Raw genomic sequence first — 70,979 nt, 5'->3', positions numbered from 1 at the left:
TCACTGGGTAAAGCAGTATGGGACCATTGTTGCTATCTTTCAGGATCTTGCCAAAGACTTCCTTAGCAAATCTGTGGATTGAGCTCCTTGGGATTAGAAGATTCAACCAAGGGTGTGGAACTTCCCAGAGGCCTTGTGCCCTCAGCTTCACCTCAGAGGTGTGCACCCTGTCCAAGAACTCCAGGTACGTGACATCGGTGTGGAATAGAGTAGACCGGATGTATCGAAGTTTAGATAGTAGTGCAGTAACTTCCTGAAACATATATATTACAGTTATTATCAATGAAGTCACATGTCAACATCTCTGGTGCAAATGGAAATAATGAACTCACCTGTTCCATGGTACCAGCATCGTTACTGTTGAAGTTCTTAGTTAGCTCAAGGCAGTATAGAACCCTTCCATCCGACTGAAAACGGCTTGCTTGGACTGGGTCCTGTGGCTTGAAGGACGTCCTCCAGTTGTTGAGGATGCCTGTCCTGTTTATGATGACAAAACCTTCAATGTAGTCAAAGGTGTTCTTTGCCATGATCAGCATCTCCTGGTCCTCGGTGAAGCTTGCAAAATCCGAGTAAAGAACTCTGATCCACCTCACCTGCCATTTTATACATCCATTTAAATAACTGCATGTTCTATTGAAACGAATCGAATGTTCGTTTAACTGAATTGCTTGTTGACTTACCATCTTGGGAGCAGGCTCAAGAGCAATCCTTGCTCTGGTGATGATCCCGAACTGACCGAGACCGCCAAGAGCAGCGTAGAAGAGATCAGAGTTCTCCTCGGGCGAGCAGGTAACAACATCTCCTCTTCCTGCATTTGGTAGCCACGGCAAGGAAATCAGCTACTGTTTTATCTTTCGTATAGTTGGATGCTTTGCGGGTTCGTTTGAGACCTGTCACAATCTCCAGTTGATTGACATTGCTGACCTGCGGTCCGTGGCGGAACGCCTGCCCGCTGACCCCCGCGTTAGACAACGTGCCACCGACCGTGAGATGGAGATAGTCGGTCCAAGACTTGGGCGCCAGGCCGTACTTGAGGGTCTCGTGAAGCACGTTGATCCAGAGCTCTCCTCCTGGGGCATCGACAAAGGGTGACATGCTGCCGTCGTGGACCTGGAGCCTGTCACCCCGGAGCGACTCCATCCTGACCACGATCCCCCCGGCAGCCTGGGACTGGCCCATGAGCGAGTGCCCGTGCCCGCGCGCCGCGATGGTCAGGGGCGAGCGCTCGCCCAGGGAGAAGACGTGCCTCACGGTCGCGGCGATATCGGACACCGAGCCGGGGTGGAGCACGGTGGCCGGCAGCAGGCTGCACCGGTTGCCAAAGTCCCGCGCCATGGCGGTGGCGTCGTGGAAGCTGAAATGGCCGTAGAGGCGCAGCGCCCCGAGGGAGGAGAGGACATCGGCGTCGGGCACGTGCATGGTCACCCCGCCGAGCGCCAGCAGGAGCAGCAGCTTGAAGCAGTGCTCCAGTGATGGCTTCATGGTGGTCGGCCGGCCGGCTGGCTCTTGTTCAATTTATAATTCAACAACCCAACCCAACCAACCGAAAGGATGGAGTTTGGCAGGTTGGTGGTGGGCAGTTAGGAAGCTTGGAACTGGAAGAGGGGAGAGAAGGAAGGGCTTGTGGTAGAGTGCGAGTTCTTTCTTGAGGTGCAACAAGAGCAGGAGACAGGAGGGAGGGAGGTTGAAGGCGGCGGTGTCTGTCCATGCAGGGGAGGGGAGGGGGTCTCTCTATATAGGACGCCAGATAGGAGCAGCGCGCAAGGCGTGTGAGTGGTGCGGTCAACTAAGGCAGTCCTGGGCGCTAGCTGTTTGGTAAAAACCGTATGACGACTGTCTGCCTGCCGGCTTGCTTGCGAATTCGGACACAGACATGTCCTAGTGGTGCATTGCGAAAGTTTCTTTTTTTAGAGCAACGGTGTTGTTGCGTTGTAGCTCCTATCTTAAGCAAGGGGGGAACATGTGTTGGCTACTTAACAAGCTATATCGTAATGGAGACGACAGAGGCGAGAAGGTGATCTCACCATCTTCTTTCTCATAGTCATAGGAAAGAAAAAGAAAAGGAGGGGGTCGGATCCTCTGTTCCAGCATCAGTGGACTCAGGCCATCCTATCATCGGCTCCCCCTCGGACAGTCACATGGCTTGCATGCGTCTGTCCCTGCCTAAACCCACACGACATCCGTATGTTTTGGTCGCTGGTCATATGCTGTTGGATTGGAGCTCGGCTGGCCTCTGCTTCTGTGAAGGAGCCTTCCTTACCTCACTGCCTCCCCCTGATAAAGCATCACACGAATAAACAAAGCAAAGCTGGGTTGATCTTTCGGTTAGCTCAATCGTATGGACATGGATTACTTGGGATATTTCTCTCTTTTTTCTCTCGGTAGTAATTGATAATTCTAGAGGACCAGGAGCTTTCAGATGATAAATGTTTGGCGTCACTTGCTCCACTTGACCACAATCCCCATTTCACTCATCCCGTGTTCCAGCCTTCCTTTCCCATCCCATTTATATCGTTGTTGAGCTGAGAAAAAAAGCTTGTTCGTCTGGGAATTGATGAGTAGGAAGGGGAGAGCAGTAGGGGGGGTCCTCACAAGTTAGTTTCCCGAATCCAATAGCATCTGGGTGATGGCAACATGGCCACACATGCGCAACCACCTTTGTGGCACGACTTGGACCGTCGCATTTGTATCGTATGTGTGTGTGTGGAAGCCCAGCCCGGCTACGTACACGATGCGTACGCGGCACAGCAAGCCCGACTCGATTCTGTCTGTGTGGACGCCCCGGAGTCCAGATCGACCACCCCAGCCGAGCCGAGAGCCAGACACTACAGAGATCAAATCAGGCAACAGCAAGCTGATCAGCCAGGACGCTTGTGACTCGATCTCGCTGTTGGTGTCAGGAATTTAAAGTGCAGAGGTGAGACCGACACGATGGACACCGGCGGACGGTAACGCATCGGGATGCGACCAAGTGGTGTGGTGTGGTCCGGTCCGGCCGAGCACTTGCGGAGCACCCGGCAAAGGGTGCCCATGCGTCCTCGTCGGGGTTAGAGAGCCGAGGCCACTTTGACCGTCACCTGCACGTCCATCCTGTCCGGCCGCATGCCTGGTAGGCAGACCACCACACCGCAAGATTCTTCTCCCCTCTCACGTGGCGAATTAACAACTACGGACCGCTGATTAAAAATCTAGAACGCCCGTATTCAAACCCAAAAAGATCTAGAAACATGTACCCTGAAACCGCGTCTCTGCGTGTGAAACGAAACCACTTGAACTGCTTTTGTAATGTAACCTTTGGGTTTACAAACATGCGGCGCACCAGTGTAAGTGATTAAAGTTTGCTTGTGACAAGTCCAAGAAACAACATAACGAAGGGCTTGGCATCAAGGACCTCGCCACTCGCAGCAAAGTGCTTGGGCTGAAGAACGAGTGAAATACATGGGTGGTCCTTAAACATGAACCGTCAAAGTACAAATCCAGGTGCTTAAACTTACCAAATGCGTTATCTAGATCCGAAGTTCCTAAAATACACCTAAATTTGATGGTTTGTCAAAGATAATATTTTTCTTTTGGGTGGCCCGTACACCACGATGCCAAATGATCGGCCCTCTTCTGGCTTCAGTTCGTGCCTCTCGCTCTCCAGTGTAACTCAGCGCCCTCCTCACAAAGTGCATGCTTTCTTCTTCAACGAATTGGTTCAGGTGAGCGCCTCACTCCCTGTTGTTTTGTCAAATAAAAAAGGGAGTCCAAGAAACAAAAGTTCACTCATAAAAGAGAAAATACACACATGTTTAGTGCTCACCACAGCCAGCCTTCGAGAACACGGCCACCGTGGGGGCTGGCCTTCGAAATTGGGGCCAACGAACCACTAACCAGGATTGGTGGACCGCGGACGGATGGCACCACCATTGATTCATCGTGTTGGCAAATGAAACTTTTAAGCATTTGACCTTGACGGCGCCCGTCCGTTGCAATGCACCGTTTGTGTCAATGTCGTCCACACAATTCGTCGACAACAGTCACATGAATATATGCAGAGCTGGAAAGGTAAAATACACACTGTGTTTTGAGCCTACGTGGCTAGACATACATATGGATTTAGTTAGTGCTGCTTTTTTCCTTGTGCTTTACTTTTTGATGTTTATCTGGTCAAACGGAATGCTACTTCCTCTTTTACAAATTTTTATCTTCCATTCACTTTAGTTTTGTCCTAAGCCGAACTTATTTAATTCTGACCAAGTTTATTATAGAAAAAACATCAAAATCTACAACATCAAATTAGTGTTGTTGAATCAAACTTAAAATATGTATTACGGATGTTATTATATTTTTTTCCTATAAACTTGGTTAAAGTTCGATAAATTTAGCTCAGGACAAAGCCAAAGCTAAGTATAATTTGAAATTGAGATAGTATAGTTTAAATTACTTTGAACGTGCACATATCTTTGTTTGGTGCAGATGTTGGAAATTACCCCTATTATCTGAACAAATTATGGTCCCGTTTGGTTCTTTAGGAGCTCCTAAAATTCCTATCACATCGAATGTTTAGATACTAATTAGGAGTATTAAATATAGACTAATTACAAAATCAATTGCACGATGGAGGCTAATTTGCGAGACAAATCTATTAAGCCTAATTAGTTCATGATTTGACAATGTGGTGCTACAGTAAACATGTGCTAATGATGAATTAATTAGACTTAATAGATTCGTCTTGGGAATTAGCCTTCATCTGTGTAATTAGTTTTATAATTAGCTCATGTTTAGTCCTCCTAATTAGTCTCCAAATATTCGATGTGACATGAATTTTAGTTCGGACTAAAGATCCAAACACCCGTATAGTTTCTTTGTTGATCGAATTTGCCATCGGTGATTTTCTGCTTGATCAAATAAATTGGAAAAATATAACAAGATACTCCCTCCGTTCTACATTATAGGTCGTTTTAGTTTTTTTTACTTTATAGATATTATTATGCATTTAGATATAATGTATGTATAGGTGTATAATAATATCTATAAATTTAGAAAAGTCAATTTACAACGGAGGGAGTAAAGTACTCTTCGGTACGAGTAGTACGAGGAACTTCTGTTTTGTTCGTACAGTAACGTGCCGAGCAGTGGAAGAGTCGACAGACCGGTTTGGTATCAATGATAGACGCCATCTCGCACAGGTGTTCTTGTTCTGTTCCTGCGCGTGCCAAGCTGATGTGTGAGCAAGACGCAGAGCGAGATGCTCACGCATGTGCATGGCAAGGGAGACCGGATTTTGGCCAGAGGGAGGCGCGACCGTAGAAGCCATCGCCGGTGCGGCCCGGCCTTGAGATCGCGCGGAAGTGGACTTTGGGGACCCACCCCACGTGGCCTTCTTGACGTTTTCCCTGGTGGCCGGCTTTCGGCCCGCGGGACCCAGCGCGCGACGTGTCAGATCACAGCCTGTGGGGGCATGGCCCCACTATGCTGTTTCGTTCTGAGATCTTGTGCTTTCCTGATTTCTCAGCATGAGGATGGGGGCTGGTAGACATACTCATGAGTTGCTACAGTGGTACGTACATTTGTACTACCACTCTTGTCCTTAAAAATGCAACTATTCGAGTCTTAAGTTTAGAATGCAACTAGGTCTTTAGAAATTCTTGAACTAGGTTCGAATTTCATGCGCTATTTTTTCTAGGATTTGTTAAACCATGTTTAAAAATTACCGTCAAATACTAAGAAATAGTGTTAAGAGGGCAAAAGGTTATCGGATAGAAGTTTGATATGATCCTTTGCAAAAAAAAAAAAGAACCTTGATGACCCAATAGTGGCGGTTGTGTAGTGACGGGGCTTCACTAGGTTGAGCTTTATTAGAAAATTAACTACGATTGTGGGCCTAGCTTGCGTAGATATTTCATAGATATGCATAACTTCATTGTCATTTTTAACGAGCTGAGTTGAATGTTTCTTATGGTCGAATCTGCACACCCGAATTCAAATCCTTAATTCAAGATGGTGCTTACATTTTTATGGGCAGGTATAGCTGTATAGTCCGTACTGCATTTAAAAAAAAATCACTTTTTAAGTAGTAACTAAACAGGGAACATAATTGTGCATCAGACGATGTGGTCCAAGCAAAGCACCACGCATTCGTGCTTTCTTTCTTTATCACCTCGCTCATTGGGTGCAAACGTGAACCTATATACATCAGCCGCCGTGTCGAGCTGCCCATGGGTGGCAACCTCCTTATTTTCCAACCCCTTTTGACTAGTTTTCATCGGATCAATAGTGCCAAAGCCATCGATGCATGCGTAAGAGATGGAGCGTGATGGCAGAGAGCGACTGAATTGAACACTCACTAAATTGAAGTATGAAGATAACCACTCGATCTAGTGCGTTGGTCTAGATGACCAAACTATGAAAACAGTGACAAGTATGAAAACTATATTGTCTTGTGTGTGGATGCATTCCCATGTTGATGTAGCCTGTATGCATCCTCAAATATAATAGGAGTAATAAACTGTATAATATCTTAATTAAGGGGATGTTTGGTTCCTTGAGCTAAAGTTTAGTCTGTGTCACATCGAATCTTCGAAGGCTAATCAGGAGGACTAAATATGAGTTAATTATAAAACTAATTGCACAGATGGAGGCTAAACGGCGAGACGAATCTATTAAGCCTAATTAATCCATCATTAGCAAATGGTTACTGTAGCAGCACATTGTCAAATCATAGACTAATGAGGCTTAATAGATTCATCTCGCCGTTTAGCCTCCATCTGTGTAATGGATTTTGTAAACAGTCTATGTTTAATACTTCTAATTAGTATCTAAACATTCGATGTGACATGTGCTAAAGTTTAGGGGTGGGAACCAAACACGCCCTAAGGAGGCTTGGGGATTAATTCCCATGATCCAATATGCATGTATATGCTGCCAATATTATAACACTAGCTTGTTGTGTGCAGTTCAGTGCAAGCAGTAGTCAAAAGCTAGATGCCATCAGAACCAACCCTAAAAGGTGGTCTAACATCTAAGACAGCAACTAGCGATGCACTTGACATGATTTTACTACTTTAGCCAGCAGCCAAACCACCTGATAATTGTCCAGTGTTTAGGTAGACAGCAGTTAAGTCTCGCTGTTGTTCTGTCATCATATTGCCGGCATCTTTGAACATTGTGTGCTGCTACTTTTTACGTCAACTACAAAGTAAACCACTGAGATAAAAGAGAAGAGGCCAAATAAAATATCAAATCAACTCAAAATCTTGCCATTTTCCGTAAGACATATTTACTACGATGTAATATAACCAGACTGATAATTAAGAATATACTAGCTAGAATATTGAATGAAAATGCCTACCAAGCAAGTGACATTTAAATCTGCCTGATTTTTTATTTCGGGCTAATCAAAAGGCAAATATGCACAAGCCTACTTGCACAAGAAAGCGTGTCAAATAACATGCAACTAGCGTCCTATGGTATGTCAAGAAATAAAAAAAAATGAGAGAGGGGACCGGCAAGCTGTGATCTCCATTTGGCATGAGCTAATAATTAATCTAGCACTGCCTAAACTATATGTACTCCATTATTCCAGTGGAACAGCTCTCCTCTAATAATTTGCACATGCTTTTTTGACTCGTTGTTTTTTCCTTTAGTAAAAATGAGTAGCATTATAAGAACTTCACTATGGTCAATGGCCCGCTTGAAATGTGCGCTTTATTTGGAATATGGAAATTTCATGTAAATTTTGTGAGAGAATCCGCTGTTCCCAACAAAATTGCTATGTGTAATTTCTAAAAAGAAGGCTACAATTGAATTTCATGTAAATTTTCTAAGAAATGTAACTCCTATTAGGGTTACTTTTTGAGATATATGTATTACTACAGAAACACACATCTCTGCTGGTAAATTTGAAACTGACAGATAAAGCATCGCTACTAGATCATAACATGAGCCGGCAATGATAATAAACCCCCTAACTAGTGTTATCAACCTGCACGAATACTTAATTTGATGACTATATTAGTCCCACCTTGTGTTAGTACCAATCAGCATGGATACCTATCCGTGTCGGTTCATAATACCAATTGACAAGATACCACCATGATTTTTTTTCATACGAAACTAGATAGAGATAAACCTAATAGGAAAATGTGGTTTTGACGGGACCTACAACTTTCTAGTTGATTTTTTTTATTTGAAGTCTTTTATATGTCTAAATCATTCATCAAAGTTTTAGACAATAAAAGGTTAAACATTAGCACTGTAATTTGAGATACCTTAATTAAAGTCAAACTATGCACAATTTGGAAGTATCGCTAGTAGCATAGCAATGTAGCTTGATTGGTTGGTTTCCTTGTGATGGGACCTGCTTATCTAGGTTCAAGTCTCCAGCAAAACATGGTGCTATATTTTCGGCTAATTATTAGACAACACGCTCGTGGACAGTGAGGCATCAATGATGATGATTTCATCCATCTTAAGATCTACCGGTCCAGTTTCTTGGAGGTATCCATAAGAGCATGGTATGTGTTCTTACGTTTCCAAGGTGGAGAATGCGTGAGTGTATGTGAGCAACTATGTTTGTATCGTGCTTCAGAAAAAAATCGTCCTAGCTAGCTTTTTATTAAGTTTTGTTCTACTAAAATTTTTTGAGCACGTGACTCAAATCTTTTGGGGCCCTAACGATCTACACGGGTCCTACTTACAAATAGTTTCTAAATTTCTCCCTGATTTAGTACCCTAAAAGGACATCCATGCGTGCCCTACGTTGTTGGCAAGAGGCTAGCTAGTACTGACTGTTCTCTATTCACTCCCTGATTATCGCGATGGAAACTGAAGGGCATCAAACTTGTGAGAGGTTGATGCTTATACACTACTGATCGAATCTACCAAAAATGCCTAACTATAGACCTAATAGAGATGATATAGGTGCAAGTGCAACCACTAGTCATAGCTGTTGTGTGCAAGCATAGTGCACATCTACACGGACATACTTGTCAAAGTGTCTAGATATATGTAAGAGCAAGTGATCAGGATCGTATACGCATGCAACAATTGATTTGATTCAGCACGTCACCAAGGTTACTGGATTTACTGATTTAATGTAAGTCTCGATAAAAAAAAAACTTGTGCTGTCTTTGTTAATTTTGGCTTTGTTGCTAATTAAGGCATGCATATGGAAGAAACTTAGGACATCTAGTTGGTCTTTAACTTTTTGACAACGTGTGTTGATTACATTGCTTTTAGAGACGATGTCTTCAAATTGAGCATGGTGGTGAGACAGACCATCAACTAGTCGTCCGTTGAGGGAAAAAAATAAAGGTTTAATTCGTCGAAAAAAAGACCATCAGCTAGCTAAATTTGGTAGCTTGAATTGAATGCAGGAAAGCTATAGTGCACTATTAATTTGTATATTGTTTCTCATTCCACCAATTAGGTATGCAAGGTAACCTGTTCTCTTCCATGAACGCACAAGTTGCAATTATAACATGAGCGGCTAGTTTATTAATTATTTGACATCACACCATCATGCAACTTGGGCATCCATGTGAAGTGGTTGCTTTGTGATCCAACCTTTCCTACGTGACATATGCATTTGTTGCCATACACTTACACTACACATATATTAATCATCGTTACATGCACGCAATCAGGAAATCAACGGCTCAAATCAAGGTCAAGTATTTCCAAAACATAACTTTAACAGTGCCTTTTTAATATAATTATCAAATATAGCAAAAGTTTACATTTTATGAAAACATTTTCACATAATATCCAAACTTGGCACATAAAGATCGAGTTACTTGTAACCAAAGTTTATAATGGTTAAAAAATTAAACATCACTTATTTATGACCGGAGAGAGTGTAGCTAATTACCAAGCTCTTGGACGTATGACCAATCAGCTTGTTAGTCCTGCTGGTAAATTGTAGGACGGTGTTTGCACCGTCCATGCCGCCAACTTTGCGAAAGCTACAAAGAAGAGCCGCCAAACTAACTGTTGCTTTCATGCATGCATAAGCTATGGCCGAATTTCCCACATACTAGTGCATGCTAAACTCCATGCACCCTGCCCAAGTGCCCATCACACAAGCTAACAAGTACCCCAAAGCTCGACTTTTCAAAGCTTCTAGAGACCTTTGGCTTTGACAATTGACATCATCTATATATGTGCCGCCAACAATAACGTAGGAGAATAGTATGTTTCTTACTTTATTGCCATACCTCATTGGATCTCACTGACACTTCTATCTAGATTGATTACTAGATATGCCTAATTTACTATACTAAAGTGGCCTCTTAAACCTAACCATGCAGCTATAAGTTACATAAAGTTGCAAGCCTAACTAGATCACATTACTAGCTAGCTAGCTTTCATGTAATCAATACCAACTTTTGCTGATTGTGCATGGATCAGTGAATCTTTGACAACAAACACCATATCTCAGTTAAGATATAGTATATGCAGCCATGTCCGGATAACTAGCTTCTATTAAGCTAGTTACACCCAACTAGGAACTGATATATCAAAAGCAGTAAATAAATAAAGCATGCAACATACAAAAGACAATAGTGCAACAACATATGAGAGGTCAAGGAAAACAGCAGACATCAATTGCTACTTGCTAGCCAACCATGCATCTGCAAAGCTAGCAACAGCATACACACACAAGATCTACCCTATCATGCATCTATCTGAAGATCTTTTGATGATCAAATAGGCAGCAACCTTTTTCTGCCCATAGTTACAAGTAAACTGCAGGTGGCCGGTTTCCCATTTGCAAAGTCAAATTAATCAGTGCAGAAATGTTGCGCGTTGCGACCTTTTTGCAGGAGATTTGGTTAGTTTGGTGCGTGTTGCTGGTGCCGGATACATTAGAACCGAATTCTGACTGTGTTTTGCCCGGCAGCATGTCGCCTAAAGGCCTAACCGTGAGAGCCCCACCATGGAGTCCTATGTTTTAATTTATTTTGATTTTATTCATGGACAAAAATCCATTGCCTTGCAATGCATGATGGTTTGCTAGCTTCAGTATATTATGCCCTAGCTGGATTGAATACAGATCCTTTGATAATTGATTTTTACTGTTTTTTAGGGACACTCTCCCCTTCCTTCCTCTCGTGGCAAACGTGTCTAGATTTTGGTTGAAATCAACATCAGGACATCATTATTCGTCCAAGCGTCTTCAGTGGATCTTGTCTTTCACGAATATATAGTCCCTTTCATGCATTGATTGCATGTGCTTCCTTATTTTGTAGCTGAATGGAGCCCCACAGATTTCTTATGCGCTAGTAGAATGCATGTGTCGCCATTATATCTTGATCTATTTGGTACCGGTTCTTGATCGTCAGTCGATCGAATAATACATGGTCATATACGTGTCTCATGATCAGTGCCTCGATCACAACAACACATGATCTCCATGGTTGGGGAGCAATTAATGTTGTAAACTTTTGCTGGCCACATTTCACTCAGTGGTAGATCAGACAAATCAGATAAAATTAGGATGACATGTCTTTTGATAAACATGCATGTATGTGATCTCCTGATAAGCAAAATGGAATCATTCTTCTATATATTCTACCTACAGGAAGGTCAACATCGCTTAGATTTTGTATTATCCTTGTTCAGACACATTGGATTATGCTCAATGACGTGTCGATTTTTCATGTGATAATTAGCCCATAAGTAATTCCTCCATTGAGTCGATGAAAGAACATATATATAAAGTGAATGATGTACATCTTTCAGGGTGCACACACCTATCATTTCAGTTCCTGTTGGATGAAACGTGTTCGTTCGTTGTCATTTTCTAATTATTCTATCTGACACTTTTAGTGCAAAAGTTATTCCCTGTGATCATGGTTTCACCCCCTCATGCTGTTAGAAGCAGATCTAGCTAAGGAAAGAACCAGTGGGATAACAAATATGTATGAAAGCAGTGTACAAGCTAAACTAACTGACACAAAAGATAACTTACAATTCAGTTACTTTCATGAAGATGTATAATGCGATCCGATTAGGATTTGTTTGTGGCTCACCTTTAATATTACTTCACACTTTTATTTTTAGTTTTCATATGAAAATTTTCATGGCAATTTACACAATAAACTTGTTGCAGAACTATTTTTGATCTCTAAAAAACAACTTCTGTGCACTTTACATTTCATTTATTTCTAGTTGTATGTGATTAATTGGATGGGTTGGTACCGTGTTCGATCTTGGAGTATGTTTGCCTCATTTGTACGGACATGTATGAAGTTGTGTGCTTTACAAAGACAAGTATTATTCTTTTAGTAAGGGACTAAGGGTTGTTGGTTGTCGTTTTCAACCCTTTGTTCTTTAAATCATTTCCGCTGGTGTATGATGTAAGCGCAATCTAACTAGTATGCTAGAGATATTCCATCTTCATCATCTATATCTTCATGGTCCAATACGACATGGACCTTTTTGTTCAATTATAGCTGAAATGTACAGGAAAAAGGTTGCAAAATCTATGATGACAATGCAAGGATCGAAAAAATATAATCGAATGTAATATGATTTTATTTTTAGTATATACCACATCACAATGATCCTTTTTAGGCTAAAGCATTTATTCTGAATTAATCCACAAAAAGAAGAAAACAAAAGAGAAGAATGCCAACAATATAAAAAGTACCAGCATCACAAGATTTGGCAGCTGTGAGATTACCACTGAATGAAAGTTAGGATGCATATAAAATTTGGGCGTAGACTGTAGGTGTGACAAATTATTCTTTCACCTAGTGATGCATTTAATATTTTTCCCTGTTTATCTTTTACGTTATTTAATTCCCCTAAGCAGTGAAATGAAATTATTCAGCAGGTGGGCCATCCCTATACGCATCAGCTCCAATGGGTGCAAGTAAAGTCCAAGCCCACAGGTTGTGAAAAAAGTAGGGGGCCAGGAGAAAGTTGGATAAAAGGGTGACAGGCCAATTCTGAGGGTGGGAAGGGAGCAATGTTCATATCATTGCTGCAGGAGGGGTGGAAAAGGGGCATGATCTATGAGACAATAATGTACTCCATTTCAGTCGAAATAGGTGTGCTACTGAACACCAAAAGGGGTATGATCTGTACTACCAATGCTAGGGATCCTTTGTGCCATCTTTCATTTGAATCACATAAGTGTGTATATATATATATATATATATATATATATATATATAACCTTATAATATAGTACCATATGTAATATAATATGAAGGAAACCGTAAATTCTTGAAGAATTGTTACCAGAATAATATTGAGCATCTAGTTATTATCAAACATTGCTTACATCTGCCTCAACAATTTCAGGACTTAATAAAAAACAAGCTAACAAATGAAAGTTGATTCCCATATCCATTTTTTCTCTTTTTGCAAAACATAGATATCCGAGTTTGTATCCACACCAACCTACTCCCTCCATCCTAAATTACTATTCATTTTGGTTTTTACATACATAGCAAAAATTATGTAAACCAAAATGGATAGTATTTTGGGACGGTGAGAGTAGTAGACATGTACATTAAGGCATCCATATATATGATCGACGAAGACAATATAATGGATCGCTGAGAATCTAGACCCTAATGAAAAGGTATATTATACCCTGATGAACATGACAGGTCACGAGTTGTTGAGACAAGTAGTGGCCCAGTGCCACATCACCAATCTTATCACCATGAGTTGCCATGAGGCAACGGCATGATGGCAATCGGGACTATGAGCTTCTTCCCTCCCATGATCCTTAGTGGTAAGCTAAGAGCAATAGGTGTGGACAGGTGCGAGCACTAGGTAGGGGCAGATCGCAAACGAAGCGGCAGAGTGGCGGTGGGATGAAAGAGATGCCAATCCGTGGAGCGGAGATCGGTGAGCGAGCAGCTAGGCTAGGGCATAGGGCAGGGCCATGCCTACTCCGGCCATGTCTCTCCATCTCGCTACACTCCAGCTCTAGCCCCTGCCCCCCTGTCTCGCCGCCAGCAGCGCCTGTCACCAACCGTCCATGCCCATCTGTTGCTGCTGATGCTTGGTGCTCCCAGTGCAAAGATCCTTTACATTTTTACACGCACGCAGCAGTGCTTATTCCCTTGGATCATCATCATCATCATCATCATCATCTCCCTTTAATTTTTTGCCGGGTGATGAATTGATGGGTGGTGGATCAGCAACAGTGGGTCTCTCTTTTGAGAATTGATCTGCGCGTCGCGTCATGTCTGGGCGGAGGAGGAGGATAGATAATTGGGAGGCTTGAGCACCAAGAGATTCGCATTCGCGTGACCTAAGAGATTGATCGATCATATCATGCGCGGCAAACCATATGCTGTTCCCGCTTCAGGTAAAGCAAGCACCTGATCTGATGTGATTCGCCGGAGCACATCGCCGTCGACGATCTTCATCTACAGTAGCGTAGTAATGCCTGGAGAATCGACGCAGCGATCGACACCGATCGCGGACGGGATCAGCGAGCGGCGGCGGCAGCCACACACCACACGCCGGCACAAGATGCATGGCACACGCCGGGCACGGAGCAAGCTCGTGTCGTGCCTCCCCGGTCGGTCGCGTCGACGTCTGCGCCAGGCACTTGCACTCGCCACAGGTGCTCGGCCACATCGCCGGCTGGCCGGCGGCCTCTCCTGTGTGTGCTTGACACTGCCTAATTGGGCCGTCGTCCGTGCAAGGACCCGTCGCGTACGGGGTACTATACCCACGGGAACCTCAAGCACGGCGACCTCTAACTAACCGCTCCTGCTGCTGGAAGACAAAACTTCCCATGATGACCAGGTCCCGGTCCTGGGAGGGACCGGCCGGCCGGGGTCCAGGGGCACCACGGCGAGTCCGGCGAGCCGGCCGCCGGTAGCTCGGTCCTGGTCCTCCCGGTGGTTGAACACAATCTGCCGTACCTGGCTCAAGATCCTGCGTGTACCGTATCTGTAATATGTGACGTCCGCGTTAACGTGTGGACCAACAGTCCTAGTGCCAAGGCACCACGCAGTAACTGAACAAACTGAACCTAGTGCCAAGGCACACTGTTTTTTGGTTTAAGGCGCAGATCGCAGAGCACAATATAACCAGAGATAGATCACAGTTTTGCTGGTCACAATCTTTGCTTCAACAGCGAACGGGACCATATCTGAATTTTATAGAACGCATGCAGAAATGTGTCGGTGCGAAGATCATTCATTACCCTAAATATTGTCTCAATTTTGTAATGAGCTACTCCTAGACCTGCCTCCTAGAACCAGTGACCGACGGCGACTCGGTTGGCCTCGCCGCCGTGGTCCAGCGCCTCCAGCTTCGGCCACAATGGCTCACGTAGGCTACAGCGTCCTTGCATCATGTTGCAAGTATGCAGCGGCAACTTGCCACTACATTCAGTAACCGAGCTGGACACACACGAACAACTAGAGACAACAAGAACGGGCTACTTGCCAAAGTGCTATTGCCAAAGGGGGACAACGATGATACAGTCATAGAAACCGGGCTGACCGTGCATGTTTCCTCCCCTGCAGAAGCAAAGAAGAGGCAAGTGCACACATGGGCAATCATTCCTTGCACCAGAAATGGCTGCATCAGGGCCAATAATTGCGCACAACCAAAGACAAGGAAACTACACTCAAATGCACCACCGAGTCGAGATCCCCATTCCTGCTAGAACAGACAGCAAGGACGAGTCTTTCATCTTATTTGCATGTGGGTATATTGTTCACCTCAGGCTAGCACCTAGCAGACAAGCGAACGTCGAGACGACTGTCGGCAGCAGGATATAGTGACACACACTGCTAAGCAGACGCCTCGCAACCACAGCTGCCTCCCCATCTCTCTTGATGGCTTCCTCACATTACAGGAGACTTTGAAGTCAGGCGCTCTTCAGAAACTGAGCATGGTGTGCAATGTGATCATCAACAAATGTAGCGATGAAAAAGTACGAATGGTCATATCCAGGCTGCATGCGCAGGATCAAAGGAACCCCGACAGCCTTGCACGCCTCCTCAAAGTTGCGAGGTAGCAGCTGCTCAGCCAGGAACTTGTCATCCTCCCCCTAAACAAATTGTCAACAAGAATGTAGCAGATAAGCATTCACAGAAATAACCTTTATACTTCTACTCTGTAATAAACAAAAAACTTGATTGTAGCAGCCTCAAGATTCATCAGATATTTAATTCTCCAAACAGCATCACTGTGGGTGATGTACGATAGTTATGAGCCCTAAAATCTATCGGAAATAGTTGATAAGCTTGACCCTACTCTACTCTTTAGGAGCCTAGACTTTCTACCCGGTTCAATCAAGAACAAACATTTTAAGTTAAATCAATCCAATCAGGCAGTAGTTGTCCATGCTACAGTCAAGTCACCCTGATGGACTCTGAATACTGTTCATGTATGGACTCCTACAAATGCTAAGTTAATCAGTAGAGGTCTCATCATTAGATGAGCTAATCGAATCCACAGTGTAGAAGACCATCAAAATGGCTGTGCTCAATCACGTGCAACAGCATAACAAAGAAAATGTGAAAAACCCATTTCAAAATGTTCTAAGGTCCCCATTTGCCATCAACTAGTCACATACCTACTATCCAAGATGGCAACTCTATAATGTCGTCACATACATCTGAGTAAAAGTACTTGAGCCAGACTCAGTGGCACTTTCAAGAAAACATTTTCCATCTATGACAACGCTAAGTAGATCTTCAAATGTATCTCATGCCACGTATCTATACTGGCTGCTCTGATATGAGCTTGGTGGTTAAGTGAGGTTTCACTTTCAAGAATGAGAGATATCAGATGTAAGCACTAAATGACTACTCAACCCATCAAAAAAGACGTGCGGCAACAGGTGGTTTCAGGTTTGGTCACATGGACACATGTCACCACACTCGACTAAAAAGATCTTTCTTCCATTTCTTTTAAACATCGAATACTTCCTTCCATGTTCTGAAAATATAAAAGGAAAACAAACGAGCTGGGATAGCAATAGCGTGATAGCAGCAACAGGCCAACATAGTACCTGGTCAATTAGGATAGGAGCTGAAACTTTGTTCTTCTTTTTAATCAGGCAGGTAGCGTCATATTCCTACAGCAATCAGGTACTTATAAGTATCCAACATATCAGAGATAAATTAATGATTTCTAAAGAGAAGAATACCTCCCAATCTGATTTAGTTGAGCCCAGGTAATTTGAGAATGCTTTCTGACCCCACGGGCAGTTTATCGGATTGACGATTGGAGCAAATGCCGATACTGACTGAAATTTAAGATAAACACAAATTCAGGAAGGGTCAGATTCAATACTAAATGTCATGGATGCCAACTTGAAAGGTCTCTAGGCTTAAAGAAAATAAAATGTGAATAATACCTTGTATTTATCAGTGTTTTTCAAGTAAATTGTCAGTGCACCATGGCCTCCCATTGAGTGCCCAAAAATGGATGCCTGTGTAGTGTTGAGCTGTTCAAAGTGATCGCTCAGAACTTTTGGAAGTTCTTTCACAACATAGTCATACATGCGCCAATTTTTCCACTTTTCATTTGTGGCGTTCAAATAAAACCCAGCACCTAGTCAGAAAATGGGAAAAAGGTGTTAAGGACATCTCAACGAATGTGCAGAAATAAAACTCATTCAATCTGCTAGTATAACCGGTATTCTATTGGAACCTACTTGCTACGATGAAGTGTCAATGTCCTCTCTTCCTCAAAACACATGAAAGAACTCACCATGATATGTATAGTTACTATATCATCATGATCGTACACAGGGCAATACAAAAAAGCAATCCTGCACATTCCTTTCAAATACGCTGAATCCACATAGGTTAACACAGGGTGACCATGCTACAAGACCACAATAATTGGTAAAAGGCACAGATGAATTGTTTAGCTAGAACCATAAGAATATTAGCCACCAGGGTTACAGTCAGTAAGCAGTGTCCTTATCCTGAACTCCAGATACATCAATATAGAATTTGATGCGATTAGTTCTTGCAAGTTGATGTTATTGTCACTTTATCAATAGCTTAACAAGTTCGGTCCACTGTAATTGAACCCACATGTTTTTTTGGCACGATTTCTATTCTCCTTTTGTAATTTAATGAATTTTTATTACAAATTGTTTGACAAAAATGCTGATGTAAATCACTGTAGATAACTAGGCAGAAAAAAGATGTCCTAATACATGACAAGAACATATGTAAGAACTAATAAGAACACCAAACAAGAACAAATGGCTTTAATCTACGTAATTAGCACCCATGCTACTTGGAAGTTATCATGATTCTAGATCATATGATTTATTTAGCATATATTTTAGGTGTATTTGTGTTCATGAGATCTCAATATTACCATTACATAATTCATATCATCATAAGGCACTTGATCGTCCCATGGTTTGCCTTTAACTTTATTAGACATTGGACTAGTGAAAGGTGCTGCTCAATGCAACAGGCTATACATGCTACATGCATGTCACACTAGCTACAACAAATCTCACAGATGCCCTAAACAAGTACCACCATATGGTGAACTAATTCAGACTAGACCTATAAGAGCTTGCTGAATTGATGACACCACAATTAGGAAGATGGATATGACATAGTAAAATTATCACAGGATAACTTGCCAAGTTGAACACTTTAGCCTTGAATGAAACTTGCTAGTCCACAGACCATATATTTGTACAAAATGCAATGCTTTAGCATGGTTATTTTAGTTACAATTCTTTGTTCCTTACCAACACCAAAATCATAGCTGTCTGACTCTCCCTCAATATTCAACCCGCCTGCATGAACCAAAGGAAAAGAGCAATCAGAGAATAGAACTCATTTACAGTAACAAAATAATCATAGAAAGTGTATTCTAAATGACAAAAGGGTGAAAAGTATTAATAGAAGTGAGATCACATTGAGCATACACCAAATAATTTGCAGGAAAAGGAACAGACTCTGCAGTCAGTCATCAACAAGACCATAGTTATATGGTAAACAAGCGATACTAGACTCAACTCTATACCCTAGGGAGGCTAGAGCTTAAGGGAGAAATTCCCGTCACCTCTTTTGCTAATAAAATTGTTTCGATCATATGAAGCCCAGAAAAAAAGGATCAATGATGGTGTAATTACCGATTACACAAGACAGTAAGATCTCAAAAGTTCAAGTAGTAACCCTTGTTCCTTAAGCTCCCAATAACAGCAGCATTTTTATTTATCAAATCATTTTTTAGAAATTCAAGTCCTTACAGGTGATAAAAAAGGATCTACTAAGGGCAAATGATGTCCACAGCATAAAGTCTGCTATTAACATCAATTGACAGGTTCAGCTAGCTTACTTGAATCAATGGCTGAAAACTTGTACCGCATAATTGCCTGTTAGGCCGCGTAAATGGACCATATATGATGCAAATCGCTACTAGGTGGTTGGACGACAAACAAATACGGACAACTTAATGTAACTTTAGAACCTTGCTGTAAATCTAGCAATCTGGCAAACTACGCAGGCAAACATTAGGCGCCACAATGCACACTGAGATTTCTTTGACGAGTGAGATTACGATTCTCAAACAGCGACCCCCAAAATTTCGCACAACAAAAGAAAGGAAATCCTAAATTCGTAATCATCCTGGTTTGTGACCACACCAAACTTACAGCGTACCGAGATGTACAGCACAGGCATAAACCCTAGAAACAGAACGCGGTGAGCGCAGGGGTTTAGTATCGACATACGTGGGGAGGTGTCGGGCGCGACGAGGGCGATTCCGTGGGCGGCGGCGGCGCGCTGAGCGCCGGCCTTAATGATGAAGTTCTCGTCAGTGCAGGTGAGGCCCGAGAGCCAGTACAGCACCTGCAATGAAGAAATCCGACACCGCGTCACATTCCGCAGCTCAGACTGACCCCGAGAGAAGCGGAGTGGAAGGGCGTAGCACTCACGGGAATTTTGGACGCCGGGGACGGGGGCAGGTAGACGGAGAAGGTCATGGGGCAGCCGAGGGTGGCGCTCTGGTGGCGGAACCGGAGGTTGCGACCGCCGAACATCTTGTTGCTGCTGAGCTGCTCCAGCGCCGCCGCGGGAGGAGGAGGTGTCGCCGCCATCGCTCGATCCACGGCGGGCCTTCGCCTTCCGGTACGGTGGGGATGAGGAGAAGGGAGTGGCGACTGGCGTTGGGCGGACAGAGATGATTCTAGAACACGGGCAAGACGGCGAGAGACCGAGAGAGAGGAAATATCCAAGGCTGGACGGGCCTCCCAGGCCTGATTATGGGCCGGATGTCTGCAGCACCAAATATTGGACTGGAACTAGTGTGCATTAATGGGCTGGGCTATTATGCCTCGAGCCTCTACTAATTTCCGGCAATAATTTTTTTTTTATCTGGCTCATTACGTAACATTCATTGATTCGGAGATCTCATGATTTTTTATACAACACACGTGGCAACGTAACAGGCACAAAAAGGTTTAGCAATCCATAGACACTGGATATCACCAATGCACCATCGGACGGAGCAGAGACTAACTGCCCCAGCATGACAATTTCAATCCCATCCAGCCTCATTTTATCTCTGAATGCCTGGAGAATCTCTCTTGCTGGGAGCTCCCTTCAGAATCCGATGTCACAGAGCAGTGTCTTTTTTCTTTGGTGATGCACAGAGCAGTGATTTGAAGCAGTTATGAGAGTGACCAAGGGAAACATGGGTTAAATTTTCAGTTGAACTGCAGTAGGTGTACGTGCCCAGGGAATGTGAAAATGGTCACGGTCAGCATGTACATTCCTTGCGCATGAAGTGTTATCTCATGTTCCCTGGAATTATAAGAAAAGGTGTAAGTGTTGACGTAAAATTTGGACCTCAGGCTTTTGCGTTGAACAACATGGAGGATCTGGAAGATCTGCTTAACTCCAATGCAGACTCCAAATCGGCTCGTGAGTGGTGTAAGGCGTGTCAATTTGATTTGCAATTGATAAGGGAAACGTAAAATTCATGAGTCGATTGTCGGCGAAGCCTTTGAACTCATAGGTAGACGTTCTAGCCATAAAATGGAGCCTTTGTTAACCACGCGCTTATCAGATAAGCTAACAGATCTAGCCAATGTCTTGATAAGTGTATTGAACTTAGACAAGGTAACACGAATGAGAGGGCATTGGTATCAATCTTTTAACTTAAAAGATTAGAACATAGCAACAAGGACCAGCCGATGCTGATTGTACGCAAGCTAGATACATTAACAGGTCTTAATTAATATCTTGATAAGTGTATTGAACTTAGATAAGGCAACACGAATAAGAGGGTATTAACCTCGATCTGTCAATATAAAAGACTAGAACACAATCATCAAGGATCTCTTGTCTACCGCTTGCAAACCTGATTAAGGTAACAAAATCTAATCAATGTCATGACCGTGTAATTGAACTTAAACAAGGTAATATGGTGAGAGGGTATTAACTTTGACCCATTAATCTTAACAGACAGGCTCGCGGCAGCAAGGTCTCGCACGCGCCCCTATCAGTTCAATGATGTCATCACGCTCCTGAGAGAAACGAATAAGACCCGTTCGAAAGATCAGCTCTTAACAGTAGCACGCTGACGTCAAGGACCTGACGGTTAGCAATACGAGGGGTAAGGGTAAGGATCTGTCGAACCTAACATATGTAAATCAATAACTATGAACGTTTAAACAGGACGAGGGAGCTAATAAAGATAATCTAACCAGATTTGAAGCATTGGATAACTTGAGCTATGTCAAAGACAAGCAAAATATTGGACAAAACCTAGAAAATTCTACTTGCAATCTAAGAATACTTGATAACTAGCCGCACAACGATATCAGAATATAAGACTTAACTTAGAAAGTTCTGATAGAGGTCGTAATGATCGGATGATGGTACTCACAAGTTCATCTGAGATCGAAACCGATGCAGCCCTGCGCTAGAAGGAACTCGTCGAAAAAGCTACATTACTCCTACTCTTTTGGCGACGTGGCGCCGAAAGATTGTATTGATTGATCAAGAGATATTTGTTACAATGACTAGGAGTACATATTTATACCCTAGACTAATGACCCCTAGTCAGCTACAATAATGACTTAGTACAAAACTTGCCTAACAATAAATATCTAAACAAAAGGAAATATTAAGATACATGGGCTCTAATTCCCTTTATGTAGAATCCCTCTCGATGAAGCTTCTATCTTGTATCGTCATTAGATTCTTGTTTCCCTTTCCTTTCATACGTGAGCTGTTAACACACAACCTTGCTTCCTCTGTATGAACCTGAACGTGCAGCACTTAGACTCTCTAGGAGTCTCACGTGCTCGATATGTGTGTTTCCTTTCCTTTTAAGAAAAGAATATTCCTTTCCTTATTTCAGGCTTTATGGGATTTTATCGGCCAAAATCCAGTGTCAACAGTAAGCCATATGCAAACGTCAAGGTTGTCAAAAACATCTAGAAAATTTTGATATCATCTGCAAATCTCACCTTCAAGGAAGGGGTAAAAAACAGTTCTATAGAATGCTGGAAGCCGAACGATTGACGATGATGTCCATAGGAACTTAATCAGGAAGGTTTCTCAGATTGTTCTCAGTAATTAGGGTAACAAATGTCATTAGTCAGAATATCTATTAAGAATTCCTCCATTTCAGGCAAACATCATACCATCCAAGCAGAGACATGAAAGATCGGTAGCATGGCAAAAAAAAAAAAGATGCTAATTTGCATCAAGAAAGCTTTTGAAGTATTCATAGAAGAAACAATCAAGTACATTTTCTTATTAAGCAATTTCATCTGGGTGATCACATATCATTTGTTGATTCAGTAATCTCTTGTACAACATGGCAAATTGGCAGAAGCACAAAGAAATTTTAAAACTACTAGCCCTTAATTCAGATATTTATGCAGATATATACCTGCTAAAAAGCTCAAACTTTTGTGTGAGTTATCAAACTTATGGAACCTCTAGGTGTTGCACGCTGATTCAGCTGCATGGCACACTCTATACAGAATCAAATCAATGAAGTCATGGTTTTCTGAGTAGCGATGGACGGTAGTAGTATGCACAGCTTTGTGCCATCTCAATCATTCCTCAAGGACCATTTGTTATATCTTGCCGGGAGCTCCCTGCAAATTTCAAAAAGTGTTTAAGTGGGTGTTTGGATCTTTAGTCTGGACTAAAATTCATGTCACATCGAATATTCGGAGGCTAATTAATAGGACTAAACATGAGTTAATTATAAAACTAATTACACAGATGGAGACTAATTCGCGAGACGGATCTATTAAGTCTAATTAATCCATCATTAGCACATGTTTACTGTAGCATCACATTGTCAAATCATGGACTAATTAGGCTTAATAGATTCGTCTCGCAAATTAGCCTCCATCTGTGCAATTGGTTTTGTAATTAGTCTATATTTAATACTTCTAATTAGTATCTAAACATTCGATGTGATAGAAATTTTAGTAGCTCCTAAAGAACCAAACATCCCCTAAGTATGTTATCAGAGAGTAGTTTGAAGCAGTTACAAAGGCCACAATGAGAAAGGAGGAAATTTTCAGTTGAATAGCAATCCTCATTCCGTACACTGTACATGGACCAATTAAACAGAAAGCAAATGACACAATGGTGAGTGAAAAGAAAACTTTTTGACAGTGCTATATAAAGCCTTTTCAGAATATGGCACAGTTCAGCAGGGGCAATTTGCTTGTATTTCATCTAGACGTTGGACACATATTAAGCTGGATTGACTAAATAGCTCAAGACATGCTCCTGTCGGCAGAGATACCCAGCAAAAAATACAAAAGTGAGACATATAGCACAAAATGGAAAAGGGATAGTTGAAAATGTCAGGATTGTGAAAAATTAATATTGTAAGTTTTGATATCTTTTAGAAGAAGAAGAAGAAGAACCAACGGCAGAGATACCCAGCAAAAAATACAAAAGTGAGACATATAGCACAAAATGGAAAAGGGATAGTTGAAAATGTCAGGATTGTGAAAAATTAATATTGTAAGTTTTGATATCTTCTAGAAATTTCTCCTTCTAACATTCTTCAAAGAGATGCTGAGCATGGAAAGGGAAGAAAATAACTTGGTATGATCTTACCTTAATCATCTCCTTTCCTTTCATACTAACAGCCTTCTCAAGACTGAGTTCTACCTTGGCAAGCATTTCCCGGTACGAAGTTTCTCACCTCTGATTTCCAACGAGCAGAGTATGCAGATTTTGCTCGTCTTACGAAAGCTAACACCATTCGTGCTACAAAACGAGAAAGGGCACGAGAATTGACATGCTGTATACTGTAGCAAACCAATGTAAGCATTTACATAGCAGACCCTTTTTTTATCTCGATTCTGTAAGGCCTCTTCAGGATCGCCACCGCCATGCCCGGCCTCGTGAGCTCAAGCGCGCAGCTGTTGCTCGGTTCGGATGCAGCGACGGCGAATGGAGCGCTTCCGTTACTTGGTGTGGGGGGCTGGTTTGTTCTAGGGCTCGAATGGGATGGACATTTGCTCTATCCTCTGGGACAGACGGCGGGAGGACCGGAGGACAGAGGCGGCGGCGGGCGGCGAGGATGTCGGTGTCGGGGCCGGAGCATGAGCCGATGAGGAGAGGCAACGGCAAACTGGGGGTTTTGTTTGTAAATAATCGGATCGCGTTTATTAATCACGAATTCACGATCCAAATATTTACACATACACCCTTAATTTTGGATCGCGATCAATAATCGCGATTCAAAACAGGGGGTATTTATAAATATTTGGATCGCAACTAATCAGGGTCTATTTGAAAATATTTGGGGGCTTACCTGCAAAAATATTCAGACCGGCGACATGGCAGCCAGCGAGGTCGCGCTGCCGCCGGTGACCTCCGCTATACCCGCCGCCATGGTCCCATGTGAGCCTCCGACGAGTTTCCGCGTGCATCCGCTGGCTCCTGCTCCCCTCTCGCGCCGCCTACGGCCCTCCCTCCAGCGATGCCGCGGTGGCCTGAGATTGCCGGACCTACAGCTCGGTGCTGCAGCACCCGAGCGCGGACGGCGATGGTGGTGACGCTGGCGCGGCCGCGGTGGCGTTTGCTCGTAGCTAGGCTGCTAGCCCTGGCATTGCAGAGTGGGTAGGGCTGGCAGCTTCCAGCTTCCTCTTCTTCACAAGCTACTGAAGGTTGGGGCTGGTGGCGCCGGCTCCGCTCCCCCGTCGCATTCCACTTGCGGCGAGGATGTCGGGACCGTCTACTGATCGGCCGGCGGCCGGTGGTGCTCGCAGCTGCGCACGGACTGCTTTGCCAAGTCCCACAACTGCGTGTGTAGAATGCATCCGCACATACACTCGACCTGACACATTGTAAAATGCTAATTTCCATCAAGAGATTCAAGAGTAGCTTATTCCTCAGGTACTCTGTTCATATGACTGGCGATCATAAAGTTTATTGATTCAGTGATCTTGTACAACATGGCAATGAAGGAGCACAAAAAATTCCACAACTGACGAAGGCCCTATAAGCTCAAACACAGGCCAGCAGCAGTGCAGATACACCTGCTCCAAGTTCGATCAAGAATGATCGGTAGCTTGGCAAATTCGATCTCATCCCACCTTCGTTTATGTTCTTCTAATATACAGAACTAATATGATCATGGTTTCCCGAGGAGAGATGGGCGGTAGAATGCATGGCTTTGTGCCATCTCAATCCTTTCGCGAGGATCATTCATCGTTTCATCCCTCAAGGCTTGGAGAATGTCTCTTGCTGGGAGCTCCCTGCAGATTTGGATAAAGTCAAGTATATATATCAGAAGAGTAATACGAAGCAGGAAAATGCAGGAGTGAGAACTGGTAAAATTTGCACTTAGGCTGTAGTCCTCACTCCTCAAGCCCACTGTAAATTCTCCAGTTATGCAGGGAGCAATGGCGATACAGAGCACAAACCTTTTTATCAATATTCTGTAAAGCCTCTTCAGGATTGGGCATAGTTCAGCTGGAGCAACCTGCTTGTTTTCTTCCGGGTGTTGCACACTTAAACTGGGTTGACTAAGCAGCTCAAAAAATGCACCAACGGCAGAGATACCCTGTCCAATGGAATGATAAAACGATCGTGGTGAAACACACCATGTTAAAAGGAAAAGGGACGGATGCAAAATTCAGGGTTATCAAATATCCAGTAAGCTATGACATCTACTGCAATCTTCGCCTTTCAACATTTGTCAAAGATATTCCCAGAATAAAAATGAACAAAATAAAAAGAACATTGCTATAATATTACCTGAATCATTCCCTTTCCCTTGATACTATCACCCATGTCAGGACTCAACTCTCCCTTGGCAAGCATTTGCCCATACCATGCATTGCGACCTTTTAGGAGAGTTACATAAGTGTCAGCCAGCAGAGGACCAGCAAGTTTCTCAGGTTGTTCTGTTAACAAGTGAGTAATGAATATCATCTCTGACGTGCAATGAGCAAAATATACAGATTTGCTTGTTGCACTCTCATTTGTTAAAGCTGCCACCATTCCTGAAACATAAAGAGAAATATGGTGAAACAGGAACTGAAAAAACGTAGTAAAACAAAGAGATACTATCCTATTTGTCCTCTATATCCCTATTTCAAGATTTTCCAATTCGATTGTTTTTTAATTAAAATTCTTAGGTACCCTTCTGATTTTAGTGTAACCCACCCTGCCAACCATACTCTGTTAAGGCAAGAAGTCATGGTAATGGCCAGATTGGTGACTGTTAAACAGATCAACTAACTTTTTAAGCATAAAAGACTTCCATGTTTGATATGCTTTCTTCAACATCGAGTAGAATCCCAATTACACTAATGTTGTCAGCTAATGAAAATGGAGAGATTAGTTTTACCAGCGCCAATTGCATAGACATTCTTCAGGCCACCCATCACCTCATGAGTGACAAGATCACTGTTGTCCCAGACAATGAAATGTGGCTGCCTCAAAAACTTAGCAAGAGGCTTCCTCCACTTGTTGGATCCACAGATTCGAGCGTTTGCGTATTCTTTGTTATAAATTTCTGAGGCGATGTTTGGTCCTCCAAGATAGAGTATATTCTCAGTTGGAACTCCAGCTGCATTGTTTTTCTAAAAAATATCAGCCTGTACTGTTGAGTTCAAATACGCAGGTCAAGCATTAAGCAGTCACACAAAAACTTATATGTTTCAACCAGGTGCATGTCAAGATCAAGACCATTCTTTCTACTAGTTGCTAAGCACCATGTCATGATCATGATCAAGGGCATTGAAGATAAGCACCTTGTCATGATCATGCCATAAATATACAACCTTGGTGTGTTTGACTTTCTGGTGCACGTAAAACACATCATAATGGTAAATAAAGAAATGGAATAGACAAGTAAACACATCAATGAGAATTCAATCCTGCCATCAAATGGAGCCAAAAGAATTGTTGGTGAGAGCATATCCTCAAACTAACTGTGTTAAGCAGCTAATGGCATAATTGTGGAGGTTATCTGGTTATGGTAACAGACAGGTAATAAATAGGTCTAATGTGCTCCTGTACCTGTAAATGGGTAACTATGGTCTATGGTAGGCAACCTACTAAAGTAATTAGCATGTACTATAGAAATAAGGCGTGTTTGTCAAATATTATGCAGTACACAGATGAGCTTTCCACATGACAGCATTTTGTACACGAATCAAACATTGTGCTATTTAATCATTACACTGGTAAATAGCCAAGTACTACAAACACTTTGATCAAGCAGCTTATGCATGTCACAGTTATAAATCTTTTTTTGGCAACCAAGACCATTCAACTCCTTCAGAAACTAAATGATCGAATCTTTCAGTTTAAAATAGACATGGACAAAAAAAGAGACGAGAGATTCTTACTTGCTGAACTAATCATTTGAGTGGGTGTAATGATATGAGGAATCGGATCCAATGAGGCTTCTATCCCCTTTGCCAGGGAAATTATTACCGGAACACTGATCCTCTCCTTCCAATACTTACTGATCTCCTCAAACACCTCCCTTGTCTCGGTGGATGGCACTCCATTCACCACAATGTCAGCATCCCAGACGGCTTCCTGCAGGTTGGTGACGACCTTCAGAGGGCAGAGCGGTGTTTCGATCATGTTCAGACAGAATCCATCCTTCAATATCTCATCAGCATACAATGTCCGATCCCCGAGCCGTGCCTCGACATACTTCAGGTAGGCACAGCGGCGAATGAGGCGCCTTAGAACGTCCTCCCTCGAGTTGATCACCTCGAAGAGATGCTCTGCAGTGGACCGGTCGACTGTCCTCCCCGGGCGACGCCAAATCCTTATCTGCACCTTCTCCCGGAAGTGGCCATAGGCGTCCTGCAGAAGAGCAGCAAAGACACTGCCCCACGCGCCAGCACCGACGCTGACGATCTTGAGCAAGTCTCCCTCCGACTTGCCGAGCAGCCGGCGCAGCTCGTCCAGCCGCTCCTCAGTGCCATTGGCACCGTGCACCGATCCATTCATATGCACGCTCCCAACCATCTCTCTCGCAATTGATCAGAATTCAAAAACCACTCAAACCAGTATACCTATAGCAGCTGAGCTCGCACGTGTGTGTGCTCTCAGAGGCAATTAATCGAACACCTTGAGCGTGACGCAGTCCTAGCCGCCCAGGATAAAATTCCTGCATCACCCAACGACTCCGCCACGCGCGAAATCGCTTCAAACGCCGCTCACCCACTGCGGACCAACACAACACCCCCCGATCTTCCCCTCAGAAAATTCCGAGAACTGGTCATCCACCACCACCTACAACCACAGAACGCCAAACACAATCAAGCACAGTCAATAAACCGCGGCACCGATGCAGGGATAAGTAAGGGGATCAACGCCAGTAAAGCAAGCAGCCGCCATTACGTCGCCACCCACCTCCAGCTCAAGGATCCCGGGGGCGCAGCTGGCCGGCAGCCGGCACTGGGGCGCGGCGCGGCGGGCAAGGTCGGGGTGGGTGGCGGATGGAAGTATGCAACGGCCCGAGACTGGATTGGAAGCAAGCGCTCGATCGGCTTGGATAAGTAGATGGGGGCGGCCCGGAGGTGGGTGGAGGCATTAATGGAAATGGATGGCGCCAACCATGCGGTGCCCGCCATTAATGAGCACGCGAGCGAGGTGTGGGAGTGGAAGTGGAGTGGGGGAGGAGGGGGACAAGCCTGTGCTTCGCTCGCTGTTTCCCGAGCTGGCCGTGCACTCCTGCTCTGCTCGCTTTGCTTTCGCTTTCGCTTTCCCTTTCAAGGAGACGATGATGGAATGCAAGCTTGATCTCTAGTTTCGTATTCGTTGAACTTAATAAAATTACAACCTTATGGAAATATATTCGACGCAAATATGTACATGATCCAGTCCAGGATGAGCATGACTAGACTACAAGGCTTCTGCCTGGCAGAGGGTGCTGAAGTGGACTGAGATCTGATTTCTGAAACTGCACTGCGACACCGATGCGCCAGCGACGACGATAGAGACAGGATATTGGATATCCCGAAACCAGCAACAGATCGAGAAAGTCGAGCATTCATCTCCGACTCTCCGAGACTCCGACCTAAAAGATAGCATTGGCCTTGGGCGTAGCCTCCTGTAGTCCTCTGTGCTCATCGATTGATCGCTGACACTGACGCAGCGGCATACGTAGGAGATGGGAGCAGCATCGGCGAGTATCGCTGTCGTCTTCCCTGCAGCCGCTTTCTCAACTCGGTGAAGTGAAACATGCCGACGTGCCTCTCAGGCACATTCATGCATGTAGGCGAGCTTCTTTCTTGGTTGTCAGTTGCAACCACCAGCCCACCACTATGCCAGCACAGCTCGGAGATCAATCAGATCGTAGCAGCAGTCGGCTGATGCAGACCTAAGTAGGTTTCATCAAATCCAGTGCAGTTAGTTAATCCCCTCGCGTGCAGAGATTGATGGAGATTGCTGAAGCACACGCGGGGGGAGTTCAGAGCTGCTCACAATCTTTCGGTGAGTGAACAGAGAGTTTCAGAAATGTGAGATTTTTTTTTAAAAGTTAGCCATACTTGGCATGTTGTTTGCCGTTCAAGTGTATTGGGCCTTGGGCCTAGCTAGCCATGTATTTGAGAGACTCGACTAAAAGATAGGCCCATGTTAGGCTCGCTTTCTCAGGCCCACTAGTCCCACAGCCCACGTCGCAATCGAACCTAAAGGGAACCCAAACCTGTGGCGCAACCGACCCGGACCGGACCCGATGTCGCTGGTCGCCTACGACGCCTCTTCCGATGAGGAAGACGCCGGCGAGCCTCCCGCCGCCGCGGCGCCCTCCCCTGCACCCGTAGCCTCCTCCATCGGGCCGCAGCCCAGGCCTCCGTCTCCTTCGACCGCGTTGGGTGCCGCTCCTCAGCCTACCCCGCCGCTGCCGCCGCCTGCACCCAGCCAGTAAGTCCTCTCTGCCTTGTCTCTCTAGGGTTTCGCTCGTGGGAACGGGGATTGCTTGGCAGGTGACCAGCTCGCGGGGCAGGCTGATTGAGTGTGCTGAAATAAACCTGAAGCTACTGGCTATCGACTCACCGTTGTAATCTTGCATCAGTGCTAGTGAAGGTCCGGTTCGAAATGATAATTGGCATGCATGCTTTGCATATTTTGCAATGTGCTCCTTTAATTGCTGGGATTTATTTATGCAACTTCAAAACTATGAAGAGAGTTCTGTATATGAGGGCATCATTCATCAGGATATGCTTCAGAAGTGATATGTAGCACAGCGTCCGCCCTTCTCTTTAGAAATCAGGGCAGACACCTCCACTTTTACTCTCTTTTTTGTATCAAAGTATCAGTATGCAGTTTGCAAAAGCTTAGAGGCACTAAAGGTAAGTTAAACTAAGCAGTGTAACTACAACGATAAAGCTTGTTGAGGGAAATCTCGTAAACCACAACGATGTGTCTATTTTGCAATATTTGGAATGTTTAATGATGGCTTTTAAATTCAACAAACCTTCAATGGGGTGCTTTTTGTTTGTGATGAAAGAACTGTATGTGAACATGTCCACTTCTGAAATAATGTATTTCTTCACTATTGGTGCTAAATTGGATTCTGCAGAGCCCTGCCTCTTAATGCTACCATAATTTGATGATGATTATGTTGCTTTTCTACTTTAGCATTCCAATATAAATCAATCTAGAACTATACTGACATAAGACACAGCCAATTTGTTGGGATGAAGCACTGAGCCACTAGTAGATTATATGCTTGTTATGCTCCCTTTGCACGGCCATTTGGAAAATGGGAAAAAGTGGAATTCCTTGCAGGGCAAGTTGGATTATTAGATGTCCTGTGCGGTACTGTTTTATTGTGCAAAAAGATTGCAAGTGATGTTGGATCTAAAGCAGTCACTACCCTGCTGCATTTCATCTCCTTACCGTATTGCATTTGAATTTACTTCCCTTGTTATACTTCATTGCCCCCTCCTTCATATTGGTGCCTGGTATGTTTGTTTCATCCAGATTTCTTATATCAGTTGTATGCATGCTGAATTGTTGTTACTTGTCTGATTTGCTAAATGCAAGTACATTACTACCAGTCCTCCCTGCCATACTTTCTAGGTTTGATATGGTACTGGCAATTTCTTAACTTCTTGATTTTGTCTTTTTGCTCCAGGAACATAGCACCCATTAGTTCGAGTAATGTCTCCCTGCCCACACCATCATTAGACCTACCAGATGTTGCAGATCTCTTTGCTCCCCCTACAGAGAATGCATCAAGGAAGAGAGAATCAAATGGATCCGCGCTTCATGACTCACGCAGTAAATTTCCAAGGACGCAACCACAACCCCAAGTTGTAAGAAGTGCTGCAGGGAACGCTCTAATTCCTCCGCAGCTTCGTGGAAGGTTAGTCATTTTTCCCCTTTTCCTATCTCTTTGGTGTCATGCGGGACCAATCTTATTCTGTGTTTTTCTCGCCCCTCATGTCCACAATAAAATGCTTTCAGTGAACTAAAGCATATGGGCCCAGTCCCAGAGTGTTTTTTTTTGCCAATTATTCACATTATATATTTTCTATCCCTAAGCAATGCTTATTTTTTGGTTACTGCTTCACAGGAGCAACGTTGTTACTGAAGATATGAGCAAACTGTTTGTGGCTAAACGAAAAGAGTAGCATATTTTAACACTCTGCAAACCTGAACCTCTGTTTGGATTTCATCGGCACATGTACTGGTCCCCATAGCCCCATGGATGCGTGGGCATGATCCAAGGATGTTGCTTAATCCTAGAGAAGAAGTTGCTAATGGTACTGCAACCTAGATTCCCAGACCACAGTGGGTTGTTGTCAGATTCGGACGATCGGTTGGTGCTAGTGCTCACTTGCATCTGCGGCGCAACGATGCTACATGCCTGATGTTGGATGCATGTAACTCTGTTATGACAAACTAGATGCTGTCACCCTGGTAGGAGTTAGGACTAGATGCAACTCTTGGTGAGATTGTGTATTCTGCCCTGTTCCAGTGCCCGGTTAGCCTTGTTTTGAAACATGCGTGCATTATCCACTGTGCTCTAGTTTGGGTTTTGAGATCACTGAGTACTTGAGTTGATAAAGCTTTTATGCGAGGAAGGAATGTTGCAAACTAGTTCTCTTAAGATTATGTTAGCAAACGGTGCTCTACCATCGTTCTCCCGCACCATTCACTCAGACTGGGAATTTAGCAATGTCAGGGAGAGAATTTGTTTCACAACGATCTTGGCCGTATTCGTTAATTTTCATAGATGGAAAGAGTCGTATCCACGAGCAATTTCAACTTTACTAAATTTATTTTCGCCGAGCGCGTGAAATTTGTTTTTCCCACAAAAAAAAGGTATTTTCGCGCTCTCGCCGAAAAAATGGGTCCGAAAATTTCCATCAAATTCATTTCTTCCCTCCAGAAAGACGAGCGGGAGGGAAGAAGAGGCGGCGCGGTTTTGGCTTCCCGAGCACGCTTCTCCCGCGGCGCTTGCTTTGGAACGCGCGCCTCCCTGGCGCAGCGCACTCATCATCTACCCCCCATTCCTCGCATTACCAATCCACCGCATCGAACCCCGAATCGCTCGCTCCCTTGCTCGCTTTATCAATGGCTGATTAGTGCCGAAGCGAAGACGCGACACCATTCAACTCCGGCCTTACTCCGGCCTCCCCTCCAAGGCTCGAACGAAGGTAGAATCCCTTCGTTTCCCCGCAATATTTTTCGCGGATTTTTTGCTAGTATTTTGATCGCGTTCTCCGCCGCCGCCGCCGCCGAATCGTTCGTCCCTTGCCGCGTGCGTGGGGGATTTTGATCGAACCCTCTGATTGTGCCTTCTGGATTGCTCCACCTCCACCCCAACTCCTTTCCCACTCTCCGTGGTCCGTGCACTCCACCCTATCCCCTACTTCCAAGTTCCAGCCCTGAACTCAATCCCCTCCCCCGTTTACACGGAACCGGCCGGCGTTTGATATGATTCCTCTTATCGGCGATTGCTGTGTGATGAGCGCAACGTGCGTGAGATTGTCATGCAGACACTTTTATGAAGCTAGTACTTGTGATTGCTTCAACAAGATCGTAGTCGCTATCACTACTTGTGCTTCAATCTTCAGACATAAGATTACTCTGTGTAGTTGTTATTGATGCTGTTATGAAGTACTGCGTCATTACTGATTTATAGGATGATCAAGGTGTTGCGTTCTTCAATGTCCTTTAGGATTCACCACTAGATGCTGTTTTGTTATCTAAACTCTGTGGTTCTGATGTCTAATATTTTTTTTACCTGGCAACAACTGATTACTGTGTTGCGGTTGCACAGTCAAGTCTTGGCAAAGCTTTTAGCTGTCTGGATTCCATTTTTTCAGAAACAACACAAATATGGATACACGTTGTTTTATTAACACTATCTGCTCTGAATCCCAGCATTTCAACCCCTTCCTACTGCCTACCACATTAAAGTTTGCAGCCACCACTACTTATCTTGAAACTCTGCTTGCAGTTGGCTGTGTTGCCATATTTCTCCATACTCCTGGACAGGACAATATGTGTCATTTATCTTTCTTGTAATCAGAAATTTTCTGTGGGTGTGAATATCTGCAGTTGAATACTTTTGCAGCTTGAAAGTGTTTCTTTCATTCATGCAGTTTTGGTTTATGCATCACTCAACCATTTGAGTTTGATAATATTTTCAGCACTCAGTATCATGTCCAGATTTTGTTAACAATTGGATAGTCAGATCACGATTTGTCTGGTGTTGGTAACTCTATTCACCATTTTGATTTTGTAGGTTCTGCTTGCCTATCTATGTTATCCATTACAGCTTGGGTACAATGAGTAGTGCAAGAGTTCCAGGAAGGTTAGATTACCTTAATTCACAGGAGCCTGGTGATGAATCACAGGCCACTGCTATTGACACTGTGGAAAGACTGCTAGTAGAAGATGATATAGAAACTTCTCAGAAAACAAGCACTGACCCGATTAGTGGGATAAAGCCAGCTTCTATATTAGGCACAAAAGTGGCTCAGTGCCTGGCCCAAAGGGCTGAGTACAATAGCCCTCTCCAAAAGTCAGGTATTTTTGACTGGGCTGATAATCCAAATAATGATGAATGCACAGCCATTATGATTTCCAGGAAAAAACAAAGGATCCATGCTAACACTCAAGTGAAGCATTTGGCCTCCCAGAGATACTGTGGCAATGGATCAAGTACCAGGGCTGGGTTCATATCAGATTGTATTGGTGGTGTCTCAGGCGTGGATTCTTTCAAGAAGCCAGAACCTGTTGGTTCTACAGATGATTTATATGAAGCATATGATATTGGGCCATGTACTCAGATGGCAGCTGAAGCCATGGAAGCATTGTCCAATGCATCAACTGTCAATTATGTTGTCAGGGATGAGGCACATCCTGAAAGTTCTATTCTCGGAACAAATTTGGGAAAAGAAAGCAAAGCTGATAAGATATGTTCAGTTGAATCGCAAATTCAAAAGCGAATCGTTGGAAGTTCAAGCTCTTTGAAAAAGCATCCCAGAAAGTCAAAAAACATGAAGAACCCAAAACAAATGGCAGGGAAAGCAAAAGGAAATGTGGACTGTGGCAGCATTCAAGGAGCCATAAATCATGAGGTGTCAGAAAGAACCAAGGGATCTGGTGCAAGTGATTCAAATATTCTAGGTTCTCATGCTGTAATCCACCCTAGAGGGAAGAGGACCTATATGTTTATCTCAAGAAGCTCGAAAGTTCAATTCAATAAAGTTGGCAGCTCAACTACATTTACATCCAAAAGTACAGAAGTAGCAGACTCATCGACAGCAAAACCAGTTAGCACATGTGGCCTTGATTTCAACAAGCATGCCAGAGTGGAAAAACAATCCACATCTGCACAAGAAGGTCATAACTCTAGCTTGACAAGCAGGGTACCACTGAGAGAGATAAATAGCACAGGCCCCCAGTCTAGGACACAGATGTCAAAGAAACCACCGAAGAGAGGCCTTCTGAAATCACCAAATTCCAGAGAACTTGCCAGTCTGTTCAGAAATGAAGCATCTCCAGTTTTACAATCAAGCAGGCGAAGAAGAAATATGTCCAAAGTCCGTGTTCTGTTCAGCCAAAGCATGGACAAGGAAACCATCAAAATGCAAACGAAGGTAGTTTCTGAACATATTAGTTTTACATATGAAACCAGTATTTAGAGGTGTGTTGATGGTGGTTTGGTTTCCATCTTATAAATTTTTTTGGACGTTGGCAGATACTGATATACTTTGGAGTACCTGCAGCGACAACTATTAGAGAGGCTACACACTTTGTTGCTGAAAAGTTTGCCCGTACAAGGAACATGCTGGAAGCAATAGCTATGGGGATACCTATAGTCACACCATCATGGCTTCAATGCTGTGGAGAAGCAAGGTGCTTCATTGATGAAAAGAAATACATTATGAGGGATATGAAGAAGGAAAAGGAACTAGGCTTTAGCATGCCTGTCTCACTAGGCAGAGCCTGTGAAAAACCATTGCTTGAGGTTTGCCTCTAATTTCTTAGCTGTGAAGAATCCAATTGAAATGGAAAAATGAATGGTGATGGAGGACAATTGTATTTTATTTTATGTCAAGATAGCTTTCAACTTACAGTATATTTTTATGGCATTCCTTTTGAATACTTATACCATCTTAATGTTTCCTGAGCTTTCCAAAATCCATTTTAGGGTAGAAGAGTACTGGTCACACCAAATGCCAAGCCTAGCAAGGAGCTCCTGAAAAGTTTAGTAGTGGCAGCTCGTGGTCAGGTATGGAATTGGGACATCTGATCCTATTGTCCTTGTAGATTGGTAGTCTACCCACCATTGCATTCATTTATCAACTATAGCCATTAGGCAAAGTAGGAAAGATATCATCATATTAGTTTCTGTTTTACATGCCACAATAATTTTGTATGACCTCAATGCATGCTAGAATTCATCTTGGTTACATTATTTTCATTGGCTAATCTGCTTTAATGCTAATTAAATTTCCTCAGCCATCAGAGAGAATCACAGCCTCTACAATGAAGAACAAGAATTTTGAGGGGGCTTTTGTCATCTCTTGTGAACAAGACCACAGTGTCTGTATGCCATTAATTAAGAGTGGTACATGTGATGAATTTTCTCTCCCAAAATATATCTCTGTTGCTTGTTCCATTTCATGCAATCTCAGGGAATAAGTTCTGTGCAATTGTTGCAGGTCTCCAAGTGTTTGACTCGGAGCTTCTGCTGAACGGTATCGTCACTCAGAAGCTAGAGTTTGACAGGTAGTGCTAGCACTTTTAACAGTGTAGGGTAATGTTGTTTCTTGAACATTTTTATTTGCAGCATCAATGGAATCAATCCTGCCTTTTAACGAAATGGTGTCTTTTGTGTGGCAGGTTTCGCCTTTTCCATTAAAAAACAACCATTTGAGCAAGATCTGAATAGTTTTGGTACTGCGCAAGGCAAACAGAGCACCTGTGTACATATGCATCCTTTTCTTTCTCCAGCTAATCTTATATATGATCCCTTGCGCACTCTTTCCTGTGTTTATCGTTGGAGCCTCTGGCCCTTACCATGACCCCGTGCTCTCGATTGGCTCATGGCACACACACCATGTGCGATTTTGGAGTTCTTTTATGGCTCTGCATGTTAGCCTATGGTACTATGTAGTTACGACTGGATACATGATTTATCAGTGTCATTCTGCCCTCGAGTCTATTCAGAATTGTCGTAGAACCAATCAAGTTGGGTGGCATTGTCATGAGAGAGCAGTATGCATGTAAGGATTGGAATTGCAGTCCATGTGATCAGCTCATGGTGTCTCTGATACCGTATTGAACGAGAAATTTGTCAAGCACTAATGAATTTTTCCGTTCACCTACTCTAATCAGTTCCCCTATAAGATATCGTTTGATATTTCTAGGAATGAATACGAACGTCGAGGCGATTTCTGTACTACAGGATACGGTCAAATGTGGGGCGAAGTGTGGCTCTTCTTACTTATACCATCCAGATTCTGAATGTAGTCGGCAGCTTCTTTTCTTCTGAGATGGCCAGTTAGTGTTAGGATAGCTGTGCATCGGGAACAGAAGGCTTCAGGAACCACATATCCTCAGGCGTCCATGGAGAGTGAGAGCAGTGACATCCACAACTTTGATCCTGCGACGATGTAGTAGGTTGGGATTAGGAGGCAACAGGAACTCAAGACCCTAGAGGTCAGCAATTCCTTCGGAACCAACATGTGGGTCTGGTTGTGATACTTGGAGTGTGTCTGGACCGCACCAGCATGTGCCACAGTGTGGACTTCTCCATGGTAGTTAGAACCTGTGCACGGAAGTAATAATAGGACACTGTGCTCCAACGGATTTATATCTAGGAAATAGGAATTGTACAAACTTTTGTATGTTGCATTGTGGGACACCTGATGATTGATTATTGTACTTTTCGTACTGCCGTAGCTTCGACTTTCATCTTGTGATCGATGTGTTAGTACTTGTTGCCTGCAAAGATCTTCAGCTGAAGAACACAAATGTTGTATTCCTGTACTCGCAAGATATGATTATTGCTAATTCATTGTTGAGCTTTTACTAAACCTGATAAGCATATATATTTTTTTCGTTACTATCACCGTGTCCACTGGTATGGTAGGTTTCTATGGCATTTCAAGTTATGAATATTACAATCAAATACTCCCTCCGTTCCAAATTATTGGTCATTTTAGCTTTTCTAGATTCATACATATTATTATGCATCTAGACATATACTATATCTAGATGCATAGCAAAAACTATACACTTAGAAAAGCTAAAACAACCTACAATTTGGAATGGAGGAATAGAAGCTAGGCCTTGTACCGCGAGATACGATCACCAACCGATAAGGTCGATGGAGAGCAAGTGCAATAATGATACGCCCCCCTTTGTTATAAATGAAAGACACATGTCCCTTTACCACATATATCTCACTATATCGCTCAAAGATATATGTTGTGGTACCTTGGAGGGAGGGAGGAAGAGGGAGGGAGCTGTTATGATGGAGTGGGTTGGGAGTAGGAGGCACCGGGAACCACAGCCTCTCTTTAGCCTCAATTTATGTAGAATCAACGTGAAGGTAAATATTATGAACTGGAGCCATATGCGATTGCTCATCAACGTCACCCATCGGGCTCTCACAACTCAGGACTCATGACCGCCTAGACCTGACTAGTGTCTTGGGATCACCTGACCAGCGCGAAGACATGCACGAAGCATCGTGCGACACACCACTGCAATGTGAGGCTGCTTCGTCTCCATGGTGGTTAGAGCTTGTGCACGGGACAGGCAGGAACGTAGGGAATGCAACGCTTGCCCTTGATGGTCGATGCATGGCTGACATATGACACCGGCCTCCAGCGGATATCTCGGAGAGTAATACAACTCTAACCGCTTTGTAACTCTCTAGCATTTACTCATAAATCTTTAATTTTATTTTATTAGTTGAAATAAGTGGACCACGTCTAATTAATCCAACAGTCCCTTACTCCTCTATTTAATGGGTGTCCAGAAGTGACATCGACGAAATGTACCCCTAATAATGTTTCAAGAGATGAACATAACAACCCGAGCCCATGAACTTAGCTGGTATAATATGATAGACTATGAGGTCAGTGGGAAATGGAGAGAAATAGTGGCAATCTTATGCCCGCCAATGGTATAGACGACCACTTTTGGCCCATTGCATGCCTTCATTATGTACAAGCAGTTCTATGGGCCCCTTGGTTTATGTGACTTCTTCTTGTACTACTCCTTAAAGATCCATTTTGTTGTCCTTTTATAATTTCTCCTGTAATATTGGCATTGTTCATCAATGATCGGACTAGAAACATGCCGTTTAATAACTCATATTACTTAGTTTGTGTCATCAATATTAATTTATGGCACTATATATTTTTAAATATACATGTTATAGAAATACACCATGCAAAGTGAAAACTGCATATATAAATGGCCTACACCCGGCGTGCGTGTTCGACCTAGAGCCATGCAAAAAAGAGAGTAGAGACATCGCCTTACTCATTTAGCAACCTCCTCCTGGTTTGAACAGGCTTAGCAGGCTCTATTGAGTTGCTGGGAGCCTGGGAGTGAACACAAACTTACTCATGAAGTCGCGAGAAAGACATAGGAAATAGCATCGAGTAACTCCAAGTTAAAGTTGGGAACCATACAAGATATAATGCAGCTGGTGGGACTAGGAGGCATCAGGAGCCATATTCCCAGTGGAATGCAACGTCTTTTAGAAGACCAATATGAATACGGCCATCTGTGCTTGGCCTATCAAGCGGAGCCCGGATCACATCTGGACGGGACTAGCTTGGGTTTCAGGGATATGAGGCTCAGTACAGTGCTAACTTCCGCCAAATGGCTTGGCGGCGTCGTCTCCTTGTCTATAGCAAACACTTTGGGTCTTTGACCTGGGACATGCCGCAAGCAAAATCTCAGCAAGAAGGATGGGTGGCCGGTGCCAGGAGATGACCAAGTGTTGTCGGTTGTGATCATTAGGATGCGCACGCTGTAAGATGGTAAAGGAGTTGCAGTTTTTTTTTTTCAGTGCAGCGACCCCCGACACGCAGGAGGTAGCCCAGCGCTTAACGCTTAAGCATTCAAACATATATTGTTGGTGCATGATCCATGACTGTCACCGCCAGGAGCTACAGGCCTACAGTTTTCTCTCTCGGAGTACAGCGTCATGCACGGTGTCATGCTCTCGTACATATGTATCTGTATGGAGATACTTTACGGTGTTGGCATACAGCGTCATGGGTTAATAAGAACAGATTTGCTACTCCTCAAATGCTTGATTTTTAATATCTCTCAATCACCCAACATTATACTATAAATTGAATTGGGGATTGCAATTTGAGGTTAGGGTTTGAGGATGGGGGATTTACCTATGGCCTTCGGGTCTAGAGGGAGCTCTGAAGAGGCTTGCCGGCCAGCGGTGGAGGTGGGAGAGACGGCGGTGAAGCGAAGGCGGCGTGGGCGCTGCGGGAGCCACGCAATGGGGGATCCCGGTGGGCAGCGGATGCGGCTGGGGAGTATGGGCCAAACGGATTAGCATTGGGTGGCAGAGGCGGCAGAGGCCGTCGGAGCCGAGCGAGAGGTGGCGGCGGCGAGGGAGTCGCGCGACTCTGCGTGAGGAAGATGAATGGGAGAAATAGAAAGAAGAGAGAAGGAAAGAAAGGGTGGATATAGATCCGGATGTAGATCCAACAATTTTAGGGAGTGATAGAGAGAAAAGCAAATCTCAAACGTTTGGTAAGTAGACAATCCTAATAAAAATTCCATCAAAGTTACCATTTGAGAGGCACTTAAATATTGGTGGAGGTACTTTTTAATATGAAGGGCGGTGAAAAGATAATTTTGTATGATATGGTAATACACGTAAATGGAGGACAAAAATATCTTGATATTATTAACTGCTGCAAAAATCATACAGTAGCAGTGTGGTACCAAAGATCTCATTTGCCTTTTTTTAACCAAGTTTAGTTTTTTATTTATTCCACGCTTTTTTCTTCCTGAAGAACTTGAAATCCTCTCGTGCTGCTAAGATTAAAAAAGAAAGACACGACTAGACATATTCACTATATCTCTCTTCACTGCATCTTCTTCTTCCTCGTGACACCTGCTCGCGTCGGCGACCGCAGCCCCCGCCCCTGCCCGCTGGTTGCGTTCACTGAGCATAGTATCCTAAACCCTGAACCGAAATTTGCTACTTGGATGTCATCTTGCTGCTACGACGATCACGAGTACTGCACACGCAGCATATATATGTCTCATCATTCTTTTCGGGGGCGGAAGGATTACCAGTTTACCACATGATGCGGACTCACATCGAACAGCGAGTTCGGACGTAGCGAGCACAAGTTCAGAAGCGAGGCACTATATTGGGTGTCCCTTGCAGCCTCGTCTACATACCTGCAATTGTTTTTGATGGAACAGGAAGGGGATTACCCCTGCTGGATATTTATTAAAAATAGGAAAGCAAAAGCAAGTCCAGAGTGTTACGTTAGGAAACGAAGAAAGAAAAGAAGAAAATAAAAAGATTACAATATCTGTCCGAGCTATTCAAACATGCTTTGTTTCCAAGCTTCTTTTACTCTGTGCGACTATGCATAACTAGAGTATAAATACTTTTGAACCGAATGATAGCTCCTTGAGTTGTTGGGGCAAGGCCCTTGAATATCCAGTCATTACAAGCCATCCAGATGCACCAACTCATGATAATAATAATTTTCATAAAGAAAGAAGTTACAACTAAGATCTGAAGCTGCTCAAGATGGTGTAAGGATCTTATTGTAAATCCACAAAAAGGCCTAGAAGAATCCAACGTTCCTGTGTGAAGGGGCATTCAAGCAGGAGGTGAAAGAGAGTTTCATCTTGATCATGAGAACATCGAACACAAGCATAAGATGGCAGGAGCATATGCTTTCTACGCAGGACATCCCTTGTGCTAACCTTATTCTTCAAAATCAGTCAGAAAAAGACTCTATGCTTATTTTGACACCTCGATTTCTATAGCCAGTTATAAACTGGATGAATTTGTGTGTGTCCTGTCAGATGTTTATAGGCCTTTGATGAAGAGAAGAAACTGTTTCCCCAGATATAAGTCCAAACATTAGAATGTGCAGAAAATTGTAATCCATCTAGGGGGTGTTTGGGAGGCAGGGGCTAAACTTTAGCCCTGTCACATCGGATATTCGGATGCTAATTAGGAGGACTAAACATGAGCTAATTACAAAACTAATAGCAAAACTCCTAAGTTAAATCGCGAGACGAATCTATTAAGCCTAATTAATCCATCATTAGTGAATGGTTACGGTAGCACCACATTGTCAAATCATGGACTAATTAGGCTTAATAGATTCGTCTCGCAATCTAGCTTAGGGGTTGTGCAATTAGTTTTGTAATTAGACTATATTTAATATTCCTAATTAGTGTCCAAATATCCGATGTGACAGGGGTTAAAGTTTAGCACCTGTCTCCCAAACACCCCTAGATCATTGCTAACTGAAGTAGTTGAGTGAATGGCTGACCGGGTAGGGGCAAATGAATCAGTTGCTGAAGATCTATAACTGAATAAGCCTTTTGAAGCGAGATATCCTGGTCTTGGTGAATGAGTATAGCTGTGGATAAACTTGGGCTGGTATTTGATTACCCCATAAATCATGCCATAGATAACATGTGCTCCCATCATTGACTGTTACTGCAGCTAGCCCTTTAAATTTGTCCAATAGCTTGAGGACATCTCTCCACCAAAAGGATCTTTTTTTATCTGACTTGATAATTTGCCATTTGCATAATGTTTTTCCCATACAAGCTGCACCCACGGAATGTCAGCTTTATTGAAGAATTTGTGCAGGTTTTTGAGCGAAAGAGCTTCATTTTGTATTCTCAAATTTAGAACGCCCAGGCCCCCTTCCTTTTCGGCAGTATAAACAGCTCCCAGGCTGCTTTTGGGGCTGTCCTGCAATTTTAAATTGTGTGTGTGTATATATATAGCTAGAATTGTATTTTTTTTTGGACGGAGGAGGTACATCTGTCTAGCTCGCGAACACTCCGCAAACCGCGAGTGGCCGTCTAGAAAATGTTTGCAATTTTGCATGATCAATGCGTAAATAATAACTACATGGACAAAGTTACTCCCATTACGCGGTAGCAGCTAAGCTCACAAAACCTGAAATGATATGGATGATTACCTCACTCACCATTAAGCATATAAATGGTGCAGATATATTTGTACCACAAGATATGAAAATGTGATGTAGGTCACCTCTAGGTGCAGTAATAGCGAAGTGATGAACACATCAACTCTCGTTGCTTAAGCACCAACTCTTACTTTATAAAAGGGTACATCTCGCATTCTAGCTCGCCTCATCTCTCTTGCCCTATATGTTGTCACGCGTAGCCTGTAGTCCTCGTCAGCGTGTGTATTTCTCCTACGCATTTCAGTCTCAGGAGGATATACACGATCGAAACCCCAAAATAATCTACCAACAGCAATGGAGTCAGCGAGAAAACTGAAAGGACGAAGCGGAATCAGGGCAGACGCACGGGTGCTGGGAAAAGGAGGCAGCTGGAACAGTGTCACTTGGGATCTCGGCAGTTTAGCTGGTGCGCTCGCCGCCGGCGGCGCAATTTGTCAGCCTTCAACACCGGTTTCTCGGTGATAGAGAGCATGGTTGTCTCGAAAGCGGAATGCCGCGTCCGCGTGCTGAATTATTGCGAGGTTAGCTACAACGCCAGAAGAGGCACAACACCGAGCACAAGCCACATGTGCTTGCAGTTGCACTGGAAGCTTTGGTGGTAGCCGCCATTCTTGCTGCGGTAGATCAACCACCACTTGTTCCAGTATGTTGTCCTCTCAAGAGGACAATACTGCAGGTGGCGGGCAGTGATCAGATCACCCTATATGTAGTTAGAACGACAGTCCGAGACACTGGACGGCAACAGCAGAGTTAAAAAAAAAAATCTGTACCAGCTGTATATTTGATCTTTTTTTAAAATCCAGTTCTTGTTGGCGATGATGAACATATCTGCTGCTTGCATGCTTTGTTGTTGCCCTCGATTAAGAAGGAACAAGAAAGGCGCCGTGTTTGTTAAAATGCATGGACCGTTTTGACCATTGATTGAAGCATGTGGACGATGCAGGATAGTAATATTAGAGGTTCGATCCCATGTGGACGCTGCACTCGAGACATTCCACTGCACCCACGCCAACCTAATCTCCCTTTCTCGAATTTAACGTGCCCCGGCCCTTACAAAACGGCAAACAATGTCTCTGGTTCCTACATGTGTGTGTGTACACACACAGTTCAACAATGAACCACCAACCGATATATCTACTCCTCTATTCCCATGACTGGTTCTTCCTCTTCTTCATACGTAACTGAACTTCTTCTTCTTCTTCTTCTTCTTCTCTAGTATGCTGTGTTGAGACTAGCTTGGGAGTAGGAGGCATCTGGAACCCTGCCATTTGTGGTCATTAGGCCGGTGCAGCCGTTCCTCCTGCTTGCACGCTTGAATTAGAGGGGAGGCTAGCGAACCCGAGCCAAACGTGTGCACCGGCTTCTTTGGGGTAACTGGATTCCCCAAGTCGAAGCTGAGGGCGTCTCTCCAGTACGCCAAGGTGCTGCCGGCAAATCACCTGCGGGAAGCTTAAGGACTCTAAAGACATGGCTGATTTTTCAGTCCTTGAATGGTGTGCAAAAAGGGCATAGAGCCATAGAGGCATGTATATTGGTTGCCCCACATTAATGTTTTGGTCTCTTTTACACAGTAAGATTCCAGGCTGAACACATGGCTATTGTAGAAATAAAGGCACATCATCACCCACCTGCCTAGTACGTGTGCTAGCAAATGCATAGTCTACAATATCCCTTAGCTTGATCGATATTTTATTATAAAAGGCGTATATTTGCCAACCCCGCGACAAGCTCCGCACGCGGCCGGTGGTGGGCGCAAGCAGAAGCTTGTGGGGATCGGTGGCGGCGGGCGGGGGCGAGCCGGGCTTTCGCGAAGGTCCGAGCTAGGCTGGAACGACGAGCGAAAGCGGCAGCGGAGCCACGGCGAGGTCTCCGCGCGGGAGTGGCGGGGCCATGATGAGCTCCTTGCCTTGAGCCGCGCGACGGGACACGGGGACCTCCCCGCCCGGGAGCGGCGGCGGCACGGCTAGCTCTTGGTGCGCCAAGCGCCGGAGGACACATTGTTTTCTTTTTTTCCCTTTTCTTGAATTTTTTCTTACTTTTTTATTCAAAATTGTTGTTTTCCTTTTCCCAAAGTTTTTTCATAATTTTTCTTTAAATTTTTTCAAAGTTTTTGCTATAATTTTTTTCGAATTTTTTTCAGAACGTTTTCTTCAAAATTTTTATTTTTGATTTTTTTTTCTCTTTTTTCCAAAATTTTCTATAAATTTTTGTTCTAGATTTTTTCTTTTCAAAGTTTTTGCTACAATTTTTATTTCATTTGAATTTTTTTCATAACATTTTCTTCTAAACTTTTGCTTTGGCTTCTGTTCCCAACATTTATTCTGAAATTTTGTTTCCTTTCTTTTCCAAAATGTTTGTTCAAACTTTTCTGCATACTTCGTTTATATAAATTTTTTATATAATTTTGTTTCGATGAATTGTGATGGGGGATGATAGTGTAAGATTTTCAGGAATTCATGCGCGTGCGAGGGAGGGTACGGGGACCACACTAGCGTACGAGAGTCCAAAAGGAGAATAGGTTGCGGGGGTGGAAACTGAGAAAGGAAATAAATGTGCTATCGGAAATGAACCGCTTGATTCGGTGTTTACGAGCGACCGTAAATTTGATTTGCCCCCTCTTATCGTAGCTCAACGATAGAAACCCCAACCCAAAAAACTCATATCGTAGCTCAACGATAGAAACCCCAACCAAAAAAAACAACGGCCGAAACTGAACGTGCAGAGTGCATACGAACTGGACACACAGTGCTGGGAAAAGGAGGTGTTATTGGTGTAGCTACCTTCCATCCTGGTACCCTTCCTCTCCGATGCTAAGCTAGCTCCTACTTGCGTCAAGGTGTTTGTTCACTACGCTTTGAGTAAAATGAAATTTCCATCACTTGTTCTGCTGCTGCTGCTGCCTGGTCATTTCTCTTCGGACAAGCATTGGTTTCAGTTGCAGTTGCAGCCCTTAAAACTCTGATCCCTTTCGTGCAGAGAGATAGTAGTACAAGGTAACCAACGAGTGCATGTAATTGAGACCGAGCAAAATAAATGCACAAGAACAACACCCACACAGACTCATCGAGTGAAACATGACTAGCTCTTATAAAAAGGCACATCTTGCCACCACTTGCATTGCTCCCACACACAATCTGGCCCATGTTTTCATATACCCAAACGATCGGTGTAGCCTGCAATTTTCTCTTACCATAGCTTCCCCTTCCTCCGATTAATTAGCACCAACGGCAATGGATTCAAGGGTGCTGGGAGGAGGAGGCATCATGAACCGCATCCGCTTGGCCATTGCCGGAGAATGCGCTTGCAGGCGCTTAGCCTCTGCTGTCATGAGCGGTAGCTGCTACTCCTAAAAGGTCATTGGCTTGAACGCTGGTTGATACGTGTTACGCTCAAGCTTGGGTGCAGGTGCTGATACCCCTCGTTATGTGCAGCAGCTTTTGGATCCAGAAAGGATATTGCGAGTACGATACGAGCTTGCATCGTATTAAGAACAACATAGATGAATCACGTAGAAAACCTTAAATGATGGTGTTGAAGCAACCGCGATAAGAGAATAAGATTTTGGCGAAGCTAACATGAATTCTTTAAGCACAATTTCCAAAAGAGTACAAGTGATTGTTGCTCCCTCACAACCCTACTTGACCCTTTAGAACCCTCCGATTCTTACCCTATACAAGAATCTAATGCTATAGAAATGTCTAGCCTATCCATCTTGAGCGCTCCTAATTGCCCTCTCACAAGCCTTGGATGAGACCTTGGTGTTTACATTTGGCTTGATTTATTCCTAGAAGCTCCACCCCTTATTTATATAGTCCCCCTCCAATACTCTCATACATGCAAGTAGGAGTCCTACACCTAGTAGGATTCAACACTCAAATCCTAATAGAAATAGAAGTCCTAATAGCACATCCCTATTGAGTCCTAATCAAGTAGGATTTGAGTCACCATACAACAATCTCCACCTTTGACTCTAATCCTTTGAAGTCACCGTGCTCCTCCAAGAATTTGCTCCAAAATCGGCTTCTTTTTTTATTTTTTATACTCCCACCACAGGAGTGCCCCCCGACAGGGGCTCGTGCACATCATCGCGATGTGTGTGTTAGTGTCCAAGCTAGAGCACCTGGACCCTCCACCTGAGAGCTTCTTCGTTGTGTAGTTTGGTTAACTACACTGCCCTTTCCTACAGCCCTCCATGCCATAGGTTTGTACCGCTTTCGAGCTACACTGCTCGCTGGTACTGCATGGTTAGTCCCATCACGTCTTCCTCCTTCCAACAGATCGTAGCTTCACCTCTACGACTGTTAGCTTTTGCAACCGCCTTTGCAGCCTTGCACTTGACAAAAATGAGATTTGAGCACTGGTCCTTGATGAGACAACTTCCTTCTCCTGATCAAAATTTTTACCAAATCTCCCAATGATTGCACCACCTTTAAGATTTCCTATCACTCAGTATCCTCCATGAATTCAGATATTTTTCATGATCACTTGCCCTTTGCAAGTAACTCACATGACTCCACCTTGAAGCGATAAGCCACAACCTTGGAGTTCTAGCAACCTCACAGATATTAGATTCTTTTTCAAACACGGGATATACCGAACTCCTATCAGTGTGCAATGTGTTCCATTATGCATCTCCAATGCAACCGTTCCCACCTCAGAGATTGCATACACCTTGCAATCCGCCAAGTGAACAATTTCATTCGCCGGGCGTAGAGATCTTTCGTCAAACATCTCCCTCGCCGAACATATATGGAAGCAACTCCCTAAATCTAATATCCATTCATGAGTAGTATCTGGTTGACTTTCATCCTCACTTGCCACTAAGCATACTCCTCTCATAGTCTTCAAATTTGGACAGTCTTTTATCGTGTGACCCTCTTTGTCACAAAGATAGCATGTACAGCTGCCCTTGCTCTTGCTTTTCTTCTTCCCATGACTCTTGACTTTGCCTGTTCCTCCTGAAACAGTAAATGTTTGATCACCCAAGGATGAAGATTCATGTGGCTTCTTCAAGGACTCCGCCTCCAGTAGGTATGCAACTGTCACGTTGAAATTGAGAGTAGTTTTCCCAACGAGAATATTCATCACCAATTGCTCCCACGATGACGGTAATAAGGATGAAACCAATATGACAACCTTATCATTCTCCTCAATGTTCTCATCCACACTAATCGGCTGCGTGACAAGCTTGTTGAAGATATTTAGATAGTCAACGAATCGTGCGCCTTCCTCCATACGCAACCTGAACAGTTGACTCTTCAGCACCCACCGATTTATCAGCGACTTTGCCATATACAAGTCTTCTAAGCTCTTCCATAATTTCTTCGATGAATACCGAGTACTTTACCTCATAGTCAAATTGTATTGATAGCCTTCCGCTTCATCACCTTCCATTCTTCAGCAGTTGTGCTCTCCGGTTTGTTCCCCTCAAGAGAATCAATCAACCCTCGTTGGACAAGCACATCTGTCACCACGCACTGTCACACGCTGAAATTTCCTTTGCCATCAAATTTCTCTACTTGATTCCACATCCCTGACATTGTTTTGATTTCGTGCTTCCTAGCACTGTCGACCTTCTCATAAAATCAAATCAATCCAACCTTGGCTATGATACCACTTGTTAGAATCTGATACCCCTCGTTATGCGCAGCAGTCCTCGAATCTAGAAAGGATATTGCAAGTACGACACGAGCTTGCACTGTAACAACGTGGATGAATCTCGTAGAAAACCTCAAATGATGGCGTTGAAGCAACTATGACAAGAGAATAGGATTTTGACGAAGCCGACCGCGGATTATTTAAGCACAACTTCCAAAAGAGTAGAAGTGATTGTCGTTCCCTCACAACCCTACTTGACTCTTTAGGATCCTCCGATTCTTGCCCTATAAAAGAATCTAGTGCTATAGAACTGTCTAGCCTATCCCTCTTGAGCACTCCTAATTACCTCTCGCAAACCTTGGATGGGATCTTGGTGTTTGCCTTTGGCTTGATTTATTCTTAGAGGCTCCACCCCTTGTTTATATAGTTCCCTCCAAAGCCCTCGTACATGCAAGTAGGAGTCCTACACCTAGTAGGATTCAACACTCAAGTCCTAGTAAAAATAGAAGTCCTAATAGCACACCCATATTAAATCTTAATCCAAGTAGGATTTGAATCACCATACAATAGCAGCCACACTCCTCGAGCACCGTCGAGTCTGAGCTGACTGAAATGCGCGATCGTGGTCACAATTGGGAAGATGTGCAGAGGCCGTGTAGGAATATGTAAGAGATTGAAGTAACGGTGAGCCGTTTGTCATGTGAGGTTGAGAGCTGTAGAATGGATGTGTCAGATTATTACCAAAAAATCTAAAGAGTGACTGCGTTGTTGGGCTCAGTTCGCAATGCAAAGATGGTGATTAGTGTCACTAAGGTTAACTGAGATCGAGCAAATGTACAGCGCAAACCAACCCTACCTAGCTCATGGAGAAAATGCACCACTAAGTACTGCACCCGCACCAACTTGCACGTACTTGTTGAAACATGCATTATTGGCTCTTATAATCTTATAAAACGGAGGGAGGGAGGGAGAGAGAGGGAGAGCAAAACCGAAACATAGATGGAAATGGGCAACGACGCACTGAGCTAGGAGCCTAGGACGCTGGGAAAAGGAAGCATCAGGAGCATCCGTCTGGTCATCACTGCAAGCGGCGCCATCGACGATTTCTCTGTTCCATTCGATGGATGGCAGCATGTACCTATCTCTTCCAGACTTGGCACAAGTCCATATTAATCTTCATCAGCCGCCACAGATAGATCTGCTCTCTACTCGTTACAGGTGTTGTGCAACCAAGATATCCGAATCAGGAGAGGGATGCCGACCACATCATGAGAACATGCAACGTAGGATGGGACGGTCCCGTCCCAGTTTCCTGGGATGGGATGGTCCTATTTCATCTTTGGTTAGAGGGACATGAGCGTCCATTTTTTTTTTGTTTTGAGGGATAAATGTGGGATGGGATGATCCCGTTTTCTGTTTAGATGGAGGGATAAAGTGGGACAACTGGTTAGATGACCTCCTACACAAGCACGGTGACATTACCTCTTACCTCTCATACCTTCTTTCTTTCTAATAGTAATTATAACTTACCTTTTGATACAAATACAACTTTCATTTTTCTTATAATATAAATATAGTGAGCATTTATGCACGTACATGTAGTTTTTATAATATAGATATAGTGAACATTTATGCATGTACATGTAGTAAGCATGTATGCAATGCGCACGTGCAACCATGAATTTGTTTCATATGCAACGAGTTTACTCAATATATATAGTCTGAATCATATATAATTCATATACCATCACATGGCATTCATATATACAATAAGCTTGCTTTAGTAGAAATACTTGACAGATGACATCTACCATCACATGGCATCATATATTGCCGTGCCAAGCCTTACACAATATGATGTTAAGCCTCCCAGGCTTCCATAATACATCAAGTTCGTGCCTAATACAATATAGAAAGTTCAAGGTACAGTTTAAGCATTTACCAATAATTACATCACATCACAGTCGATAGTTTCCATGTGGTACTAGCAAAAGAACCATTAGGCATCTAGTTAGCCATGGTTAGCAAAAGAACAATCAACTCTATCATTACCCTTGTTAGCAAAAGAACCATATGTTGCAAAGCACCCTATTGTCCAAGGAACTTGTCATTAACAAACATGGCCATCCAATGTAACTTGTGGTCGAATGGAAGCCATAGAAAGCTTTAGCAGTGAGAGGATTGGCCACCAGATGCGCATAGTCCATGGATATCTGAAGGTCATTAAAGCCTGAAACTAAAAGGCTATTCACTTTGTCAAAGAGATCTTCCGCCAGCTCATTGTTTGATTTAGCACCTGCGTTATAGCCATGGCAAGCTTGTCACCTACTCTATTGAATGCACCAATCAGCCCATCCTCTGCATTTTCAACAATCTTGGCTCTCTAGGTAGATCTTGTATTAGATGTTGCCCCTTGATCACAAGGACTGCTAGGACCATCTTCTGTACCATTTCCAGCCCCCTCTTCAGTGTCACATCTTTTGTACCAAGAGCAGCACTTGAATCCTTTGCAAACTTGCCTGTAGCCATATCTTTCCCAAAGGTTATTTCCATCTCAATATAGTTCTCAAGAGGCTTATTTAAATACTCAGCATTAGCCTTGTGATCCTATAATGCAACAGAAATCAGTAGGCAAAATATGATAAGAATAAGACCATGAAATGATAAAAACTAGATTACCTGAAACATGGCCATTGTAGTGCTCCCCATCAAGGGTAATGATGTAGTTATCTTCATCGAATCCAGATGCACTCAAAGCTCTTGAGTCTTGTTATCTTTGCCCAGTTTCTTTGCCATGTCTTCTGATGATTCTTAATCTGCTCACCATTGAGCATAGTGTTAAATTTTTCATTGACAGCTCTAGCACATGCATTGTAATAGACCTTTTTGAAGCCCTTTCCTGTTTTAACACCACTAGCCACCACATTGGCAAGATATTTCAGCATGAAAGTGGACATTGGCGATGTCCATGCAGCCACCCCATTACCTCCACCAAGTCCCTCAACATGGCCATCCATTGCCTGCCATGCAACAAAAAATCAGCAAGCACCGTATGTTATTTAATTGGATTTAAGCACCAAATACAACAAGGATTGTATGTCATTTAACTGGATCTCAGCACCATATATATAACACATCATTCATTTCCAACAACAACAAATAAGTCCTTACAAATGAAATGACAACAACAAATAAGTCCTCACAAATATGTCCATACGACTGAAATATAGCAACAATATGTCCATACAACTGAAATATGGCAACAATATGTCCATACAACTGAAATATAGCAACAATATGTCCATACAACACAAATACAACAAGGAAAATACTTGAGAAACCGAAATACATCAAGAAATTAGTGGGTATTAATTAATATTGTTATTTTGACGGTTTGCCCACATCTGATCAGCAATGCTTTGCTTGAAATTAACCATCTCAGTATGCTCATTTGCTCAAGTGATAATGAACACCATGAAAAGAGGGCAAGAATCCTGGTTTTGCTCCATATCTGGCATCAACTAGGTAGAATTTGCTTAAAATATGATGGAAATTTGATCATATTTCTGTTATATCAACAATTGATACGGAGAATTTGATAGGCTATTAGTGTAGTACCTTGTGGAACACGAAGTCCATTCTCATGTTCTAAAGCATCTCGTAACACTAGTGCATCATGCGTTGTCCCTTCCCAACCAGCCAATACATAGGTGAACCGGAGATCAAAATTTACGGCAGCCATTACATTTTGAGAGGCATATGACTTCCTACCATGAAAGGATAACTCCATATCCTTAGGAATAAAGGCTCTTACATGTGTAGCATCAATAGCTCCAATACAATCCTTAAAGTAAGGATCCCATCTGTGGTTCCCTTGTATTTTGGTAGGAGTTTCCAATGACGGTGGCCTAATTAATTCCCCTCGTAGTTCACCAACAGCACGAAGAACCCTATTAAAATAATAGCTAACCGTTTCTCCGGATCTATCAAAGTTAGTCCCAACAAATCTATTCCTAAGGTTATGCCCCACGGTATTTAGAAACATAGCCACTTGCTATCCAACACAACAATGGATGGTATCTTCAAGCAAACCACGATAACTGAATAGGTTGCAAAACCGAAAGAACTTGGCTCTATTGAGTCTTAGCATGTTCACACAAACTGTATCATCCTTCCAAATTTGTTGTTAGGTACTCAAGTCTCATCCTATCCCTTTCATCAATAGGCCCATAAGTAATACCTTCTCTCCTTGCAGCTCGCTTACATTTTCTAGACTCAATAATAACCATGACCATCATTGACAACAACATATATGTAGCAGCAGTACAAGTTACAACCTTGGATTGTTGGTCCATCTATAATAGAATAACAAAAAAAGTATTATTGACATGGATGTGTGTTTAATTCAAGCCTATCTACCACCAATTACTAGCAACAGAACCATTAGTTTTGCCTACTGTTCTTCATTCTTTCTCTCACACTACAACACATATATTATATCGCCTAGCTATGTCGTCACTGAGGTCTACATCTCATCAACAATTGTTGTAGATTGAGATTTCACAGGCACACACACATACATGGGCGAGGGTGCTAGGGTTTCTTACCTTGGGGGAAAGGAAGCCGAGATCCCAACGATGAATGAGGACGTGGACAGGAACGGAGGTTGTTGACCTTGCTACTTCCAGCGAACGAACAGAGACACGTCGATGGTGATGAACCAGTAGTAGCAGGATGTGCCAATGGTGTCCAACTGCTTGTGCAGGAACGGAGGGAGGACGAGCAGTGATGGTGAGAAACTGAGGGGGGAGGGAGGGAGGACGCGGGCGGCGAGCGGCTCCCGACGAGAATGTCACACCCAGTTTTAAAGCAAGACTAAGTGTTACCTATATGTATGCCAGGATCAAGTTTCATACATATAGTGACATCATCAGTGAATAACAGTAACAGTATCACATAACGGAATATAAATAAAGACTTACAAGTCTATCAAAGATGTACAACTTAATCCTGGAAATGGAGGCTCCAAACTTCACAGGCAATTGACTGGGGGTTGCGTACGCCTAGAACTCATCATCATCTTCAGAGAACTTCATACACCTTCCTCTTCTGAGTAGCAGTAAGCAAGGGTGAGTACACTTATGGTTGGTACTCAGCAAGGCCACAAGAAATAACTATAATAACAATTTAAGTCCATTTTCAATTTTATTAATCATGTGAGGGTCCAGACCGCTCTTGACCATGAGCACAGCTGATATACCAGTTTTACACTCTGCAGAGGTTGTAGACTTTCACCATAAGTCGCGTAAAAGTTCAAAAGAACTTTGGACCCAAAAATGCTATGCAAAAGTAGGACTTATCACACTACCGAGGTCTGCTGCATAGGGACGCTATGAGACATTTACAAAGACTCCCTAATAAGTGATAACCCACTAAGGTTTCATCATAAGGGGATGAACCCTCCCCCAAGTGGTGCATACACCCCTTGGCTGGACAAGCCATCGCAAAACCTATGAGGCCCTCTTGTCCATTCGGTAAGACTATCACAAACTAGACTCTCTAATTAATTAGCCAAAATCAGAGCCCATTGGTTTTATGATTGTACTATTTTTCTGGGTGGTCGCTCCATGTTCCAACTAATGCAAGATATTCTTGTATTATAAGCATAGATAGAAGGATGGTTAGGGATACTTGCCATTCTCAAAAGAAAAGTTACTCTTACTGCTCTTCAGCTCTTGCTATCTTGAAACTCTAAATCTTCAAATATTTCAAACAGCGATCCTTCTACTCGAAGCAATCACCAGCACAAAAATACAAGCAAACAAACAAGTACAACTAAGAACAATACACCAAAATAAAATAAAAACTTTAAAAGAATGTACTAAAAGGATAGGGCTCGATTCGAAGATGCAAGAAAGACTAAAAATGGTGCTATGGTTGAAAAGATGCTCTATCGAGAGATTTCAACATAAAAGAAAAGATGAGCTACATGTTTCATTTATTTTAGCTGAGAAAAATATTGTAAAGATATTTCAGAGAAATACCCTAAGTTGCAATTAAGCAAGTTATATGTATAGATGAAAAGACGATGTAGAACTTAGTCAAATTTTATTTATAAACACTCAAGAACAATTTATGCAAATTAAACATTTAATTTGAAAATAAAGTATATATAAACATCTAAGTGCATAGCTTTATGATTCAGGTTGAACTAACCAAATATAATTCAAAAACACATTTATATTTACTTTAGTCAAATTAACATTTATTTATGAAAACCCGACATATAACCTATGTAGCTTTTATTTATAAAACAAATTCAATACACATTCATCAAGTTGAGTTTAATCGATGAAAAGCCGACGTGTATCTCTAATTAGCTTTTAATTGGAAAAATATTTAAGAGTAAGCATTAATCAAATTAACATTTATTATGAAAAGCGGTGTATAACACTAAATAGCTTTTAATTATAGACAACATGTTTAATAGGTATTAACCAAATTAATATTAAATTTATTTTTCAAAAACATGCAATGATGAAAAAAATCACCACTAATGTGTAATTTGTGTTGTTATGAATCTAACGCAACTTGAATGGATAGAAACGGAGCTAAAACGTGTAATCTATTGCCTCTAAAGATTCTAGGGGCCTATTCGTGATTAACCATAGACTTCAGGGGCTAGCAAAGAAGAATCTCTAGACTCAGTGAATAGTAACTATGAATAGACAAATCCTTGGGGTTAGATCTGTTAGATTCTAGGACTCGGGTTTAATTGGAATGATCTGGATATTCTAGGGGTTTTTCTGTAAAAGATATAAGACTCAGAAGAAAGGTGAAGAATTACATATTTTTTCGGGGACCTATTTGCAAAACTAGGGCCATCTTCTCCCCCAGGCCTACGGTGGCTTTTGCCGGCCAAATCAGCGGCGCTCCAGCGAGCGGGTGGCCACGGCGAGGATGGGAAACGAGAGATGAGATGACGACGAGCTCACGAGAGGCCTCACCGGTGGCGGAGGACGAGCGGCTCGATCGGGATTTGATCCGCAACGGTAGCACCAGGCGGCGGCGCGGGGCTGCACACGGCCAGTGGTGCTCCAACAACGGAGAAGCAGCGCGGACTAGCAGAAACGGTGCGGCTCATCAAGGGGATGCTCCTCGTGGTATCCGTTTGCTCCTTCAGACGGCGGGCGTGATGATTCAATCGTGAAAGATGCTGGCGGCGCTCAGCTCGTCCAGCAGCTCTGATGGTGGTGCAACGCAAGGTGACGAGGGCAAGGCGGGGTGGAGTGGAGCAGCAGGGCTGCGGGGCGCTCGGGCGGCTCGGCGCGCAGGCGGGGTGCGACGTGGCAAGGCGGTAGTGCGGCGGCGGAACGGCCCAAGGTGGTGGTGGCGCGCGGCTGGCGGCAAGCGGTGGTGGCAGCGGCACTAGCAAGAGGCGCAGGGCATCGGGCGCTCGCTCTTTATAGGCCGGCGAGACGGCCTTAGCGTGGCGCACATGCTGAGACGGCAGTGACGGCAGCCATGGCCAGCCCATGGTCGGGTGCCGCCCGATGGGCCCCAGCGGGCTGGATGGGCTGAGAGGCGGCCGGAGTAGGGAAGAGCGGGCTAAGCCCACGGGCTTGGCCCGGATGGATAGGATATATTTACCGTGAAAGAAAAATCTAGAAATTCCAGATAATTCATTTAGTTCATGAAAATACTCAAAAATCCCAAAAATTTCAGGAAAAATCATGGAGATAGATTGGGACACGATGAGTCCAAATAAAATATTTGAAGCCTGTGAAAAATATTGTAGAGCCTTCTAATAAATAGATTTGGCTCTAGGAAAAATGAGAATAAATTTCAGAAAAAGCTGAAAATTCTCAAAAGGACTTGGTCATCGTCTAAGTGCATTTTAAAATCTTTTGCACTCAAGAAAAATCAAGATGCATCGGCATGAATGCACAGACATGGAACAACATTATTTAACTGGGAAAAACAACCAGTTGTTTTCCTATACTAAATTTCCTGTCAAGAAAATAAATGTTGGAAAATTTTTAAAATTATGAGAAAATTATTGTTTAATTATTTTTTTTAATCACATCTTGAAATCCAAAAAATTTAGGGTATGACAGAGGAGTGGCACCCGGCGAGGAGCATAAGCCGCAGCACAAGATCCAGATGCGCCGCCGCTTTTTTTCTCACGGCTCGTCACGGGAAAAGGGGAGGGGAAAGCTTTTTTTCTCACGGCTCGTCACGGGAAAAGGGGAGGGGAACGGGTAAGCGGTGAGGCGAGGGGATAAGCGGTGATAGGGCGTGGCACATGCGGACGTCCTCGTCCCCTACAACTCACAACCAAACAATACCTGGAGACCGTCCCGTCTCGTCCGTGGAACCAAACATATGCTAAGCTGCATGTCTGATGACCTGACCTCGTAGATGCTCAATGAGGCTGTTTGGTTTTGGGGTTCACCTTGCAAAGCCAAAATTTGTTACGGCCAAATAAAGGCGTGACCGAATTGGCCACATTACACACGTTTGGACGGTGGGCTAAACAATTCCAAAATACCCTAAGTTGTGAGTATTACGTATGGTCCCACATGGCGCTAATATTTTTTAGTATGGTTTGGTCAACTTGATTCAATTTAATTGCAAGGAATACGAATATCATTCTTCAACAAACACTTTAGCATGGCCTATCCCTTCCTGGTCACCCTTTCATGTCAAATATTTGGCCCAAAACAATTTTCGGGGACAGCCAAATTTTTGCCATAAACCAACTAACAGCCAACTTAGCAGGGTATGGCTAGATTTTGGCTTGGCTAGCCAGGGTTATAAAAGTTATAATACAAACACGCCAAAAAGACATAACTGAAATGTGCTGAAGAACGAACCTAACTTTTAGTAGGAAGAACCCGTTGCTTGCAATAAGGGATATGATCCGCATTTTTTTCTATCATTGGCACGTAAAAACATTGTTGCTACAAAGACAACATACCCATACAGTGAAGAATACCGACATGTAAAAATTCACATAGACTCTACCATTATTCGCTAAAAACATTGATTTTGTCATCCACATTCAAACACATTGTTTGCCTGAAAAGACAACATGGTCGACAGACTGAAGATCAAATTGCTAAAACGGCAATAACAGTTTCTCCTATCTAAAATTATCAAACTACTGAATTCTCTTGTTTCTAAAAAGGAAAAGAATGATGAAGCATGTTCAAAATCACACGGCGTTAGGGCCGGTGGGGATGGGCTCGTAACCATCGTGGTGATCATACGAGTCACTGCTGGAATCGACGGGGATGAACTTCAGGATGGCACCAACCACCAGGCTGACTGACCCGATCAGGATGCTGGTGAGCCAGAGCCTCCCGCTCAGATGAACCGTGCTGGCAAATGTCCCTAGGAGCTCCACGATGATCACCTGGAACGCCGCAGTGGCACCAGCAACCGCCGAGAAGATCCAGCTGCTGAAGATACCGCTGAACACATTGATCTTCTCCATCTCCCTGCTGTTCACCTCATTGAAAACCTGGGGTGCCCAAAGAACAGAGTGTGTGAATGAATGCAGTGAAGATTCAGACTTAATGAGGCGAATCAGCTTCTGTACCTGGCAGAACACAAAGGTATTGAAAATGAAGGTGTTGAGCTGGTGGTCAGATTGATTGCCGTTCAACTGCAGGAGGCTCTTCCCCTTGAAAATGAGAACGCCAAGCACGATCAGCTGGTAGATGCTCTGGCCGATGATGTTCCTCCACATCACCTTAGTGATGAAGTTGTCGCCTCGGCCGACTGGTGGCCTCTGCATCATCGTGTCATTGGGGGGCTCCGTCGCTAGCGCTAGGGCACCGAGGGTGTCCATGATCAGGTTCACCCACAGCAGTTGCACAATGGTCAGTGGCGCGCTTCCTGAATATCACAATAAAGTTACATAAAAAATTCGACGGTGCGACAAGAATGAGGAATAGATGGAACTTCTACTCACCTGTGAAAGATGCGGAGACGAAGTTCACCATTAGAGCGACAACATTCACCGTGAGCTGAAACTGCACGAACTTCTGGATGTTGATGTAGACGGAACGACCCCATTTCGCGACATTGATTATGGTCGAGAAGTTATCGTCCATGATGATCACATCAGCGTTCTCCTTGGCAACCTGAACAGCAGCTGCAACCGTGAGTCAATCCGAAGCATTGTTGATTGAGTTAGTAGTGCTTAGAATCAGGAACAAATATATTACAAACCTCTGTTCCAGCAATGCCCATGGCGAGGCCGATGTCAGCCTCGTGGAGCGCAGGCGCGTCGTTTGTGCCGTCGCCGGTCACTGCCACCACCTCTCCAAACATGCCCCTCAGGTTGGTCACCAGCATGTGCTTGTCCAACGGCAACGACCGAGCCATCACCTGCAGACACAGGAAATCAGTCGTGTTAGTTTTGTTATGCAAATTCTTCAGAGAAGAAGAGACTACAGCTTCGTGCCTGTATTTTGGGTATGATCTCCCTCATCTCGTTGGGACTCTTCACCCGGAACTCGGGCCCCTCGATGGCAATTCCATCGTCAGTCAGGATGCCGCACTCCCTCGCGATCGCCTTGGCCGTGTTGATGTTGTCACCAGTGACCATGCGGACATTGATACCAGCGTCATGACACGTCTTCACGGCCTCCCTCACGCCTGGACGGAGGGGGTCCTTGATGCCGAACACCGCAATGAGCGTGTACCCGTCGTTGGGGATGTCGCTGCCACTGCTGACGTCCTGGTACGCCAGGCAGAGCGTGCGCAGCGCCTCACACGCGAACGCGTCGATGGCGCTGGCCACACGCTTCGCCCTTGCCTCTGTGAGTTTCTCGACGCTCCCGGTGCCGTCGATGATGTTGCTGCACCGTCTCAGGACGACCTCGGATGCGCCCTTCAGGATCGCGCGGGGATACCCGGCGGCGTGTGGGGACGCGATGACCACGGCCATTGTCTTCTTCACCGAGTTGAACGGCTCCACCTTGAGCTTCTTGGAGTTAACGTGCTCTATTTTCGTGTACTTCTCCACCTCGAGACCGAACTCGAGGATGGCCGTCTCGGTGGGCGTGCCCATGATGGTGGTCTTTCCGTCCTTGTTCGTGACGACCTCCGAGCCGGAGCAATGGAAGACGCCCTCTAGTAGCACCTTGGTGAAGTTTTCTGACACCAACGACTTGAGTTCGTCGAAGCCTTTGGCGGTGCTCACCGTCAGCGCTGCCCCGGACGCCCAGACCTTCTCGACGACCATGTGGTTCGTGGTGAGTGTGCCAGTCTTGTCGGTGCAGATGCAGCTCGCCGACCCCATTGTCTCGCACGCCGAGAGGTGCCTCACGAGAGCACGCTCCTGCATCAGCTTCTTCATGGCGAACGCAAGGCTGAGCGTGACGGCGAGCGGCAGCCCCTCGGGCACGGCGACGACGATGATGGTGACCGCGACGGCGAAGAAGTTGAGCACCGAGAGCGCATCTTCGCCCCTCCACCGCAGCAGCCCGCCAGGCGCATGAGCCTTGTTCACTAAGAACCGCGCCATGAGCACGGTGAACGTGAGCACCGCGAACGCCAGCCCGATCTTGCCGATGATGGTCGCCACGCCGTTGAGCTTGACCTGCAGCGGCGTCTCGTCCTCGCCGCCCTGGCTCAGCGTCTCCATCAGGTTCCCCCACTCCGTCCGCATCCCGACCGCCGTAACCAGCATCCGCGCCGAGCCGTCCTGCACCTTGGTCCCGCCGAGCAAGAACGGGTTCGCGTTCGACAAGTGCACTGGCTCGCTCTCGCCAGAGAGGCTCGACTCGTCGACCACGAACGAGTAGCCATCAATGTACAAGCCGTCTGCCGGCACCTGGTCGCCAATAGAGAGATGGACGATGTCGCCGACGACAATGTCGTAGATGGACACCTTCTGCCGGTAGCCGTCACGAGTGACGTGCATGTCAATCTTCTTTTTCTCCTTGTCGAGGTCCCGGAACTGCAGCGACTGCTTGTAGTCGCTGGCCGCTGTGATCATGACCACGAGGAAGATGGTGAGCACGATGCCGAGGCCGTCGTACATTCCGCTGGGCCATCCCTCGGTGGCGAGGCCGATGACGACGGAGATGAGCGCGCAGAAGGCGAGGAGCAGGAGCGTCATGTCCTGGCTGGCGTCCCACAGGAACATCCAGAACGTTCTTGGTGCCTTCTCGGTGTACTGGTTGGCGCCGTAGACCTCGGCCCGGACGCCCGTGTCATCTGACTTGATGCCGTCGGCGAGGGAGACGTTGATCTTCCGGGCGATGCCGTCGACGCCCTTGTGGTGCCTTAGGCTCTTAGTGTCATGGTTGCGCACCACGGTGGCCAGCTCCTCCGCGCTGATGGAGAAGCCGCATTGCCGCGCGAGCTCCGGCAACGGATGCTCCGTCTTGCGTGCAGCTACAGAGGATTCCAGCATCGACATTGTTAGGAGACTTCAAGATCAGACGAAGCAACAGAGAAGGAGTATGTGCTAGTGTACCATCGATGAACTGCAGTGCAGCCTTCTGCACGTAGAGGGCAACACGAAGCTTCTCCTGTGAATCAGAAAGAAACATTTTGAGTGCTTTTGGGCTGGATGTGGACAAAAGGCAAACGAACAGCTTATACCATATTAGTTATTAGTTAGTACATTGTAATTTCCAGCTAGTAGATGCTAATTGTGAAAAGTAAATATCAATTAAAGGTTCATTCTCCTGTCATGCAGCTTTAATGTGATCAGTAAAACTTAATTGAATTAGTAGCGTGGAAGGAACTTGTACTGGACTTAATTCTACCACTACCTTTTCATGTAAGTTTGGCTGAAAATTTGAGATAAAAATAATGAACATTATATGAAAGTCCACCTTCTATCTTAAACTCACATAAAGTCATCATGATAATTCTAGCCAAGATATTGGAGAAAAACTATTGTTGTAAATATTCTAACTTCAGAAAAGTCATACAAATTTGTTCAAATATTCAAAATCATATAAATAGAGAAAGACACAGTCCTAGTATTAGTTAGTCTTCAAAACCTGAAGTCTGAAGACTAACATTAAGTTAGCTTAACTCTCCTGTAGGTTACACAAAAAGGCAACTGCTATACAAATTGTGCAGTAAATAATGGAATTATGGAGCACTTCAAGGAAACAGCATTTGTTCTTCAAAGCTTCTGAATTGGACTTTTTCAGGCTGACCATTGAACCTCTCTTCAGAGTCCCATAACAGAAGGCGAAATTCAAAAGACCGGTATTGTGCTTGGCCTTGTGTGGACTGTAGATTAATAATATTAATGTGATCTTATACATTGATATATACAATGTAATTTACCGGTGTGCATTTAACATGTGCAATTAACTGACAAAAAAAATACTAGAGCATTAGCCCTTGGGCCATTGACCTTCCTGCCAAAGGGGCTATTCAACATAACTCAAACTATCTGCTGTCCTTTGTATTTCTGAGAACAGCATATCTTTTTTATATAATTTTCAAGGATAGCATGTTTCGACCATATTTTTTGTGCATCAAGGGTACACCCAAAATTTGCATCAACCATACTTTTTTGACAACGCACATGAGAGAAATATTTATGCACGCATTAAAATATGTGATGTTTGCTATTTTTCAGTATTACGACACTAGGACATATATATGTATTAGCTATATTTTTCATAATGTTGAATGTAATGTGTTATAACAAACTACTGTATGTGGCAAGGCCGCAAGGGTGATAAGACTGAAGGAATTTTGCTATCCTTCTACCTCGATAATTTGTTAGTCACAGGTGAGAAAACGTTGGCCTTAGGCAAGCAATGCCATGCCACCCATTGCATTGGATGAACAATCATAAAACAATAGCATACTATCAGGTTACTTGTTCTGAATCCAATCCTTGACTTGCAAGAGTTCGTTCGGTCAGGAGAATTTGCGCATTGATGAAAATCAATAAACTAATTTTTATCAGGTGCTAGAAAATAATTCGGAATCAATGCGTGGGTGAGGATATCAAGTAGCTCAGCCGGGCGGTAGAAAATCAGAGGCGAACGGTACTGACAAGATGAGATGGGTTTTGAAGGACGGCGGACCTGTATCTTGCGACGCTGCGTCTCGACCTGGGAGCGCTTGTCGAGGTCGGGGACCATGCGGAAGCGGCGGCGGCGGTTCTTGACGAGCGTGCCGACGGCCTCCCGCCAGCGGCGCTGCGCGTCCTCCGACGGGTTCTTCGCCGGCATCTCGAACCTCTTGAGGAACTCCATCGACTTGTTCCGAAGGTACGCCATACTGATCTCCCCTCCTCTCCTCTCCTCTCCTCCTCAGATCAACCGCTAATCTCAGCTACTGCTCGGGTACTTGAGTAGGATCAGGTCTGCAACTCCATGGCCATCTCGATCTCCTCCCCCGGTGCTCAGTGGACGTGCGCGCGCCGATCTCCTCTGCTTTGTTTCGCAGGCAATGGCGCTGGATGGCTTCTGGTTTCTGGGAGCGCGGGCTACCGACCCACCTGTCGCGGAGTCCCGGGTTAGCAGGGAGCTCTCGCTGCAGCTTTTGACGGGATCAAAACTGTAACGACCTCCCAATCGGATCCCATGCAGACGCCGCGGATCTCTCTGGAGTCTGGATAAATATAGGCAACAACGCGCATCCATTGCTTGCCCTGCCTCCTGATATTAGCATGGCGCATGGACACACAACTGTCAAGTCTGATTCAATTACATATATCATCATAGAAGAACTCAAAAAGAAAAATCAAGATCAACCATTGGAACTACTCCTTCCATCAAGTTTGATCAGCGTATTATCAGGGCATTTGCATGCGGCCACTATTCAGTCCTGCCGCCCATGTTCCATCTCCTTGGCTCAATGCGTTCAATCTGCATGCCAGGGTAATTGGCTAAACGAGCTGCTAAACGGATGCAGAATAAATGGATTACAGTGGGAGTTTTACTTCTCGTTAGTCTCGGTGACACAAACAAATACGCTGATCAAACTTGGGTGGAGTAGGTTATCTGTCAGACTTTTCCAATACAAACTCTACCAAGAGGTGACATACTGACTGAACCAAGTGCTGACAGACCATCTCAAGTGCTCCAGAGTATCTTCAAATCTGAAAACAGAAGGCACCTCTTACTTTCCACAACCTCCACATGATAGCAGAACAAACTAAATGAGAAGCGTGAATTCTGAAGTTCTTATTGTGAAGCCACCACTTATGGTCAATAGATTGAAAATAAGTACCGATCTCCTCCTCAAATATTATAATATGACAGTCCGTACATTTAGCAATATATATACTTAGCACTTGGCGGCAATTGTTCATATGGAAGGAATGGGTATTTCTGATTGAAGCACAATCAAGTTACACATTGGAGCTGACAAACACAAACTCGGGACTGTGTAACACTACAGTTTACAACTTGACATGACACTTTCAGATAAACTACCTTGATCCTCATCGTGCTCCAGAGTTTCTGAAATTGGAACAAAGCTGCATACTTGTTCCATAAAATCCACAGAAATATTGCTTCATGCATGTTTGAACATCTTCATGCTAAGCCAATGCAGATAGACAGCCACGATTATGACAGGAAGTGTCAACGGCACAAGTAGGCAGTAATACCTGCAAATTATGCAGTAAACTAGTTAGAGAACTTGTGTATCAGTTAGACAAGTATGATGTTACATTGAACCTCAACAACAGCAAGAACATCCATAAGCATAGCAAAATGACAGTATTAGCTAATTCAATGCACCTAGCTCACTTATAATTAGCAAATAAGTGGACTCTCCATGCTCAGACGTCAGTTCGCAAAATAAAGGAAGTAAGCAATCATCAGGCACTGCCTCGGCATTCCTTACCAATCATTTTGGACGGCAGCTAGAAGCCTATTTTCATACGGTGGAAGCAGCTTGGACAGAACAGCAGCGTAGAAGAAACCCACAAACAAAGTAACGCCAAAAGCCATAAACGCTGACCCAACCAGATCTTCTTTAGAGAAACGCATCTCTGAATCAACCCCTTTCGCCAGTGATGCGCAGGGCTTCCTAATCCCTATATCAGTCGAACCTTTCAGTGCTTCGGAGACAGGGGATAAAAAGAAATCTGCCACCAAGTGCAGAGAAGATTTGGATTCGACTGCTCACATCAGTTAACATGCTCTCTACACAACTTCATTCGTAGTAAAACTCCGATCAAACAAGTTAGGGTTCATACCAAAAGAAGAGATCAGCCACAAGTCCGGATGGATCTCTCTACTCCATGCCAACTCAGTACCAGAATATGCGGGAGAAATACAGCTACCACCACTACGAGCGAAGAATTCCTCCTGGATGGCGGAACAGGATGCCGCCTCCAGTCGCCGGCGAGGACCGCGCCCAACCCGCAGCCCTGCGCCTCTGCCCCCTGCCTGCCAACGCTTGGGGCAGAAGCAGTGGAGGTGGAGGGCTCAGGGCTCGCCTCGCCAGTCGCCCCGCGCCGCCCGGCCGTCCGCCGCTCGCGGTTCCCCGCCCTCCTGACCGCCGGCGGTTCGATTTGGATTTTGGGTAAGGCAGAGGAATCGGGAGAAGAGAACATTCGACGACTAGTTGGGCCGTTCGACGATCTGAGCTCGTTGGGCCGAATTATAACACAAGAAACAAGGATTGTGGCCCAATATAACTTGTACTGCTGTACATATTTTTACTCCGTATTTGATATTTTGATGTATACTTGATCTTCTAGGGGGAAAAAGCTGAAAGTGGGAATGCAGTGTGCAGCGGTACCTGGTTGGAGCCAAGTAAATATTTCGGAAGGTGTATGACAGTATATACTTACAGGGGAGTATAAAGGACCAAATCGGCTAATCAACCTTTCAACCTTGGAATTTCCCTTAAGCCCCGTTTGGATCCTTGGAATTAAATTCCATTCTAATAATCATAATTTAGACACAAATTAATTAAGCTAATATAGTTGTACGTGGAATATATTTATATATTATTGTTGGCCATATGGGAGAGATACTTATGCGCTGCACTTCTGTTGCAGGGAAGCGAGTCAAAGAGCGTGCTATAAGTTGCATATCAGAAACATAGCATGAGGATCTATAGAATCAATTCTCATCTCCCACCCCATGAATTTAAAATAAGCTTATATCTAAACTTTGAAAAATTGTGGAATGCCATATTTCAAGATAAATAGCCTACTTCATTAACTAGATTCCAATTCCTTCAAAATGAAGGGATCCAAACGGGACCTTCGTGAAAACATGGAGTAGGATAATAGGACTAGCAACTGTGAGCAAAGCAGTTCAAAGAGGATACACATAGTGAACGCTATGTCATGTTAGGAAAAAGGAACTACGGGATCCACGCAAATGGTGACCCGATACGCCAAGACATATGGGCCGGACTGAATTCCACGAACACAATCAGAAAACTTTACAAAAACAGCCCACAAATACCATATGCGGGCGCAGCTAATCACCAATCCCAAAGATATATCAGCCGTGCAATTAATAGACTGATGCCTAACAGAAAAACAGTCGAACAACAGTTAGGAATTCTGAAAACAATAAAGTAGGGTATTACTAGGAAAAGTAGGAATGCAGTGTGCAGAGCCACCTGTTGAACCCAAGTCAACATTAGGAAAGGTGAATAGCAGAATATGCTTAGACAAAAGCATAGGGGACCAACTCAGCAAGGCAATCTTTCAACCTTGGAATTTGTTTCATTGAAATCATGGAGTAAGATAATGGGAAATTGGGAATAGCAACTGTGAGCAAAGAAGTTCAAAGACGGTACTCATATTGAACGCTATGTCAACTTTCGATATGCATCCTAACTGAAAATGGTAGGAATTTAAACCAGCATAGTCTGCTCGGAATCCAGGGCACGAGCTTCACCTCTCACAATTCCACAATTCACTAGTTCGTCAGCTCCATGATGGCATTGACAATGTCACCGTCTGCTGCCTTCAGCGCCTTCACTGCCCTGGATCTCGACACGGACGCCTGTGTCATCACAAGCTCAATGTCATCTGGCTCGACCCCAGACTCATCACCCTCCTCGTCATCCTGAGATGCTGCAGATGGCTCAGCATTCGAGATGGTGATACTTGGATCCGATGCCTTGAACCTCTCAGCAGCGTGCGGCCCCACTTCCATAAGCTTTGCCTCCCCAAAAATCACATAGGTGTCAGAATTGGGGCTCTCGAAGACATCCGGTTTGGTAATCAAGATTAGAACCTGAAAATTTATGGAAAGTTAATCAACTATCTTGCTAAGACATAATAGGTGAAGAGGAATAATGGATAGTAGTGGTTCAATGCTCACATTCTTGTTTTTGAGGGTTACACGCCTCACACCATTGATGGTCTTCATGCCAAGTTTATTCATGAACTACCAGGTCATCTTCTCACTCCTACTCTGCTTATATCTTCCACTAACACCACCTCCTGGTCCTGGAGAGCTTAGAATTAATTAATCAGATTTAACAGGGACATTATATTTTACACTGGACCGGAAGTTTCATATGATTAATCATTAGGATGTAGAAAAGAACATAAATATAGAGCAAATGGAGGTAGTACAATTACAAAAAGAATGAAATATTTGTATACGAAAACATATAAGTAGCCTAAGTTACGGCAATATGTAACAATAAGAAATAGTAAAAATAAGATGGATATTGAGTTACCCCATTCATCAAGGGGCAGATCAAGTCAAAATCACATCAATATGAAGTCAAAAGTGCATCAGTTGTTATATGCATTAAGGCACACTACATTTTTTTAACAATAAAACAAGTACTAACATAATTCATTGTATATAATTCTACATTAGAACATGCGCTAAACTAATAATATCATGCATTATCCTTATTTATGGGCCAGAAATAACTACTAAACAGAATAGGAATTCAAATATCCAATAATACCCTCTACATCTTCGTCGTCGTCATCATCATCCTCATCATTGTCTTCATTATCCTCATCATCCTCATCCTCAACGATAGGCTCATCTCCCTAGGAGTACGCAAAAAAGAATGTTTATTATGGGAGCTTCCTGATTGAATGTAGCTGAGGATCATTGCATATTGGAGGACATTAAGACAAGCTATTTCGTGGCTGAAACAAACACCCGACCGCATAAGAGATTCCCAGAAATACATAGTCCAACCACCGCACAATCGCTTATCCAACCAACTCACACAATTAAAAAATACTTGAAATATCCAAACCAAACCTAAGCGACAAAATGAGATCTACCGGTTTTTCGAGCCATGACCTCAACAAGCACATCAATCAACAATGGGGATCAACAAGGACAAAAGATGGTATTTTTTTGAGATGTGAAAAAGAGCCACCCAATCGAGACGGTAGAATGGATGATTACCTCGATCTTCAGCTCCTCAAGCTGTGCATGGAGCACCTCCTCCCGCGCCTCAGCGGTCGTCATAGCAAGGCAGGTAGGGTGGCGAGGGAGCTAAACCCTAGCGGAGTAGGGGAAAGTGTAAAACTTAGATCAGATCGGAGATTCAGGACTGACGGGAGGGCTTTGGGACGGCTCGTTGGCTAGTTTAGTGTGTCCACAAGTGTTTGGTGATCTCTACTCTCATGTATGATCGTGTGATTTTGATTGGACGGTTTTAAAGTTGTTGGTTATTTGTTATGCTGGTAAAATCATAAAATCTTTTTTTATTTGAAAAGTCCCTTATTTGATCGAATATTGAAATAATAGCACCGGCCCTTCGTTACATTAAAAAGCAATATTTGTTCTTTTGAAGAAGTCACCGAGGGGACAAAAAGCCTCCACCTAAATTTCATCAAACCGCGGATGACAGGCTAGCTGGTGATGGTTTTGATGAAAGGCACTTTACAAGCATTTGGCCACTGGATGGTCGGAACAATATGAGCAATAGGATACAACACAAGGGTACAACATAGAAGGATAGATACACAGCTCGTGAACAATTTAAAGACAAAGCATAACACAACCGAAAGACAACCATCGTTGCACCACCCCTTTACCTACGATGTCCCGTTGTTGCCCTCTATTCGAGGGACCACCTAACGTGATGGGGACTAAAGGTGATGAAGGACACGCAAGTCAAAACTCATCGGATACGACGACCTTCCTTGGAGCTGATGGCAACACCTCTAGCACATCCGAACTCTATATACCGCCATCCAACGTAGCTCAAGGGGAGAAGTCCTTAAGAGGGAATGGCAGAAGCAGTGCAAACATCACCCAACACTTGATTTTCTAGCACCAACAAGGAGAGCATCGATGAAGCAGAGGTGTCGGGAGGGGACACTCATTGAATCACGATGGCAGCAAACAACTAGATCTAACCTCACCCGTGAAGAGTAAGGAGGATGAGGAAGGCACGGGACAAGCATGATACACCAAGCAACGCTCCAACTTCGAGGAGTAGCAGACAACGGTAGTTTGGCGCGGGCGGTATCTCATCAACGCCTCCGAGGAAAACATCGGTGGTTGAGGGCATCACCGGTGATGGCAGCACCAGCAAATGCCGGGTTAAGAATTCTCCTGACCGATACCGGCTCTAACCAACGTCGTCCCAACTAGCGCAAATGTGGCCACACTAGCCTGTGGACGGGATCCTCAAAACAATGCCTCAATGGAGGGAAACGACACCTATGGGTGTCGTTGTCGTTGACATTGGCACAATGCCGAGCTAGGATTTCCCTCGGCGATTTCCCGACCTGCCGGCCATAGCTCAGTCATCAAGAAAGGATGATCGACAAAGGTAGCAACTGTCGCTGCCTCCCTTTTGCAGCTGAGGAAGGCGTGGTGATAGCTGAGAGATCACGCCCCCTAGAGCCCACATGGAAGCCCGTACGAGCTTCACCGTGCGGTGCCCGACCTCCAGTAGATTCGGCATGAGATGGCCCAGTCCCACGGGCTGGTCACCCCCGATGAGGAACCACTAGATCCACCCATGGAGAAGCGGGCCAAATCACGAAGTTGGAGCCCGTGTCCGGCAGATGCCACCACCGCGGAGACACTCAGACAAGGTCGTAGTTGACCACACGACCTCTCGAAGCTGGACATGGCATAACCGTAAGGGAGAGGACACCCATAAACACCGCAACAAAGTGCTCAATGTAAGGAGGGGGCATGACAAAGGAGCCTGCGACCGGCACTATCAACAGCTATGCTGGTTGAGCCTACGGATGTGGTTGGAAGTTCGGCCTGCGAGCAGCACCACGAACACGCCTCCCACCCACATCGGTAGCTGCTCACCTATTGCGCGCGGATTTGGCTAACCATGGGAAAATTCGCAATTCAAGCCCCCGTATCTGCTGCCTAACAGGCGTTGTTGGCCATCCCGACGAGGAGCGAGCAAATCAGGTCGGCACCTAGCATATCTGCAAGGATTCGAAAGCACCTCGCAAATTAGCCACGCCCAGGCAAACCACACCACCTATGTCGCCATCTTTGTCACCACATGTGGAAGAAGAGGGAAAACGTAAGAAAAGAGAAGGATAGATGGGGAGAAAAGAAACTTGGAAGGACGCCATTTGGCGCCACCCGCTTGTAGAACTTGCCGACTGGGAGGTTTTGGTGGTCGCCCCTATGCAAGATGACACAAGGAGAGAGGACTCAGCTGTGTCCCAAAAATCAAAAGCAATATACAATCTTGCTTAACATCATAGTTTATGATAGGACACAAGAGCTAAAATCAAAACTACCGATGCAACGTTATTAGGGTCAAATATTCACAGCTACACTTCAAAATTCTTAAGCAAATTGAAATTTTTAATAACGACATTTGACACACATCAATAATATCATTTGTTGCTGGCACGAAACTAATGGAAAAGCAAGCAACAAGTTTCAAAGTACAGTACATATAGCAGCGAAGTATACTCGACACGGCTGCGATGCAGCAGCAGGGGGGAACTGGTAGCAGTATAAAATCAGGAACGGATAGTACGAGCCGAAAAATGGCTCGGGAATTTACAAGTGTTCTAAGGCGTACCGGCAAGTCCATGAATGAGACGAAAGTAGAGAATAAATCGAGAGCAGTACACAATCACAGTACATCACATTTCGATCTTACTACTAATCCGCCATCAACGTCGTGATAATAGCTCTCCCAATTAAGAGCCCCCCGCCTCGGTCCGTAAGAACAAACGGTTCACTCCATCGATCTCCTCCCATCGTCCTCGGACCAACAAGAGCAAGGGAACAACAGAGCAGAGCCCACACGTACGCGTGCACCGTCCGCACGGGGGAAG

The 70,979-nt window shown here is 44.2% G+C and overlaps 6 protein-coding genes and 2 pseudogenes across 6 annotated transcripts in view; 3 read left to right on the top strand and 5 right to left on the bottom strand.

Annotated features, from left to right (window-relative positions):
- Positions 1-2,010, bottom strand: part of LOC101754232 (cytokinin dehydrogenase 4) — a 2,926-nt gene extending 916 nt beyond the window's left edge. Inside the window, exons 1-4 of the mRNA XM_004971160.4 lie at positions 891-2,010; positions 681-808; positions 333-593; positions 1-253 (exon numbers count right to left, since the gene is read on the bottom strand). The exon at positions 1-253 is cut by the window's left edge and continues 10 nt beyond it. Of these exons, the coding sequence (XP_004971217.1) occupies positions 1-253; positions 333-593; positions 681-808; positions 891-1,482 (1,234 nt within the window). The 5' untranslated portion in view covers positions 1,483-2,010. The remainder of the gene's footprint in view (positions 254-332; positions 594-680; positions 809-890) is intronic.
- Positions 2,011-15,444: 13,434 nt separating this feature from the next.
- LOC101753836 (S-formylglutathione hydrolase) lies at positions 15,445-20,160 on the bottom strand. Its single transcript, XM_004971159.4, has 7 exons — positions 19,895-20,160; positions 19,691-19,808; positions 18,704-18,751; positions 17,336-17,532; positions 17,126-17,224; positions 16,988-17,053; positions 15,445-16,021 (listed from the first exon to the last, which is right to left on the bottom strand). Exons 1-7 carry the CDS (start codon positions 20,054-20,056, stop codon positions 15,839-15,841), a joined length of 873 nt encoding a protein of 290 aa, XP_004971216.1. The 5' UTR covers positions 20,057-20,160; the 3' UTR covers positions 15,445-15,838.
- Positions 20,161-25,309: 5,149 nt separating this feature from the next.
- On the bottom strand, positions 25,310-29,028 carry LOC101753420 (probable glycerol-3-phosphate dehydrogenase [NAD(+)] 1, cytosolic). The gene is made up of 6 exons (XM_004971158.2): positions 28,836-29,028; positions 27,812-28,715; positions 26,806-27,027; positions 26,211-26,458; positions 25,877-26,016; positions 25,310-25,708 (listed from the first exon to the last, which is right to left on the bottom strand). Exons 2-6 carry the CDS (start codon positions 28,446-28,448, stop codon positions 25,585-25,587), a joined length of 1,371 nt encoding a protein of 456 aa, XP_004971215.1. The 5' UTR covers positions 28,449-28,715; positions 28,836-29,028; the 3' UTR covers positions 25,310-25,584.
- A 1,106-nt stretch (positions 29,029-30,134) lies between these two features.
- On the top strand, positions 30,135-32,534 carry LOC101753018 (vegetative cell wall protein gp1). Its single transcript, XM_004971157.3, has 3 exons — positions 30,135-30,350; positions 31,567-31,797; positions 32,008-32,534. The coding sequence occupies exons 1-3, from the start codon at positions 30,163-30,165 to the stop codon at positions 32,063-32,065; spliced, it is 477 nt and encodes a 158-aa protein (XP_004971214.1). The 5' UTR covers positions 30,135-30,162; the 3' UTR covers positions 32,066-32,534.
- Positions 32,535-32,898: 364 nt separating this feature from the next.
- On the top strand, positions 32,899-37,227 carry LOC101752606 (mediator of DNA damage checkpoint protein 1). The gene is made up of 7 exons (XM_004971156.3): positions 32,899-33,094; positions 34,189-35,548; positions 35,650-35,919; positions 36,103-36,183; positions 36,414-36,522; positions 36,617-36,683; positions 36,798-37,227. Exons 2-7 carry the CDS (start codon positions 34,232-34,234, stop codon positions 36,814-36,816), a joined length of 1,863 nt encoding a protein of 620 aa, XP_004971213.1. The 5' UTR covers positions 32,899-33,094; positions 34,189-34,231; the 3' UTR covers positions 36,817-37,227.
- A 20,532-nt stretch (positions 37,228-57,759) lies between these two features.
- LOC101786749 (calcium-transporting ATPase 1, plasma membrane-type) lies at positions 57,760-65,297 on the bottom strand. Its single transcript, XM_022826395.1, is given in 9 exon segments — positions 57,760-58,268; positions 58,347-58,645; positions 58,722-58,893; positions 58,982-59,195; positions 59,197-61,156; positions 61,239-61,293; positions 62,824-64,355; positions 64,595-64,787; positions 64,950-65,297. Coding segments are annotated over 7 exon segments (3,204 nt in total). The 5' UTR covers positions 63,019-64,355; positions 64,595-64,787; positions 64,950-65,297; the 3' UTR covers positions 57,760-57,959.
- LOC105914441 lies at positions 63,191-64,788 on the top strand (annotated as a pseudogene).
- A 1,339-nt stretch (positions 65,298-66,636) lies between the features above and the next one.
- LOC101785676 lies at positions 66,637-68,169 on the bottom strand (annotated as a pseudogene).
- Positions 68,170-70,979: the final 2,810 nt, after the last annotated feature.

Source organism: Setaria italica, chromosome V, assembly GCF_000263155.2.
Source record: "Setaria italica strain Yugu1 chromosome V, Setaria_italica_v2.0, whole genome shotgun sequence".
Lineage (NCBI taxonomy): Eukaryota > Viridiplantae > Streptophyta > Magnoliopsida > Poales > Poaceae > Setaria > Setaria italica.
The sequence above is the reverse complement of the archived record's forward strand: the minus strand, read 5'-3'. Positions and strand labels throughout refer to the sequence as shown.

Bases quoted from the DNA above. Each gene is read 5' to 3' on its own strand.
- LOC101753836 (XM_004971159.4), bottom strand. From the start codon at position 20,056: ATGGCGGCGACACCTCCTCCTCCCGCGGCGGCGCTGGAGCAGCTCAGC. The intron at 17,533-18,703 runs GTAAGGAACAAA...TTTTCTGACTAG, and splicing joins CAGCTATGATTTTGGTGTTG to GTGCTGGGTTTTATTTGAAC. The intron at 17,225-17,335 runs GTATTATTCACA...CTTAAATTTCAG, and splicing joins AAAACACTGATAAATACAAG to TCAGTATCGGCATTTGCTCC.
- LOC101753420 (XM_004971158.2), bottom strand. From the start codon at position 28,448: ATGGTTGGGAGCGTGCATATGAATGGATCGGTGCACGGTGCCAATGGC. The intron at 26,459-26,805 runs GTAAAACTAATC...TTTATGTTTCAG, and splicing joins TGTCTATGCAATTGGCGCTG to GAATGGTGGCAGCTTTAACA. The intron at 26,017-26,210 runs GTAATATTATAG...TCCATTGGACAG, and splicing joins AGGGAAAGGGAATGATTCAG to GGTATCTCTGCCGTTGGTGC.
- LOC101753018 (XM_004971157.3), top strand. From the start codon at position 30,163: ATGTCGCTGGTCGCCTACGACGCCTCTTCCGATGAGGAAGACGCCGGC. The intron at 30,351-31,566 runs GTAAGTCCTCTC...TTTTTGCTCCAG, and splicing joins CCGCCGCCTGCACCCAGCCA to GAACATAGCACCCATTAGTT. The intron at 31,798-32,007 runs GTTAGTCATTTT...ACTGCTTCACAG, and splicing joins CCTCCGCAGCTTCGTGGAAG to GAGCAACGTTGTTACTGAAG.
- LOC101752606 (XM_004971156.3), top strand. From the start codon at position 34,232: ATGAGTAGTGCAAGAGTTCCAGGAAGGTTAGATTACCTTAATTCACAG. The intron at 35,920-36,102 runs GTTTGCCTCTAA...AATCCATTTTAG, and splicing joins GTGAAAAACCATTGCTTGAG to GGTAGAAGAGTACTGGTCAC. The intron at 36,184-36,413 runs GTATGGAATTGG...AAATTTCCTCAG, and splicing joins TAGTGGCAGCTCGTGGTCAG to CCATCAGAGAGAATCACAGC.